Source organism: Leucopleurus acutus (assembly GCF_964270905.1).
Source record: "Leucopleurus acutus genome assembly, chromosome: 10".
NCBI lineage: Eukaryota > Metazoa > Chordata > Mammalia > Artiodactyla > Delphinidae > Leucopleurus > Leucopleurus acutus.
The window spans coordinates 41590065-41661585 of NC_139153.1; the positions used below are offsets into that span (position 1 = coordinate 41590065).

Sequence of the window (71521 nt, forward strand, 5' to 3'; positions counted from 1 at the left end):
CCACTTTCCCCCCTTTAATCTGCCTACTTTCTAAAGCCATTGCTTTAGAACCAGGCCACGTGCTCAGCACTGCCCTGTGGTTTGGCAAGGAGTGTTCAGCACACGCTGCAGCAAGGCAGCCCAGGGGAAATATTTGGAAGAGACTTATAGGAAAAGAGGTGATTAATGGGAAGCATGGTGGTAGGACCTCCCCCACTCCCTTCCAAAACATTTCTTGAGCACTGCTCACATGCTGGCACAAGTACCACGGGGACAACGATGAACAGACTGCCCGGGCCCTCATTCTGCCCACAGCACGTGGAGGCACAGGCCTTTAAGGCGACTTGCTAGCAATGGGCGGGGCTGAGACTTGCTTCTAGGCTGTCAGAGTCCAAACCCACTGTGTTGGGAAAAAGACCAAAGTTTGGATGGCCAGCTCTTGGCAGCATGAAAAGGTGTGTCTGCGGTTTCCTGCTCTTCTCCATCCTGTTTAAAGGCCCTTCTTTCTCACCACTCCTCCTCTTCCCAGCAGAGGCCCCACCCAAGAAGGAGGCTTTTCTCCCTGTGTGCCAGGAAAGGGCTCACTTGATTTCTTCCAGGTCCAAAGGGGAAACTGGACCTTCAAAAAAATTATCTGAGCCGCTACATGATCTCCAGGAGCACGCTTGAATGGGTGTATGTATGTATCTATCGAGCTACCTTTGGCTCTGAACCTCCTTTTGGCCATTTTTCAATGGGCTGTTGGAACAACTTGCTTCCCAGTGAGAGCACCTGCCCCAGTGATTGACAGACGCCAAGGGAAGGGCCACATCCATCTCAAAGAACATCAGTCAGTTCTGCCCACCTAGCAGTTTCAAGTTGGAAGGAGGCTGGGGACTGGTAACATGGCCATATGGGGAGAAGGTGCCGTCTTTCCAGCTCTGCACACTAGGTGTGCTTGCTTGCCCTGCAGACCAGCGCACACCGGGCAGCTGTTATTCCCTCTCCTAAGAAGTGAGATGAGGCACAGCTGAATTCAGAACTCGCTCCAAAGAGCTCCTCTGAGTGACTCTTGCAGAGAAAAGAATAAGCTTCCATGCATTTCCCAGGCTGGAGGGCACATCACCAGTTGCAATCGCCTGATGCTTCTCACTTGGGGCTTTTAGGGTTACAAAGCAGTTAGTCTTATCTCCCTTTGTGGACTTCCCTCCTCCTTCCCCTGCCCAGAGACGGAGGATTCTCGGACGTGGGGGTGACACTGACCTTTGGCTAGGCTGTGCCTGTGCTGACAGAGATGGAGCCAAGACTCAGCAACTGTGAGTGGAGAGAGAGCCGAAGCTTCAAGGCAAGGGTCTTATGCAAAGGATCTAACCATCTTTTGTCTGGTGGGACTGTTGACATTTCTGTTTATAACTGATGCATCTGTACAACCGGGACACACTTTAGAGGGGGAAACACCCTTTATCCAAATATCCAAGTACTATAGAAAAATGAACATCTTACTTTTCACAATACCAAACAAGATTTGATTTTCTATTCATACACATGGGTTTTATTTTGATGGGCTAGTCTGGTAAATCCTATAATAATGTGAGTTTTTCTGATTGACATTGATTACATGATTTATCATGGCTTTTTTTTTCTTTTTCCAAATAAAAACAAACTGGAGTGATTTGGAATTACAATAGATAATCTCTCCCTTGTCTTTTTTTTTTTTTTTTTTTTTTTGTGGTACGCGGGCCTCTCACTGTTGTGGCCTCTCCCGTTGCGGAGCACAGGCTCCGGACGCGCAGGCTCAGCGGCCATGGCTCACGGGCCCAGCCGCTCCGCGGCATGTGGGATCTTCCCGGACCGGGGCATGAACCGGTGTCCCCTGCATCGGCAGGCGGACTCCCAACCACTGTGCCACGAGGGAAGCCCCTATAAGGCTTTTGAGGGTGGAATCTAGAGTCTTTTGCATCCCCTTGCACACCATTTCCCAAAATGTACCTCTGGTTCATGATTTTAGATGGCATACAGGTGAACGTTATTATTATTATTTTTTTTAATTTCAAGACTGGTATAAATTATCCAGGGCTTCACAAATGCTATTGTTTGGGACGAGTAAAAAGCACTTAAGTGGATCGATGTTCAACATCACCAGTCATTAGGGAAATGCAAATCAAAACCACGTAAGAGGGGCTTCCCTGGTGGCACAGTGGTTGGGAGTCCACCTGCCAATGCAGGGGACACGGGTTCGTGCCCCGGTCCGGGAGGATCCCACATGCCGCGGAGCAGCTAGGCCTGTGAGCCATGGCCGCTGAGCCTGCGCGTCCGGAGCCTGTGCTCTGCAACGGGAGAGGCCACAACAGTGAGAGGCCTGCATACCGCAAAAAAAAAAAAAAAAAAAAAAAAAAAAGGAATGAAGTTCTGACACATGCTACAACAGAGATGAACCTGAAAACAGTATGCTAAGTGAAATAGACCAGTCGCGAAAGGATATACACAACTCTACTTATGTGAAGTGTCTAGAATAAATTCATGGACCCAGAAAGTAGACTAGTGCTTGCCAGGGGTTGTGGGGAGGAGGAATGGGGAGTTAGTGTTTAATGAGTTTCAGTCTGAAAAGATGAAAAAGTTGTGGAAATGGATGGTGGTGATGGTTGCCCAACAATGTGAATATACATAATGCCACTGAACTTTATACTTAAAAATGGTTGAAACGATAAGTTTTATGTTATGTATATTTTACTGCAATACACAAATGAGTTGATGTAAAGAAAACAATTAAGCACAGGTGATGTGGCCCTTATAAGGTAGAGTGTGAATGCCCAACTTTGGAAAACACGGTCCAGCCTTGCCCGCAGTGTGGTTAGGGATTACAGGAGTTGCATGCAAATGAGAAGCCTTCTTTCAATACTCTGTTTTTTTGGTTTAAAAAATTTTTTCCATTTCTGGGCTAAAAAATGTTTTACACTACTTTGTGGTCAATAGGAAGGTAGAAAGAGAAGAAATGTGACATTTGTTGAGAAACTTTTTGTGCTAGTGTTTTATTTTGTTCACTTCATTCTAACAACACTGTGGTGTAGGGACTAACCCGGTTCAAACTGGGAAACTGGGCCCCACTGCCAGTAAGTGGACAGAACAGCCCTCCCCACTGGGCGGCCCACCCTCACGCTCTGAGCTCTCTGGGGTATCCCTCACTGCTTCCCTGCCTATCCCATTTTCACCTTCTGTCATAGGACATTGAAAAAAAAAATTCCACTCATTTGGAATTTTCCGTGGATCCAGCAGTACATAAATAACGGAAGCAAATCTTGTCCCTCACAGCAGAACACACACACTAAAGCCAGAAACAAAACTGGGCACCACTCTGAGCTCTTGGCGCTTCCAGATTCCTCAGTTTTAAGCCTGTTGTAGTCATCTCGTTCCATATGAAAACAAATATACGCCCTCACCGTGGAAAACAGAGAAGTGCAGAGGAAAAAATCCCACCACCTAGAAATAACCACAGTTCACACATTGGTCAACGTACTTCCCACTTTTACTGGGCAGACCAGATACATATTTTCAAAATGGGCTTTACAGTGTATAGTTTTATCACCTGGCTTACAACTAAATATATTGTGAACATTTTCTCTTTTACCACTGTTAAAATAATTGCATAGTATGGAGAAATCATAATGTATTAAGCACTCTTAATAATACATTGAGGGAATTTAGATATAATTTTTTTTCAAGGACTTTATTCTCTTTCCAAATCCTTGAGAAAACAGGTGTCCTCGTCTTATACAGCTTCCTACTGATGACAGAAACTTGCCCTTCAACTTAGCTTTTTAATCTGCTTCTCTGTACCATCTGATCAATCAAATAATGCATTTTATTTTCTCAAATTTCTCATTTGCTCCCACTTTTCTACCTAGTCTCCCAGGGATACACACACATTTCCATTACTCCAGCATCCTGTCTCTCACCTCTGATGTCTGCTTCCTCCCTTCTCCTTTGCTCCCCTTACAAATGCTTCCTTTCCTTTCATTTTCAAGATACTTTTTAAAAAATTAATTTATTTTATTTATTTTTGGCTGCATTGGGTCTTCGTTGCGGTGCGCGGGCCTCTCATTGCGGTGGCTTCTCTTGTTGCGGAGCCCGGGTACTAGGCGTGCGGGCTTCAGTACTTGTGGCACCTGGGCTCAGTAGCTGTGGCGCACAGGCTTAGTTGCTCTGCGGCACGTGGGATCTTCCAGGACCAGGGCTTGAACCCATGTCGCCTGCATTGGCAGGTGGATTCTTAACCACTGCGCCACCAGGGAAACCCTTAAGATACTATCTTAATTGATTCTGATCACAACTCTATTCAATGCTTTATGCTCAGTTCCACATTGGGAGTAACCTTTAATAATCTGAAGATAGAATTCAATTGTTTAAAAGAAACTATTAATAAGCCCTTGGTAGAGTTACATGTATCAAGAAACACAGGACTTGGGAACAAGATATGGCATTTTTTTTTTTTTAAGTAGTTTTTTGGAGAGGGCAGGGAAGAGGAAAGTAGTTGGTACTTTAAGGAAATGTTAGGGACCATAGGGAAATCTATTCACCATTTCAAGACTACTAACAAATGATCATCTCTCAGTTGCGACATTGGAGAGACAGCCTTTAAAGGTCATGAAACCTGCATGGCAAATGCTGCACACAAATGTGGGTTAATAATAACTTTGTATGGCAAGGCAGATGCCAGGCAGCATAAAAGCACATGCAGACAGCACTAATTCTGGAGTCCCGGAAGCTGTGAGGTGCTCATCCATCACATGGCCATCTGGAAGGTAGAGACACTCGGTCATTAAAGGAAATCCCTCGGGCACTTTATCCTGTTGGCAAACACGTGGCACATCTACACGAACCCAAAAGCAGTTAGGGCCCAAGATTTGATGAGTACAATGTGCTTATGGGATCAACAGTACCGATTATGTGCAAATAGACTCCCCTGAGAAAATATTGCGACAAACTGTTAACTTGATCTTCCCTGGATACATGCTCTCACACCTGGTAACCTACCCCAGCCGGTGACGCCTATAATTGCTGGCGTGTGGCAGAACTTGGTTAGGCTCTGATGCTAAGGAGACAGCACATTTTGCGTCCCGAGTTCCAGGGAGAAAATATGGTCCCCACCTATCCAGCCATTCCACCCACACCTTCCAGTCACCTATCCTGGGCCTGATACCCAATGCAAAAGGAAAAGACAATCCCTGCCTGTATTGGGGTCCCATGTTGTACTCAAGGAAGCATTTGTTTTCATTTTCAATTTGTTGAACATTTTCCATTTCTGACACATGCAGGGTCAGAAGTAGGAGAGATCTCTGAACTAAGGTGGCCCAAGAAATCTGGCTCAGGTTGGGGTAGGGAGCAAACCCTCTCCTCTTGTTCTCTTCTAGGTCCCTGCCCTTGTCATTGTTTTCCTCAAATCAGTAAAAATCAATGAGGTGAAAGGGTTATGAGACCAATCACCAGGGGGGCGCCCTAGAGGGGCCTTTTAGGATCCCTGAAGAAGTTCCTAAGAAAGGAGAGTGGGGTCAGTTCCTCTGGTGGAATTTAAGGGCAATAATTGGAGTTGGGTGCCCCCAACCCTGCTGTGGGGTGGGCACTGAGCTGCCCCCCTGGAGCCTGTCTGGGTCTCCCTGCCCAAAGAAAGGAACGCCAGAGGGTGTCTCTTCGTGTTTAAGAGGCCAAGTCTTTTCTTGTTTATTTGCCTCTATAGAATTTCACATACTGTAGAATGTCAAATAGACTTGAAATAACTCTCCACCTGAAAGGCAGCACGACTGGCCACATATTGAGGAAGTAAATATTGAGGACACCAGGGCGACCATCCCATCCGGAGTCCTTGATGCTTTTACAGGGAGAGCTCTGGCTGCCAGTCTTCAGCAAGCCATGAGGTAAGAGGAGAGATCCTGTTAATTAAGTGTCCACAGGCAACTAACTAACCTGAGAGGGCAAAAGGGGCAACCCTTTGCTTACCACAACCAGGTAGGAAAGGCTGAGGAAAGCAGCGGAACTGGCCGTGCCAGCATTTACACATGGAACACTTTCTGGGCAGCCAGGTGTCATGGGGCACAGATCCACAGTTCCTGAGGATGAACGGACATGCGGAGTTTAAATCCCCACCTCTCCTTCCCTCTCCTCTCCACCCCCAGCCCGTTTCAGTGGCTTACTCTTTGCGCATGTCATGCTCACAGTTCCGTCCATAGAAAGAGGGGGGGCAGGCACAAAAGGACCCCAGCATGCAGGTTCCCCCATTCAGACAGCAGGTTCTGTTTAGCTCCTTACCTGAAATGTAAGAAAAGTGGCTGAGAGGGTGGAAGGATTGAAAAACTGAGTTCCCATTAACCAAGGTTAATATGGCGGTAAGGACTTAATCTCCCCAAGTGTTGACAGATGTCTATAAACATTGTAAACCTAACAGAATAAGACTCTCCTTTTTAGTGTTCCTTTGGCTACCTGTGCTTTTGATCAGAGAAATCTTTTTTCATGCATAAGCCAGTGGTGGTACCTGGAGTCCCCAGCATGAAGTGGGATCAGGTGAGGGAAACTGCATTCTGCGGAGGTGAAGTACACAATGCCTCTCTGGCCCCCAGAATCAAAACCAGTCCAACTATTCATCTGCCCAGCTCCAGAACCAGGTGCCCACTGTCTTAGGTGAAAGAGGGTCTAAAAGATACTCAGGAAACACGTGAAGGACCAGGATAGCAATACCGCACTGTAGATCTAAGGCAGGTACATCTTACTGTTCTGTATTCCCATGGATGGTACAAACTGGGAAGGCCGATGACGAATTGCAGGCTCCTCCCGGGACTGAAGGCCGTCGTCTCTGAAGGCCAGGTCTCCCTGTGATGGACGGGCAAGTTCACAGTGGCCCAATCCTGAATGACAAAATTAACTCCTTGCGTCTGTATTTCAGGCCACGTGAAAATTGCTAGTGATCAAAAAAGCAAAGTCTCTTACCAGTGACTAATCCCAGTTCAAATGCTCTGGAAAAGGCCAGGATCAAAATCATACTAGGAAGAGGAAATCAGACCTCCATTAGCAAAACAAAGCAAATAAAATCCCTTTGAATTAACACCTGGGTCTTCTCATCACAGGACCACAGACCGCTAGGGAGAAATTGTAGAGCACCACTTTCCTTTTTTTCTTTTTCCTTTCTTTTAAAATGGCTGACTAATTCACGTAACAACACAAAGAAAGATGATGAGAATAAAGTCCACCTAATCTCCAGCTCTTTCCAATACGTGTTATTACTTCTTAGGCTGTGTCCTCATACGCACATAATTTTAAGTAGGTATAAATCTTTTATCTTCTATTTCACATGTTTTTTTCTCCTGCATATAGTTTTCATATAGGAATTTTAAATGCCTGGATGACATTCTATGTAATTTATGAATTCCATTTTACAAACTATTTCATTTAAACCAGTCATTTAAAAGATGTTCAAGGTTTAAAAAAATTTCCCATTATTCTTAACGGTTCCCAAATATTGAAAACCTGCCTATACCTTTAACCTTCTCAGAAGCAGATTCTTAATTTCGTTGTAATATTGACCTTTTCTAACAAGAGAGTAGGAAAACACTAGTCATTTCAGAGGCAGAGCCAGTGACCTGTTTGAAAATGTTAAAAGCCAATAGCAAAGGTGGATGCAACTTTAAGTTCCAGGTCTTTTGGAAAAACAGCAGCACTGTTGGCAGCTCTTTAAGGTTTGAACGAGATGAAGTCAAACAACAGAGAGGCGTAGGACATGTTTCCTAAGCTGGGAAACTAGTAATCAAAAGCTCACACTCAATATTGGTTCATACCTGGAAGAAAAGCGCTCCATCTTTCTTTGGTCCATGGCTCCTAACAATTTAGAAAGAAAAAGATATTAGGCTGGCTTTTTCACAGCCATTGCCAAAACACCCAAAGGAAAACGTTAATTTCTTGAAGTGAAAATGGGCATTTAAGGAGAAAAATATCCCAGATGAGAAATATGGTCTCCCCAGAAGGTCTCAGAAGCAGGAGCCAGGATGCCGGAAGAAACTGGGGGGTTCCTCAGACAGGTCGGTCCTAATAAACGCTTTGAATAAAACCTTCAGGGAGATTCTCCTTCCTCAGCCACAAGCCCCTGGGTGGCGGGGACAGCCCTCCGGTGGGCGGGGAGGCGGAGGCCCGTGCGCATTACAATGCCGAAACACTCGGGGGTGGAGGTGAGAGGCGGTGAAGCCAAACAAAGAGAGAATGGAAAAGGCCATTCTTGTAAAACTGTTGTTAATTAGCCCTAATGTCTCTATCATTAGTTTCGAGTTAAAAAGATCAGATTTACTCTTTGAAAGAAAGAAGAAAAAAAAAGCAAACCAATTACTCTTAACGGGGTGGTGATTCCAAGTTGGAGGAGTGGTGGAAAGTATTGCTGTAATCGGGAAAACCTGAACACCACGTATGGGTCTCCCAAGGCGTTTGATATTTTATTGAAAAGTTTTATTTCCCGAAATTTGCTTTCATCTTTGGTTTTCCAAGAAAGGTGTGTTGAGCCCGTGCTCCGCCCCAGGCAGACTCAGGTGGTCGAGAAGGGTGCGTCTCAGCGGGCGGGAGGGAAAGGCGAGGAAGCAGGTAGTCCAAACAGAAGTTCAGGGTCAGGAGGGGGTTCCTGCCCTCGCAGGAGTGAGTGGGTGTAAATTCCAGGCGCACCTGAATTTGCAAGCGAGACTGGAAGGAAGCGGAGCCGGCGCCAGGGGTGGGGTGTGGGGCGAGGGGAGGCGGGCAGCGAGGTGCGAGTGTGCGTCCAGGGCCTGCGCCTTCTTGGTGGCCTGCGCATCGGGGTGCCAGGCCTGCTCTAGGAAAATGTTCTGGAAACATGGCAGTCCGGCCTGGGAGGCCATTTCAGCCTTGCCACTGGGTTTCACTGCATTTTAACAGTCTCCCAGCGCCCACAGTGTGGCCTCTTCCGTCCCTTCTCCGCCCTGCCCCCAACAACACGGGAATTAACCCCAGATTCAGCTGTGTCCCCTGTTACCCTGTAAGCATTTATTTGGTGGTTCCCTGAAGCCCCAGACGCTGCTGCTGGAGAGGCATGTCACTTAGCCCATGGCCTCTAGAAACCAAGCAGGACCCTGAGGGGCCCTCCCAGGTACAAAAAGCCCCTCCATGTCCCTTGTCTCCTGTTGAGTCACAAAGGAGCAGGCTCAAGCAGCTAATGATTAGGACAATAGAGTCACAGAATCTTCAGTTCCTCCCTGAAGGACACAGTGTCTGATGCACATTCCTGAGCTGTGTTGCAGATACTATAACTGCCACCAGAGGGAAAAAGCTAACTGCATGATGACCAGACTGTAGCCATGACATGAGCTGCTCTGTCTTGAGCAGCACTGAATCTATGGCTAGCACAATTCCAAGAACTGGCCTCAAGAGAATGGGAAAAAACTGACCCTGGAGTTGAAGATTAACTGTGCTTAAAACAATCAAGATGACGGTGACACAGCCTGGCTCCAACAGATCTTAGCCCACCATACTCCCCTATTTCAAGGTGGATGGGATTGGTTTATGAACCTATTTTCTTGGATTCCCTCTGGGATTAGGTCAATGCTTGAAGGAATCCTTAAGTTGGGATTTTATCTTCTAGTCAAGGGATCATAACTGGCACGCCAGCTCTTTGCAAAACAGTTACTTAAAACGTTAGTAATGAGATGCCTCTTTTGGAATCTCAACAGGCACGTAAGGGAACCAAAGAATATTTCTTACACCATGTCAGATCCTTCCACTCTAAGAATCCTTCGTCGCCCATGCTCAGCTTGAAGTTACAGAGACGTCTTCACCCCTTTTCCCTAGACATGGAAAGAAAATCCGGCAGTGGGGATTGTAACTGAGGAAATGTAACTAGGGACTGTCAGCAACTCAGCATTGTTCCAAATCTATTTCTTTCTCCTTTTTTTGCCACACCACAAGGCTGGTGGGATCTTAGTTCCCCGACCAGGGATCAAACCCATGACCCCGACAGTGGAACCATGTAGTCCTAACCACTGGACTAACAGGGAATTCCCCCCAATATATTTCTTAATTATTACTATGCCTGACTTCTACCATTAGCTTAGCTTAGCTTGCCGCTGATGGAGAAACTGCTTGCTGCTTGATGTGTATCGAGATTGAGGATTAGTTTTTCTATAGACTTCACCCTTGTTCCTTATTCTCCAGGACTAAGTGACCAAAGATTTATGGGTCAGATAACGTTCCAACCACAATCGAGACCTGACGGCTACTTGGAACCGCGTGATGGAGACAATCATCTCTGAAAATAGAAGACTGACCCCTCCCCTGCACGTAACCCTTTTCCCTCTTTTCCCAAGCAAAACCTCGGGGTTTGGGTCTTTGTGACATGAGTCTACCATCTCCCCAGGGTTGCTGGCTTCCTCAATAAGGCTATCTTTCCTTTTACCCAACACTTGTCTTTCAGTACTGGACTCTTGAGCAAAGAGTCTCTTGGGAAAGAGACTCTTGGGGAAGAGGCAGGGATTTCCAGGAGTTGGGCCACGGCCCACATTTTGGCCTTTTATGGTCAGCCTTGGAACTGTCATGGCGCCTGTGGGTGTGTCATTTAGCATATGCTAATATATTACAATGAGTGCATAATGAGCTCAAGGTCTACCGGGAGTCAAAAAGTGAATCGGCTATACATATATCCCCATATCCCCTCCCTCTTGCATCTCCCTCCCACCCCTCTAGGTGGTCACCAAGCACTGAGCTGATCTCTCTGTGCTCTGCAGCTGCTTCCCACTAGCTATCTATTTTACATTTGGTAGTAGAGAGAGTCCATGCTACTCTCTCACTTCGTCCCAGCTTACCCTTCCCCCTCCCCGTGACCTCAAGTCCATTCTCTACATCTGCGTCTTTATCTAACCAGTGTTTGTTGTCTCCAGTTTTTCTCAACCACTGTGTTATTCTTGAAAGGTTGTGCCCTGCCCCCTTCCCTCCTGTTTCAGTTCTCTTGTCACCCATCTCTGTCCATTGGATTTACACCGTCGCAAAACGAATTGGCAGCAGCATCTGAAGCCATTTCAGCATCCGTGTCTACCTCTGTGAAGGCAACAGGTCCACAGGTGCTAAAGAAGAGCTGTTATTTGCTTCTACACCTGCATCTTGGGAGAATTAAACTTTAAATTATTTTTAGTGGGAGGTAGGTCCCCATCAAAGCAATGGTGGGATGCGATGCAGCCCATTTACTTATAGCTGGTAGCATTTTTACTCCACAGCAGCTCACTAATTCCTGCTGTGCTTCAACTCCCTGTGTGGCCTTTCAACTTGTTAAAAAGCTTCAAGTGTCACGCTGAGATTCAGAGAGAATGGGGAACTTGGCCTGAAGCTCTAGAAGCTGGATATGGGGAAGGCCAGTGCAGAGGAGAAAGCTAATCACCCAACCCCAGGAGTTGCACGGAGGCTTAAAGAAAGTACAGTACATTCTTAGTACACTTTGTGCTTCACAGTCCTCAACAATCCGGTGTGCTAAGTAGATAACAGCATTGGCAATATTAGTCTCATTTTATGGATGAACCAAAGAATCCCATCTGTGGACTTAAATGTCTTTTTCCACAGAGGCTGGGCAGGTCTGTGGCAGAACTGGCAGCAGGACACCACCCCTGCATTGACACTTCCTTATTTAAAGGGGCTCTTGTGGAACTTTTAGGACTTGAATTAGGATCCCTGGAAATCACCTCCCCACTTTCAGGAGGGAACCAAGGCCCCGAGTCTGCATGGCTGGTGTGTTCAGCCTGCAGCCCACACAGAATCTCTGTGTACCCAAAGACTGGAACTCACTGAAAAGATCTGCATTCCCCACGGGTACAGAGGGCAAAGAAAGTCAAGTGTATGCACTAGACAGAACCTGGGCAAAGTTTTGAGTTAGGAAGAAATGAGGGGGAGGGGAGGGCAGAGGTGCCTGTGTGGCCAGACATTTGCTATCGGGCTGGCGGCCCGCAGACTGTTCATTCAACAAGTATTTAATGAGTCTACTATGTTACCGGTCAAGGGCTAGGCTCTGGGGACACAGTGGTGAGAGGTGACCCCACTGCGTAGTGGGGGGGATAAAGGACGATAATCAGTGATTGTAGTTGTGTGGCTGTGTCTGGGTGGGGAGTTGATTGGTGACCCTAGGACGGCCACTGGACACCTCTGCTCGGTCACTGCTGACTGACGGATGCCACCCAGCATCTGGCCAATGAGTACTGTGTTAGAGACCCACGGAGGGCCTGGGGATGGGGGACCCTGGAATGGGGGCCACCTCCTCCCTTATGGAGGGCACTGACAAACAAATGGTCTTGGTCTCAGGACTGTTCAGTATCGCCCTCTTGTTGTCAAACCCAAGTTTGTGTGCCAATGCACAAAGGGGCCAAACAGACCGAAACATGCATTGGGCACACGCACTTGGCTTCGACAACTCTGAGCTGTCCTGTGTTAAACACTGGGGCAAGAGAGACAGAGTTGTGTGTGTTTAAAATATACAAGTAAGAATTTGCCTTAAAACCATCCAACCAACCAAGAATAGTCGAAACAAAACATCGTAATCAAAAGAGAAACTTCCAGTATCTGTCTCAAATTCAAGGAAGAAAACACATTTGGAGGTAGGATAGTTTTAAAAAGCCAATTCGAACATTTCAGTGGTCGAGACCATTTAGAATTAACCCCCAACTGAATAGTTAATAAACAGAGCAGCCATTTCTGCAGCACAATGAGGAGGTTTTAAGGTCAAAGCCTACTCTTATCATAGGATTCCTAGGGGCACGTTGTGTCTTACTTCTGTCATTTTCCCCTCAGGCCAGAAGATGGGGGAGAGCGGCAAGCCAGGCCGGGGAATTTCTCCAGCTGAGGAATGCGAGGCCTCTTATCCCACCAAGCTCAGCGCCCAACAGCTTCTGATAAAACTCAAGTAACACTGTCAGGAGTGGAGCCCTCGCCCGTTCATCAAGTAAATGGCTTTCTGTTTTCACCATTTAACAAACAGCCACTGGAAACCTATTCTGTATTTGCTACAGACATCTGTGTGGGGTTTAGAAGAATAGATTCTTGCTCTCAAAAATCTTCAAACTCAGTAGGGAAGACTGCTCAAACGAGCCATTTTAGAGCTATACTGTTACAGAAATTGGGTAAGAGGGACAGAGAAGGGCTTAAGAGGGGACTTCATTTGTGTATGTGTGTGCAGGGGGTGGGGACTGTATCATATGACTTTCTATGTAGACGTATCATAAACTATATTATCAGGAATCACTTGGTGTGTTTCTGTGTTCTGCAGTGAACTGCTGGTGATTGCTTGGGAATGTATCTAGCCGATAAACTTCTGGCACTGGAACTGCTTGGTTAAAGGGGGGACATTTCCAAATTATTTTCCAGGAAGGCAGCACTGTGTCCTGTCCCTCCCTTCTCCTCCCTTCCACACAGATCCTGCAGGTCCTTACCAGCTGGCTGCAGCAAGCATCTGAATTTTTGCCAATTCTATATGTGAAGATAGTATCCTGTTGTTGTTTGGATTTGCACTGTTATGTTTATTGGATGCTTGTATTTCTTTTTCTAGGGACTGGCAGGTGGTTCTTAGAGGGAACCTGAACTGGAGTTTCCCTCATTTTGTCAACACTGTGGTAAATTGCTGGTTTTCTTGTCTTTCACCAGCCCCTCCCCCTATGCCTTATCCCTCAGACTAGGAGATCCAGAAACCTGGTCTTCTGGAAATCTCGCTTCCCCAGCCTCTAGTGCAGTGTTTGCCTGTGCTGGTTTCCTTTTGGCTAAATCTTATACCATCTGCCACATTTGTGGCTGACTCAGCGTTACATTTCAGCCTTACTTTCTAAAAGGGAAGGTGAGGCGGGCGTGGACTAGGTCTTTGAGAAGCTCCAAAGGAAAACAAATTGCGCCTCCTAGCCTGAGCCAGGAAATACAACAAAGAACACTCCCTCCCCGCAACAGTAAAGGGGAAAAAAAGTCAATCCTAAGTACTCCAAGCAGTGCCACATTCTGGGCAACTTATTCAAGAGAGTTCACCGTATACAAGATGAGATAGTCCTGATGTATTTACTGGAAACCATGGTAGGGCAGGGGATTCTGATTTAGACTTTTAGACATGACTATAGTTTAGAATTCTCACCAAAATTTTTTTCCTTCCAATCTAATTCAACAAATATTTACTGACCAGCTATATGTGCTGAGCATATTGGGAGAGACAGTGATCTCCAAGATTGGGCTTCTGCTCCCTTTCCCCTTCCCTCTAGATAAGATGAGCCCAGTAGTCTATGCCAAGTGCCATTTTAGTGTTATGAAAAAACTGTTGATGGGGAAGGAGCAGTCACTTCCTGATCCCTGCTGACCAGGTCAAGGTCAGTGGCCCCTGACAGACAAATGGATGGGCAGACAGACTTCTTGGAGTGAGGCTTGGGAAGGCAAGCTGGGGTCCCACTTGGTTTCACAAGACCTGGAGGATCTCATTTTAAAGTGCTTCTTAAGTGGATTTTGTATCTGATTGCATTCAGGCATTCTTCACAGCTCTTAACGGTTTTGAAATGGATGAAATGCAAGTGGAGGGATGAGGGAGGCCAAAGTGCAAAACCCAAGCTGTGTCAGAGATGGGTTAAGGTGCTCCAGGGAGAAGATTTCCTGTATGCAAATGGCCCTGGGCCCTTTGAAGTGCACCCCACTCTGGAAACTCTGGAAACCAGGTATTTACTTGGAAGAAAGCTTCGTGGTGCGTGTGACTCAATGTTCCAACAGGAATCCTAGACTCAGAGTGGCTGTGAGAAAGCATTCAGTCCCCTGTGGGTATCTGGGTGAGCTTGTGTGTGGAACCCCTTTGGATGTGAGGCAAACACATACACCTCCCCGTGGAGAAGCTGGAGCTGTGGTCTTTGGACTGCGTTTCATGAGTTTACAAGCCCAGCTGGAACTGAATTGCATAAAAAAGTGTTGAGCTCTAAGAAAGTGTCCAGGGTTGGTAATAATAAGGCTGTTAGGAGTTGGGCTGCTTCCAGCTGTAAGGGGACACTGGGATGTGAAGACTGCAGGGCACAATCCTATCTGCTGCCCCTTGGGAGCTCAGAAACTGGAAGGTCTTTCTGGACACACTTAGCCCAGCGATACAACAATCTGCACAGAGTGAGTTTAATGCAATAATAATTCCTTGCATGAACATGGTACCTTTTGTATTTTAAAATATTTCCTGGTTCACATCCCTGCCTGTGAATCAGAAACAACAACTCCTGTGGAGCATGCTGAAAATATCGACCCCTGGACCCCTGTCCCAGACTTACTGAGTCAGAACTTCTGAGGGGCAGAGGGGTCTACCCAGGCCATGCCAGTGAGAAGCCAGTCCTCGGTATCACTGCACCAGACTATGCTAATTCTAGATCCTTGCCACTCACAATATGGTCTCTGGACCAGCAACTTCCACATCACCTGGAACTTGTTAGAGATACAGACTCTCAGCCCTTCTCTGGCCTCTTGCAGCCAACTCAGCATTTTAGTAAGGTCCTGGGTGGTTTGGGTGGAGGGTTGCCATGTAAAATACAGGCCACTCACTTATATTTAAATTTCAGAGAAACAACAAATAATTTTTTAGTATGACTCATGTAGTATTTGAGACACATATTAAAAAATTATTTGTTATTTATCTGAAATTCAAATGTAACTGAAAGTTATTTTCATTTGCTAAATTTCTCGATCCTGTTGAGTGCACATCATTATAGTCTGATGACTATGGCCTGTTCCTCCAATCAGCATCATAAAGGCATCCCATTGTATTTTTTTTAAATTTTATTTTTATTTATTTATTTTTGGCTGTGTTGGGTCTTCGTGGCTGCGCGCGGGCTTTCTCTAGTTGCGGTGAGCGGAGGCCACTCTTTGTTGCGGTGTGCAGGCTTCTCATTGTGTTGGCTTCTCTTGTTGCGGAGCACGGGCTCTAGGCGCGTGGGCTTCAGTAGTTGTGGCTTACGGGCTGAGTAGTTGTGGCTTGCGGGCTCTAGAGCGCAGGCTCAGTAGTTGTGGCGCACGGGCTTAGTTGCTCCAAGGCATGTGGGATCTTCCCAAACCAGGGCTCGAACCTGTGTTCCCTGCATTGGCAGGTGGATTCTTAACCACTGCACCACCAGGGAAGCCCAATCCCATTGTATTCTGAATGCATTTGTGGGAAAAAATTTTTTCCACTTAAATATGATTAAGCTTTTGAATGTTTCTCTCTCTTATAAATTGAAATGGTATTCAAGTAGAATGTGAACTGAAACTGCTTTTTCAATTTATATTCTTTAGTTGAGGATACCAGAAAAAAAAAGAAAACAAAATGCAAACTAAACGTTAATTACTAACTAGGTAACTTACATTATTTATCAAAAGAGAAACATAATATGAAAATTCTATCCTAAGTAATAAAAAGCACATCTAACATTTTAGAGGTATGATTCAATATAGTCACAAAGATTAATTTGAGCCCCACTAACTTAGTATACAATTAAAAATGGTAATTTAATTAAAATGTCAACAAACAGAATATGTTCCATTATGGAAATAGTCCTTCAGAAATCAAACTATTTTGTAAGTAGAGTTATTATGTATATATTAGACAAAAGGTGTTTTTCTGTTTTGGGGTGAAGGTGTATGAGGAACTGTGGCCGTGAAGGGGCACCAAGGGGTTGTGTAGGCACGATTGCTGCTTGTTAACTGTCATGTTGTCCCACTGTTGGATATCAGGAAAACATATTCGCCCAAATAGTAAAATCTCTAAAGAGAACCTAAACTCACATATGTTTTAGGAAATTAATTTCTTAAATTAAATAAAATTAAGAAAAAAATGTAAGGATGAAATCAAGACCTTGGACATCTGCTTCAAATACTGAAAAAAAAAATTACATTTCCTTGGTCGTATGGCTTTCTCATCCTGCTTTCAGTTTGGTTTCCAGCTTAGCGGGCTAAGAATATGTCACCCTTTGCCTTCTCTGACCTGTTTTTTTTTAGCACACTTCAGGATGTCCAAGGTTGAAAGGCCCCCCGCCACCTGCAGGGAGGTGCAGATAATCCCGGGTTATATGGCTCAGATTGGCCGGCACATCGTTTACGCTGTGACAAGCCCTCCCCGCCCAAGTCTGTTTTGTCTCACGCTGGGCTGAGTCACATAGAATAGATAGATAGTTTATCAGCACATGTCCTACAGATCATATTATCAGCCTACAAACATAGCCCATTAGCGCACAAGCCGGGAAGCTGGGGCAGTTGGAGCGCTTCTGGCCCCAGTGTGTCACTGCTGCGGAGTAAACAGGCTCGGATTCCACTGGGCAGGCAGCGGCAGGGGCTCAGGGCTGCAGCCCATTCACGGGTAGGTGGGCGTGGGGGGTGAGTGCGCGGCTGCTCCTGAAACTGGGGGATTGTGGGGAAGGCGAGGGTAGGGGCATGGGGCACCTGTGGAGGGGGCGGGGGACAGTGCTTCCTTGTTTATGTCTGTCCCTGCTGTGCTGAGGCTTGACAGGGGTGAACCTCCCAAACGAACACGGATTGAGGATTATGCAGGGCCTGAAACTGAATGCGGAAGGAGAGCCTGTGAGTGGGCAGGTCTAGGTAGCGGGGCTGCTGCTGTGGCCGGGTCTCCACACTCCGGCTCTTGTTAGTGGGTTACTCTCAGCATCACCCTTGTTCCCAAGGCTGAGCTCAAAACTTTCTGGTCCACAGTGCTGTCCAGGGGTGATAAATCAATTCTGTTTGTGCTTCTTCAGTGCCCTGAAAGGGATGATTGACATCTGGCCGGGGAAGTCTGTCCTCCAGGAGAGGCGTGGGGGTGAGGGTGGGAGAGTGATTAGAACCCGGAAGAGAATTGTCTGGTTTTGTAAGCAGTTTGACTGTGCTGGTGGCTCTTCTTTTATACATACATACATATACATATATATTTGCGGGGGCGGCTACGTTGGGTCTTCGTTGCTGCGCACGGGCTTTCTCTAGTTGCCACGAGCAGGTGCTACTCTTTTTTGCTGTGCACGGGCTTCTCATTGCGGTGGCTTCTCTTTGTTGCAGAGCACAGGCTCTAGACACGCGGGCTTCAGTAGTTGTGGTTCGTGGGCTCTAGAGCGCGGGCTCAGTAATTGTGGCGCACGGGCTTAGTTGCTCTGCCGCAGGCGGGATCTTCCCGGACCAGGGCTCGAATCCGTGTCCCCTGCATTGGCAGGTGGATTCTTAACCACTGCGTGGCGGCTCTTCTGATGGACCAAATCCTCTCCCATAACTTAGGAGCTGGGTGATCTCCCATAGAACCTCTGTAACCATACCTGATAGAGAAAATCCCCAGATGCTCATGTACCTTTTGTTCTTATCGTATATATAACTGGGAACAATGTCCGTCTTAATTTCTTTTTTTTCTTTAAATAACTGACATTTTTTGAGGTTTACTAGGTGCCAGGTACTGTCTTAAGCACGTGACACAAATTATCACGCGTGATCCTCCCACTAATCCTATGAGCTCAGTGCTGCTGTCGCACCGTGTCCAGATGAGAACACCGAGGTTCAGAGAGGTTAGGTAGCCGTCTCAGGGACATGAAGCAGTAGGCGGGGGAGGCAGGACTCCAGCCCTGAGACTGTCCTGACCCTGAGACTGTCCTCTTAATCCTGTCTGGAGCCTCTGCCTCCCTTGGCCAGATTTTATAGTTTAACAAATTACCATAAAATAATGTGTGTCCCCAGGGGAACACTGATCAGGTGACATAAAATGTAATTTAATTTAGAATTTGGCAGAAATATTGTGACTACTGTGACTGACCTCACTTGAATATTTACCCTCTATTTCCCCCACTGTTTCTATCAGAAATCTTACTCTGTTCCAACTCTGGGGTCCAGGCAGTGGCCTTATGTGCGGATAGAAAGGAATTTGTGGGCCATTAAAGCCCCTGGTCTGTCATATTATTGCCTCCACTGTACCTTGGTGTCACCAAAAGTTCCCATTGGTTACAGTCATTCCCCTGGATCCAGCAAGGCTGGTGATAGGTGTCTTCTGCACCTGGCAGATACACCTGGAAAATGCTGTGGAAGGCCTGGAGCTGGTCAGTCCAAAGGGAAGACGGATCTGGGGGGCTCTAAGGGGCAGGTGGGGAGGAGGGGAGCCAGGCCTCTCTCCCCATGGCTGGTCCAGGTGACCCCCCGGCACCAGCTCCATGCCCTTCTCCCCTCACCCCCTCTGCTGCTGTCCCCCTCCCAGCCTCGCAGAGGGAGAACCAAGGATGGCTTGGCACCTGTATCGTGGACTTTGTTGAGTCTCCTCCCAGACTCTCCCAGGGCCTTCACACCTCAAATTCTCTGAGATATAAGCCCTGTACCCCACCCCCGCCCTCTTCCAGCCCAGCCTGTCATTTGACAAGAAGTGAGAGGACTAGGTGACCAGAAAGTCCCCCCTCCCACCTGGAACCCTGGCATATGATTCTAAGTGGAGACTAGTGTTCTGCTGCCAAAGGATGTGTTTTTCCAGTCATGTCCTCTGGCTCGGGATCGCAGATGGTTCTATAAAGTGATTCTGATATACCTGGCTTGGGGAGGGAGCATGGAGAACTATTCGATCAAACCCAGAAGAGTGGTCCTTTCGCCTTCCTCACAGTCCCTGCAGGACTCTCCCTGGCGCCCTGCTCCCACCCCCCATCACGCACTGGAGGGCATCTCTCCTCTTCTGGCTTGCTCAGCAGCTCCTTCAGTCTCTGTTGTCGAATCCACATGCTGCATTGAAATGTATCCCTTTAAACATCTGTCCGCCCCTCCGGATTGAGAGCTCAGAGGCAAGGACATTCATCTTTCTGCATTTAATGAGTGTCCCCAGATGTCAGTTCTTTAGGGTTCCTGGGAATCAAAGAACAGAAATACCTACCAAGTAAACTGGCTCCATACCCAGGATTTCTGGGTTGAGGCTCAGAAGTGGGAGCCTGGCGTCTGTTACTGAGTGACCTAGTGTCGGTGGCTGACTTGAGGGGCCAGGCTCTGAGCCCAAGTCTGGGGCCCCTCAGGTGGTTGCTCCCGTCAGGAAACCGTGGTTCCGTCCATGGACAGATAAAGTATAATTAAACAAATGGTCAGATGATTCAACTTGTATTATGTGCTGTGAAATAAGTAAGCAACAGTCTGAGAGAGAGAGTAGCAGGAGGCTCTGCCTTAGATGAAGAGACAGGGGAGGCCACACTGAGGAGGGAACGCAGAAGTTGAATTCAGGGGTGTCAGGGTGGGGAGAGTCGTGTGAATGGGGGGAACGTCTAGGCAGAGGGAGCAGCGTTTGCAGGGTCTGAGGTGGGAAGAAGCAGGTGGTGGACGGGCTCGGAGGAGGAGAGGAGTGGGGGTGAGTGGGAGGGGCTGTCTGAGGGCAGGTCGTGCCAGGGTCTTACTGGGCCCTGTGAGGGGCTGGGATCTCCCTCTCATTCCAAAGGGAAGTCTCTGGAGGACTTGGGCCAGGTGGCAGCATGATCCAGTTCTCTTTGGTGATGGTGATGCTCACCGTCGTGTAGCAAATGGATTGGATGTGGGTGAGTGGGAAGTCAGGAGACCAGCTGAGAGGCTTTTGCACAACTGAGGCCAGATGTGGCAGAAATTGGTGGTGAGAAACACATGCCCCTACAGAATAAATTAGATGTGTGAATGAGTGTGTGTGTGTGTGTGTGTGTGTGTGTGTGTGTGTGTGTGTGTGCATGTCCATATATTGGGTGATCAGGGTGAGGAAACAGAAAGCATAAAGGAGTGACCTCCAGATAAACATGGAGTCATTGTCAAGATGGGGAATTAAGGCAGACAGGGATGGATAGATTCTAAATGAGAAGTTTGGAGGGAATCATGTTTCTTTTGAGATATGTGTGAGATATCCAAGTGGGTATGTCAAGGAAGCAGCTGGATATAGACACCAGATGTCACTGTAAATTAAGACTGATTTTTATAAGTGCCTCTTAGTTTTTTTTTTTTTTTTTTAAACTATTTGGGATCCTCAATTTTTTTTTTTTTTTAAATTTTATTTATTTATGGTTGTGTTGGGTCTTCGTTTCTGTGCGAGGGCTTTCTCTAGTTGTGGCAAGTGGGGGCCACTCTTCATCGCTGTGCGCGGGCCTCTCACTATTGTGGCCTCTCTTGTTGCGGAGCACAGGCTCCAGATGCGCAGGCTCAGTAATTGTGGCTCACGGGCCCAGTTGCTCCGCGGCATGTGGGATCTTCCCAGACCAGGGCTCGAACCCGTGTCCCCTGCATTGGTAGGCAGATTCTCAACCACTGTGCCACCAGGGAAGCCCCATAAGTGCCTCTTAGTTTACTGTTCACTTTATTAGTTATTTATTGCTGCATAAAAATTACTCCAGCACTTAACATCTTCAAATGATAAACACTTGTTATCCCACAGCGTCTAAGGGTCAGAAACCTGGTTTCTGGCTCAGGGTCTTTCATGAGGTCTAGATTTTGGCCAGGGCTACAGTCATCTGAAGGCTTGACTGGGGCTTTAGGATCTGCTGTTAAGACAGCGTCCACCCACACGGCTGTTGGCAGGAGGCCGCAGTTTCTCTCCACAGGAAGCTTCTCCATAGAGCTGCTTGAGCATCCTCAGGACATGGTGCCTGGCTTTCCCCAGAGTGAGTAATCGGAGAGAGAGAGAGCAATACCTTATGGGACTGAGTCTCAGAAGTCACACACCATCACTTTCACCACATTATATTCCTTAGAAGTGAGTCACTAAGTCCAGCCCAAGCTCAAGGAGAGAGGAATTAAGCTCTACCTTTTTAGTGGGAAGAATGTCAAAGAATTTGTGCATATAATTTAAAGCCATCACATCCACCAAAGCTTTTTTTCCAGGAAAAAAAAGGCATTTTCGGGAGCAGAGGAGAGGCAGATTCAGGGACAGATGCAGTTGCCACTCACTTAGCACCTTGGGGGAATGAAAGCTGCGGCCATTTATTGTTCATGAAAGCTGGGATTAGCAAATGATCGCTCTCAGGCCGGGCACTGCCAGAGCAGGCTAGCACCGTGAGCCATGGAGACCAAACTGGAGTAACCCCCTCCGTCCCCATTCCCCCAGACTCTCAGCACCTGTCTACCTGGCCAGCTGTATCTCACTGCTGCCCAAGGCCCGCACTGGTTGCCATTCACATATTGGAGACTCTACTGTTGGCAACTGTCAGGCACCAAGCAGTCGAATCTCTGTGCAAGAGCTGGTGACTTACCAGCTGCCCAACTTGAGGTGAGTGGGAGGAGAGGACACACAGGCACCTGGGTGTCACTGGGGCAGAGAGCGAAGCTGACTGTAGCAGGTCCCCCCTCGCCTGCTCCGTGCTCATGGCCTGCCAGGCCTTTCCGTCTTGGGCCCGTCGCTCTTGTCCTGAGAATGTCTCCGGTAGGCGGCAGCTGGGCAGAAGCATGGACGCAGGGTCAGTGCTCAGGCAGGCCCACCCCAGGCAAGCAGAGAGGCCAAGAGTTTTCTCTTTTGTTATGTAAGTATTGTACTTACATAAAACATTTACTATCTTGCCCTTTACTAAAAAAGTTTGCTGACCCTTGCAATAAAGCAAACACATTTTCCAGGAAAAAATTTTTTTTTTTCCTCTGTGAATCCAACCTTTGAGAGTCTCTGTTGACATTTCATTCAGAATCTGAAACACTCGGCACTGGAGGGGAATGAACCTGACCACACTGTGTGCCAGTGTCCTTTCTGTTGCAGTGAGAGACACCGCAGTTCCCTCCTTTCTCATAGCCCCAAGTGTTTTCTTCTCTGGAAGACGCTCTGTGGCTATGGGCAGTACAGCCAAATCTAGGGAGGCTTGTTCTCGTGATTCTGCACTCACCATGGGAAGGCAGATCTCTAGCAAAGAACTGGAACGAGAGTCCTGGAACCATGCATATTTGCTGTCAAGTTCAGTGCAGGCCCAGGCTAAAGCTCTGCGTTCTTATGCTGCCTCAGAAGAGTCTCCTTGGTTGTAAACGTTTTCTCTGAGAGGTTATTGTTTTATTTGTGTTGAGGGCTTCCAGACTGGATCCTGGAGAGGGTAATTTTTCTCTCTTCTGCTTTGGTATAGCATACCATGGTGATATTTCTATAGCTCTGCAGCAAGTTAATGCTTAGAAAATTACATCTTATGTACTTGCCTGAAAGACTGGGTTGAATGGAGTTCATGCTCTGAAGAAGAGATTAGCTTTGTGAATTTGCCAGGGGAATCTCCTTCCCCCAAGCTGCTAAGTGACTGGCATCTGCATCTGTCCCTGAATCTGCCTCCTCTCTGCTCCCCAAAGGGGTTTTTTTTCCTGGATGGAATGACTCACGGGCTCTTGTCATAAAACCACTCTCCCAATCTCAGCACCCGCCCATGGGGCTACTACCTCCTGGGTTAAGGTCCATCCCGTCCAGTTGTCTAGGGAGGCCTGGACTCAGCCCTGTCCTGCACAGGATGCCAGCAGCTGGGCTGGACCCGGGATTTAGGAGCTGGTATTTCTTACCTTCGCAGGATCTCTGGAGGTTACAATGTAGATCCCCAGCGTACATGGTCATCACTTACCATTCTTAGAGTCTCTAGTTTTCATTACACACATTTGTAAATAGAACATCTGATAGGCAAAACCCTGATTTAAATCCTAGCACTTTCAAAACCCCCTTGGTTGAAGGATAGTACCTCTTTCTCTGCTTGGCAAAACACAGAGAAAATAGTGAACGTGGTTAGATGACAGACAGGATAGACTCTTTCCCACCAAAATACTGAGATTAATGTTGGTTTACAAATGTTTAAAAATAGAACACAGAGGCATCAAGAATAGACCATTTCTCTAATATAGGGACTTGAATTATATTTCTCTAAATTAATGCATAGAAATTATCGTACATAGTAATGTACAGATCTGGTTACTCTTCAAGGATTTATTGGCCTGAGAAAATAAAGGAAACTCCACGAAAGAATCAGAGCCATGACTGGCTGATCTAGAACACACACACCCTGGACAGCAGGTGGGTCTTCCAGCTTCAGGTACCCTTGGATGACTCACTGTCCACACTGCTCAAAAGCGGTTCATTTTACTTTGGCTTTTTGGTTTGCTTTTATGTGTAGACTTGGATTATGTGCAGAGATTTCCTCAAAGGAGCTAGGCTGCTTAATTCTTTCTCTTTAAAAAAATTTAGACCTTAAGACCTTTGCAGCTTAGGTGCTCCTGCGCTGAAGGTAACAGAGTAAGGAAAGTGGTAAAAGAAAAAATAAATGCAGAGATTTATGGTTTGGGGTAAGATGGAGTAGGCACACTTCACCTTGTCTCTCCCACTAAATGTAGCTATAAAACCTGGACTCATTACACAGAACAGCAATGTGAAGACCCTGAAAAGTAAGCAGTTGCAAGAGAAGAAGGGAAGGACACCCTAATTCAAAGTAGAACAGAACCTGTGGTCTGTTTCCCATTTTTCCCCTCCAGTATTCCCCAGCCTGGACTCAAGGCAGCCTGAAACCCAGAATTGAGCACAAAGCACCTAATTTTGTTCCAGGAGTGAGAAGCAGGCTCCTAATGCTCAGAGCGTGGGGGTAAATCCCTGTCTTTTTTCTTTTTCTTTGCTCCACCCTCTAATGCCTTAGGCCCGCGTGGGATTGTGTAGTAGTAGCAGCAGTGAGGGGCGACGGGGAGAAGGTTGGTAATGGAGGACCTCCGTCACCCATCCTTTGGGATAAGCGATCCTTCCTTTCTGAGCAGAGGAGCTGTGGTCCCCAGAGGGTGGAGGAAACTCTCATTGCTTTTTTCCTTGCACTGTCCTCCCACTGTGTGGCCCAACACAGTGCAGTTGTAGGACATGCACAGCAAAGCAGGGTAGCTAAAGCACCAGGTCTCTGGCCAGAGGACTGAAAAGCAAGCCCCAGGAATCTAGAAGGACCAGAGAGATCACCGAGAGGGAGAAGCTCTGGAGAACAACCCCAAAAGGTTGCTTATGAGCTCCTGGGCTCTTTCCCAAGCTGCACCTGCATGGATCTGACCCTAAGCCGCGTCGGCAGTCTGTTAGAACCCCTGTCCCAGATGGCCACTGGGTGGCGCCCACAGAACAGCTGAAGAGCACTGCAAAGTCAGAAGACTGATCTGACGTGGGAATCACAACCTCAGAGGGCAGGTTGGAATGTGAGGTCTGAACCCAACCAAATTGATCACTTACTGTGTTAGCTATCAACTTATTGCCTCTCAACCTGAATGCACTCTTCAGTGTGTGTATTCTGTGATATATAATGGAATTCCTTTAAGTATTCGTCCTTTGAAGTGAACACCATTGTTAACCTTTCTCAGTAAAGAACGCTGGAGTGACAGTGTAGTAGGAAGAGGTTTCCTGCGTTTCTCAGGGGAGCATCAGCATTGTGGGACATCTGCTGGAGCCTGCCCCAGTCATGGGCACAGAATATGGTCCCTTTGCAACCTGGCAGCCTTGGCTAGCAATAACTTTCTGCAGCTCTCTTGACACAGAAAACAGAGCCTTGTGTGGCCCATTTGCTCTGTGGGCCTCCTGCCCTCCTTCAGAAGGAAAATGGAGAATTTGCCAGCAGACCTCCTTTAAAAGAATTGTTAAGGGAAGTTTTTTAGACAGAAAGCAAATGATACCAGAGGGGAACTTGGAACAATAGGAATGAAGGAAGAACAACAGATACGGTAAATATCAGGGTAGATATGACAGGCTAGCTTCCTCCTCATGAGTTCTTTGAAATAAGTTTGATGATCTGAAGCCAAGAAATCTAACACTGACTGATATAATACATAGCACAACTACAACATAAAGGTGAGAGCATAAGGGGATCTATATGGCAATAAGGTTTCTTTTTTATTTTAATAAATTTATTTATTTTATTTATTTATTTTTGGCTGAGTTGGGTCTTCGTTGCTGCTCGTGGGCTTTCTCTCGTTACGGTGAGTGGGAGCTACTCTTCTTTGCGTTGCGCGGGCCTCTCACTGCGGTGGCTTCTCTTGTTGCGGAGCACGGGCTCTAGGCATGCGGGCTTCAGTAACTGTAGCACTCGGGCTCAGTAGTTGCGGCTCACGGGCTCTAGAGCACAGGCTCAGTAGTTGTGGCACACGGGCTTAGTTGCTCCACGGCATGTGGGATCTTCCTGGACCAGGGCTCGAACCCACATCCCCTGCATTGGTAGGCAGGCTCTCAACCACTGTGCCACCAGGGAAGCCCAGGTAATAAGCTTTCTATATCTCACTTGAAGTGGTTAAAATACTGTTTCTAAGTAGACCACGATAAGTTAAGCATGTATCTTATACTCCCTAGGGCAACCGTGAAAAAGAAAAGACGAAGAAGCATCGTCAAAAACACAATAGAGAAAATAAGATGGAATAGTAAAAAATGTTCAGATAACAGAAAAGAAGGCAGGAAAATATAAAAGAGGAAAACAAAAGAGGGCTCAAACAGAAAATGAATAATAAAATGATAGACCTGAATGTAAATATATCCTTAATTGTACTAAATGTAAATTGCCTAACCATACCAATTAAAAGACAGAAATTGTCCAAATGAGTTAAATAAGCGAATCAACAAGATTCTGTCTATAAAATCTCATATAGATTATAACCATATATTTAGGTTAAAAGTAAAAGGATGGAATCAAGAAAGTGAAAAGACAGCTCACAAGATGGGAAGCAATTTTTGCAAATCATATATCTGGCAAAGGACCAGTATCTAGACTAGATAAAGAACTATTACAACTCAACACTAAAAAGACAAATAGCCCAATTAAAAAATGGGCAAAGAATCTGAATAGACATTTCTCCCAAGAAGGTATACACATAAAAAGATGCTCAACACATAAAGCACATAAAAAGATGCTCAACATCATTAGCTATCAGGGAAATGCTAACAAAAGACAACCTTCACACTCACTGGGATGGCTACAATACAAAGAGAGATAATAACAAGTGTCAGCGGGGATGTGGAGTTACTGGAACCCTCATACACTGCAGGTGAGAATGTAAAATGGTACAGCTGCTTTGTAAAACAGTCTGGCAGTTCCTGAAAAGGTTAAACATAGAGTTAACATATGACCCTCCAATTCTACTCATAGGTATTTACCCAAGAGAATCAAAAACTTATGTCCACACAAAACTTGCACCATTTGCATCTTTGTCAAAAATCCCCTGTAGGTAAAAGAGTTTTAAGGGAGACAAAAGACAGTCCCAGATGTCAGAAATTAAAGAAAAGAGGGAAATCAACTGGGGTCAGTGTTTTCAGCTCTTCAGACTAAACTTATTGACCTCAAATGTTCAGCTGCATAAACATAAGCCAGTTCTGCCACTCATATTGGCAAGCCATTTGTGGAGAGCACAAACTTGAGTCAGAAGATTTAAATATTTGGTTTTGTATCCCCACTGACTGCTATTTAGAAGGGTCTGGAATTGGAACAGAGAATATTCAACAGCCTTACTGTTTGCCAACTGACACTCCGTGTATCTGTGCACATCAGGAAATGGCTTTAGCCAGATTTTGATGCTGTAGGTAGGGGAAGTTTAAAACAATATATAGAAACTTATTTTACTTCGATAAGGGAGATAAGTATAGCTTAGTGGAATGAATGTTGAAATGCACTTTTATGTCCCGATAATTTTTTTTTTGGCAGTGAGCAAATAATGACTTAAAACAAATAGTAAATATGAGGTGGGAAAATGAAGAGAGAAAGTTCACTGAGCGGGCTGAGAGTGAAGCAACCTGGATGCAAATCTTTTACTCCCTTTCATTCATTCATTTACTCACTTAGTCTTTCAACAAATATTTATGGAGGGTCCACTATGTGCCACACACTGTGCTAGTTCTCACTAAGAGGTGATGACCAAGATGTACCTGAGTCTGACTTTCCTTGTGTTTGAGAAACCACATAAACAGAGATCAGCAGCTGTGAGGGTTCATGTCGCAGGAGAAACCTACAGGACAAGTGCCCAGGCTGTGTGGTCAGTCCCAGGAGGAAAAGTGCTCGGTGGGGTTTGGTACAATGCTTGGTGCGCTTAGTGGTGGCTGGTGTTTAGCCTCAGATAACTGGGGGGTGTGTGTGTGTGTATCTTCTAAATAACTAATCAAACGTACCTCTGAGTGTGTTACAACCTACTGAGAAGATCAGATGCCAGTAAATTCGATAGAATGTGGAACCACAAAGCTTGAGGAATGCCCAGGGGGCTTTGGGAACCCACGTGTCAGCTGAGGGGTAGAGAGACAAGTGTGACATTCTAGAGGAGAGGACCCCAGTTGAGTGCTGAACTCTGGCTTACAAACAAGAGTACTCTCAGACCCTAAGAACATTAGCAACTGCCATCCTGGAAGAAACAAGGCATTTCATCGTTATTGATGAAATTGATTCACTCATATTTTATTTTAAAGTTCAAGTTAAAACTATTTTCTTCTGTGTGTGTATGAAGCTGACATATATATATATATAAAATTTTTTTTTCAATAGGTAACTTCATGCTCTTAAAATGGGGCATAAAGTGGTCGTATTCGACGTCTCTGTCATCAGAGCCTTGTGGGAAACTCGTGTCAAGAAGCACAAAGCCTGGCAGAAGCAGGAGGCAGAAAGGCTCGAGAAAAGCGCATTGGAAAAGTATGTGTTCTCTGTACTTGCTCTGTAGCTCTCTAGCGAATAAGACAGGCTGCATTTGTGTTGTGGAGGGGGATGCCTTTCCTCCGAGATTTCTTCCTGTCCGTAACACTTGCTCACTGGACTTCAGAATCTTCACGCTGTTGCCTACAATGAACATTCGATTCCTGTAACAGTAACACTCATAGCTATAAGGACCCACATACATTCCAGGTACTGTGCTAGGCATGGAAAAGACAGCAATGACACGACAAATCCCTCTACAGGAAATTCTGAAAGACCACCTAGCTGCCCTCAGCAGGCTGATGCTGTCCACCCACGTGACAACATGAGGCTGCTCTATGTCCTGCACTCAGCTCTCACCCGTTGAACTGAATGTTAGATAAGATTCATTGTGTTGATGCAATTTTTACTTGGATTGGAATGATGTGGTTTGACTACTGTCATACACTCATGAAGTATGAGTAAAAGAGAGTTATTGTGTGTATGAAAACTAAGTTGAGGGCTTCGGAAAAACTATGTGTGTGATCAATATGAACCACCCAATTGAATTAACACTGGACAAGATGGATAAAAGTACAATGAGCTAGAAAGGTTGTACATTCAGGTGGCTTTGCACGTCTGTAATTTTTATGCCCTGTGAGGAAACCCAAACTGGAAGTCTTGGATCATGTGTTATGGGTGTGGTTTATACAAGAAAGGCAGAGTGGGATTCTGATTGGCAGACCCATTCTCAAAGGCGGTCCATGACCCTACATCAAATTGGCAAATTGTGACATATGTCTATGCTTTAGGTTAAAAACAAAATGTGTAGGATATGAATGTCTCTTTATTCTTGGTTCTTCACTTCTATGAATTATTTCGATCAAGCAAATACCTATTCTGATCATGCTTGATAATTAAGCTGCTACTGTAAGCATCACAGCTGTTCCAGGTGGTTATAATTATCCCCAGTCTGAAGACGAAGTTAGGACCTAAGTAACTTGCCCAAATTGACAGGGCTGGTAAATGGAGGATTTGGCCAAACCTTTCCCCCTATATAATGCTGTAATCACAGATAGCTGGACTGTCTTTTCACTTGCCACTGATATGAGATTATCCACTATGACATGAATCTTAAATTTAAGAATTGGAACCCTCAGACCAGGCAACACCCATGGCAGAGGATATTAGGGATCTACATGAGCATGAATTACACAAGGTCCCAGAGCCCTATGAGCTCAAAGTGGTTCTCAGCCCTGCTCCAGCTTCCTCCCACCCCCAGCATCTGGGGTTACTCTAGGGTGGGACAGCTTGCTGAATGGGGACCCAAGCCCTGGGAGGTTTATGGAGGCGTCTGTAGCTGAGGTAACCGCCTGTGGGTTCTGGGAACAGCAGCCACCTGCAGGAGCTTCGGTCTGAGAACTGTGCCCTGGAAGCCACTTTGCAGTCACGTTTGACTCTTGATCTCTGTCTTCCATCGTGGTGCCAAATGGCTTTGTGTCCACATTCACACGTCTCACGTACACAGGGTTGGTCCTGCATTAGGCTCAGTGCCATAGGGCTTGTGCTGTGCCTTATCTTAACCTAAGACAGAAAACTTCTTGGGAATTTGTTAGGATTTTCTAGCTCAAGATAAGAAAAACAGCCACCAAACTGGATGGGTGGTGAGGAGGAACTGGGAGGGTGGCTGGAGGAATGTGATGTTCAGGAAGAAGCATTAATTTCCCAGGACCTGCAAACATGAATGTAGTGAATTTACCTTTTTCTGGCAGGTATTTTTGAAGTTTCATAATATAATTTATACTGTTGTTGTTAGGACTATTTGAAGGTTACCCTTTAGTTTCTCAAAATTTGTTTCCTGTGGGAAAGTTAATATATAAATACATATATATATATTTTTTTAATTAATTAATTTATTCGGTTGCACCGGGTCTTAGTTGCAGCGTGGCAGGTGGGCTCCTTAGTTGCGGCATGTGAACTCTTAGTTGAAGCACGCATGTGGGATCTAGTTCCCTGACCAGGGATCAAAACTGGGCCCCCTGCATTGGGAGCACGGAGTCTTAACCACTGGACCACCAGGGAAGTCCTGAAAGTTAATGTACTGATGACTGCTTTGTATACAAGGCAGTTATCTGGTTAATTTAAATGTACTAAACCAGGCAAAACCGTTTAGCTTGTTCTGTTACCTCACTTCATGGTATTTCATTTTGTAATACTGTATTTGTTCCATGAGGTATATACCAACACTTAAAAGTTATGAGTACGGAACATCACTCTACTTGAATGAAACTCAGTCATTTAGATGGAGAGATAGAGATGCTTTTGTTAGGCTCTAAGTGAGGAATTTTTCATCCAGTGAGCCTATTTGCCATCTAGACTAAGATTGTGGGCTCGTTTCCTAAGGAAAGAGTATGTTATTTGCACACTTACTGAGTTAATGAATAGAGCTCTAATGGCATTGTTTTGTATGTTTATCTTGTATTTGAAATACTACTAAAATTGACTTAAGGGGACGATTATTCAATTATATGGGCGATAAAGTATAAAGACAATGACATTTTATTTATGTTAATTACTCTCAAGGAAGAGAATGGATTTGTAAAAATAGTTTATATTCTCATTGTGACTTTCTCTAGGTTTCAAAGGGACTAAGACATCAAACATTTAAAACAGAAATCCAAAAAAGATTTGGTATTTAACTATTTTTTAAGTAGCGCATCTAATTTCCTTTTTCCCTCCACTTACGTTGGCTGTACCAAGATATGTGAAATAGTTACATCAATTTGTAATCTGTGATATAGGAAAGATGTGTTGAGTAGGGGTTAACCGGTATCATTTCATTACCTTGCTAGACTCTACCTTCAGGTTCAGTCTAAGAAATGAAGAAAGAAAATTTAGAGACATTAATCTGAAAAGTGCTCATTGAATACAAGAACTCGCTGCGGCTGTGCTGCTGGTTGTGAAAATTCTGGAAGGATTTCTTTTATTATTTCAATCAGTGCCTTGGATCTAGGGTCTGCCCTGTATCCCTGACTGCTACAGTCAGAACTAGAGCTACAGGTAGATATTTAAACTTATTTTTATCATATGGTATTAAAAATATTTAAATTACACAGAAGAGCTAATAATGAAAAGCAAATCACCCCAAGCCCCTGCTAGTATTTCCCAGAGGAGCTCACTTCTAACTCTTCCAGCACTTTCTGCTGGTATTAAATTCCTATTTCTCCATGTGCTGGTATTTTAAAATTTATCTGTTTTATTACATTATTTTTAGATTTCATGTGTAGATCCTGAAGCCCCAGGTAGTTGATTACCCAGTGCTTTTCCCCAGCTCAGCAACCTGTGACTAGGACCTGAGTAGGATAGTAGCTGTGCTAGCCAATGCCGTCAGCAAGATAGTTTTTTTCAAGCGCTTGTGTTCTCCTAGATTAATGGCAAGCACGAAACTCCACTGATACCTGAAGTGGTGTCTGAAGAGCAAAAAGTCTGATTAAGGGGGAAGCATTTGCACATAGTCCTGGGGAACCAGCCCTGCAGAAATCTGGGATCAAGAACTCCAGGTAGACATAACAGCAAGTGCAAATACCCTGAGGCAGGGGTTTGCCTGGGTGGTTCAGGGAAGAACCAGGAGGCTAGAGTGACTGGGCCAGAAAAAGTGAGTGAGGGTGCAGTAGTGGATGAGGTCAGACAGGCAAGGGGAGCGCACAGATCCACAGGGCCTTGTAGGCCATAGTGAGACATTTGCTTTTATTGGGTGAAATGAGAAACCAGTGAGAGGTATGGGCAGAGGCATGACATGGTGTGACTGACACTGTCACAAGCTCACTCAAAATGCTGATGAGTTTAGACTGTAGGGCGGTAAGAGTGGTGCCTACATGAAGATGCTGGTGACTTGGACCAGGATGGGAGCAGTGAAGGTGGTGAGAAATGGTCAGATTCTGGTAGAAATGACCCTATTTGTTGATGGATTTGATGTGAGATATGAAAGAAAGCATAGAGTCAAAGATGACCCTGAGGTTTTTGACCAGAGCAACTGGCAGGCTTTTTCTAAGATGGAGGAAGAAGCAAGTTTTGCAGGTGAAGATCAGGAGTTTGGGTTGGAACATGTAAATTTGGGGGATGCCTTTTAGATATTCAGGTGGAGATGCTGGGAGGCAAGGAGGCTGGATTCACTGAGGACGTCTTGGCTGGAGATATATAATTGCGCGTCATCAGCATATAGATGTATTTAACACCAAGAGACAAGAATGTCTGTAGACAAGAATGATTTGTATTGCTATCAATTTTCTACAAGTTAACTTCAATCTCTGCCAAGTTGTAAAATAGCTTAGTCAACGACAAAGGTGCATACCCCTATAGGATCAGATAAAATCCACCAAGTCTCCAGTATTCCAGAAAAAGGATATCCACCAGTCTCTTGCTTTTATCAGCCTTATGTTTCTTCTTACAATTGACAGTGCCTGGTAGTCCAGGCCAGGACTTTCCACATGCCCAGTCCTCAAAGATGTTTCTGCCCCAGACTCTTTCCTCTGTTCCTGCCCCTCCTGACCTCTTGGCTCCTGGGCTTTCCTGCGACAACAGAGCCACTGTGATTCTAGTGCACTTTTTCTTCGGGTACCACCTGAGAGCTTCCATACTAGGACTGACCCTCTACTACAGGGTTTTTTGTTTTGTTTTGTTTTATTCAGCATTTGTATTGCTTCAGGCCCTGTAGAGACCAGGGCTGCATCAGCAGCCTGTTTCTAAAAGAGCCCTCTTTCAGAAGCCTGGGATACTGCCTGTCACCAAGTCCCTGAGTTGGGCTGAGTAGGGCCCAGATGCCTTCCTGAGTGTGGAATGCACCAAGTTCCTATCCGAGGCAGGCTACCTTATTTTGAGACAATGTCTCTGTGTGATAGATTTGAAGGAAAACCACAACAAACCTTGTTTTTGTACCACATAGAATGTTAACCTGTTAAAGGCTCCAAGCAGATATCAAATCTCTACATGGAGAAAGGCCCCCAGGTGCAAAACACTGTTCTAATGACGGCGTGAGCATCTGGAGGGCAGCAAGACGTAGTCCATCTTGATGGAGCTTATGACCAAGCTGGGGGGATAAGACAACTATAGAATAACATGTCAGAGAAGTAGCAACAAGAAGGTGCTGGGAGTGATGGGGAGGCTGAGGAGTCCTGGGCCAGCTCCAGTGTCAGATTGGAACTGGAGTTTATGAATAACAGGTTCATCTGCAGCAGTGAAGTTTCCCAAGGTGGCTGATGGATGACCTTCTAAAGTCGAATTTTATAAACTGGGGCTGCCTGTATATTTCTATCCATATGCTCCTGAAAGATCATCAGATTCCTGTGGCCTTGCTTTTTTTTTTTTTTTTTTTTTTTGCGGTACGCGGGCCTCTCACTGTCGTGGTGTCTCCCGTTGCGGAGCACAGGCCCCGGACGCGCAGGCTCAGCGGCCATGGCTCACAGGCCCAGCCGCTCCGCGGCATGTGGGATCCTCCCGGACCGGGGCACGAACCAGCGTCCCCTGCATCGGCAGGCGGACTCTCAACCACTGCGCCACCAGGGAAGCCCTGGCCTTGCATTTTTGAAAAATTTGGGTGTCACCTCATAATATCAAGGGATATTGTAATTAATCAAAGGCATAGGTAATTTTGGTAGAAATTTTAGCCATGTTAACTCACCTCCTCTACTTTTAAAGTCAGATTTGCTAATACTTCACAACTCTGAGGGTTTAAGCTTCCCCCACACCCCATATCCACCACAGCAGAGGAAACAAGAAAGGAGGGGCGGGAGAGGGGGCGGAAGTGAAGGGGAGGGCTTGTCTCCTGCTGGGAAACTGCAGGTGATGAGAAGGACTGCGATTGCGCTTGCGCCCAGGTGGCCCTCCTGACTTCTCCAGGCAGGCGATGGCGATTCCCCAGGAGATAACCGAGACCTCTGCTGCCCGTTTTAGGATAAAGGAGGAGTGGAACTTCGTGGCCGAGTGCAGAAGGAAGGGCATCCCCCAGGCTGCGTACTGCAAGAATGGCTTCATAGACACCAGCGTGAGGCTTCTGGACAAGATTGAAAGGAACTCCCTCGCAAGGCAGAGTGCAATTTCCAAGGAGAGAGAGAAACGGAGCAGTGAGTTTGTGTTTGAACTTACGGGGCAGCACTGGAAGGTGAGTCCATGCGTTTCGGTCCTTACAGCACGCCGAGGCTCTTTGCAGCGCTGCGGCCGACGTCTGCTGCTAGGCTGAGCTCAGGCCGTTGACCTTGGCCCAGTGCACGCTGTTGCTGTTGTCTTTAGAGAGCTTTCCCCTGGATGCGGAGGAGCCATTGCCGGCGTCTTTTCCGCGGTGAAGGACTGTGCAGTCTTGAAAAGGGCAGCGGGATCCCCTTGGATCCTTACGACGCTGCGAGGGACTGGGACCCCAGCGGCTCCTCAGGATGGCACAGCCTTTACAATGCTTGATTCTGGGAATTCCCTGGCAGTCCAGGGGTTGGGACTCCGCGCTTCCATTGCCGAGAACGCGGGTTCAATCCCTGGTAGGGGAGCTAAGATTCCGCCAAGCCGCGGGGTGCGGCCAAAAAAAAAAAAAAAAAAAAAAAGTTCGATTCTGCCGCCTCCTCGCCACCCCTCCCCGCCCTTTAAAAAGAACTTCTTGCCTTCTTATTTCTTTTTAATGCTCTGAGCACTCGACTTGCCTAACACCCCTCTGTGGGCGGTGACTTTGCTGACTTGGCACAGAGTGTAGAGCCGCAAAGGAATTTCGCAGACCCTTCAGCCGGTTTTCCTCTGAGTTTCTGAGGCCAGGACAAAGGTGTGCCCTCTTTCTTGCCTCGGGTGTGTACGGTGCTTCCTGCTCGCACTCCCCCAGGTTGCTGCTGGCTTGGAGAGGCATCTCGGGGCTGCTTGTGCTCTGATGTTTCTTGGCTGAAGCAGCACGTGGTGTGTGTGCGCTGGGTGGCGGCACAAATGAGCTCGGGCTATCTTCCGTTCAGTGGGACAGAGTTGCTGGGACCTGCTCTCCATCTCTTTTTATCCCACCATTTTGTGGCTGAAAGGACTCTGGACTGGGAGACCATGTATTTTGGGTGACCCTTTATTGGCCGTGTGACCTGAGGCTGTTTGCTCCATTTGTACACATTTTATCTCCTTCCCTGTTCAGTGGTGCTAATGCTTGCCTTGACCCCCTCAGAGGGCTGTTGTGAGGATTAAACGAGCAGATATTCTGTGACACTGTCTTGTTAGCGACACAGCCCTATAAGACTGGGAGAGACTATGACTGACACCTCTTTGGTGGTCTTTCTCCTGCATCCGCATCATTGAGATCAGTGGATACATGGATACTGCCTTTTCTGGGGCGAGAAGGAGGGCCTGTCTGGATTTCTAATTAAATACCGCTGGTAAATCATTCTCGTGTGCCGTGGTCAAACACGATCCCAGCCCGCTTGGGGAACCTGTTGAGTCCTCTCGGCTCACAGCACCTTTGGAAAACCACTTTAAAGGGCATTTAGTGAGTGCCTAGTGTGGTCGGGGGATAGGAAGAGGGTTATGAGTCAGCAGGCTAGGGAGACCCCAGGGTGAACTATGTGGATGTTGTCTTCATTACTTACAGCCTTCTTGTCCCCTGCATTCGGTTCCCTGAGCTGGTACCTTATCCTCATGGGTACCCACCGAAGGCAAGACTCCCCTGTACATTCCTGCCCCACTTTGCAGCTGATGTGCTATGGTCAGCTCCATGAGGTCAGGGGACATGCATGTCCCTCAGTGCTCAGCATACCTCATTGCAGTGGGGGCTCGTAATCCTGTGAACTGAATTTCTTCAACTGGACAAATAGCCCCCTCTAAAGCCTTAAGCACTTCTCAACACCTTTACAATTTTATCCCAGAACACTAGAGCCAGGGGAGGCCCTGGATACAGCCGAGTTCCTCTCTGTCACTTCAGAAGTGAGGGCCCAGGGAGGGGGTGCCCCTAGAACATGGCTCGGCATCCAGGTCTCCACACTGTCCTTCTGGGCTCTTTCCCTGTTAAAGACTCATAAAAACATTTAGAAATTTGGCACAGCAAGTATTAGGTGTTTATCAAATATTTTAAAAAGCGATTAGTTTCAGAGCTGCCTGATTCCTTCTTGTATCTCTAGTGCCAAACGTGAGTCTGCCTGGACATAACGTGGCTCAAAAGATGTCTGCTGGATACAAACTACTATATATAAAATAGATAAACAACAAGGTCCTACTGTATAGCATGGGGAACTATATTAAATATCTTATAATAAACTATAATGGAAAGGAATATGAAAAGGAATATATATATTCTTTTATGTATATATGTATAACTGAATCACTTTGCCATACACCTGAAACTAACACAACATTGTAGATTAACTGCACTTCAAAAAAAAAAAAAAAGATGTCTGCTGAAAGAAAAAAAAGTGATTAGTACAGAGGAAGGGAAATGCAGCACACATTTTAAAATCTAAGACGTGGCCAGATTTTATTTTTAGAAAATGTTAGATCCATATGTTGTAAATAAATAATACATGTGTAGCTTTGGGTGGGAGCCTGGTTGTCAGTGTTCACTCGGCATTTGACTTTAATAGAATCATGAATTCATGGCCCTTTTGAAATGTGGCTAATCTGCTAGTGTGAAATTAATGACATCGGCAGCATCTTGCTTTCTTTTTTGGAATGGCTATAGAGCTGGCAGGTAAGCTCTCACCCATGCTCTCTCCCCTCTTGTTTCTGAAATAAATGCACGTTTTCCTTGGCTCTGTGTGCTCTGCCTCTGAACTCCGACATACGACATACGGAGGAGCTAGTTCTGATCGATGGGATCCATTCTATTCCAGGAGCTCCCAGATTCCTTGAAGGAGCAGACGCACCTGAAAGAATGGCACATAAGCAATACCCTGATTCAGATCATTCCTAAGTATATCGAGCTGTTTCAAGCCATGAGGATTCTGGATCTGCCAAAAAACCAAATCTCCTGTCTGCCAGCTGAAATTGGTATGTTGCTTAGCTGGAGCCTTCCAGCGCCTTGTCTGGGAAGCAGGCAATACTGAGAATTCTTCCTCCTGCTGCCGCAGGAAGTCGCTGGGCCGGGCTGTTTTGGGTGTTCCCAGAGCTGCTGGTTCGTGGCGTCCCCTCTGGATGTTGATGCCAGCGTCTCACCTGTGTAACTCAGCAGTACTGACATCTGCCAGTTTCTCAGAAACAAGTCTCATGAGTGAGCGGTGCTGTGTTTAGAAACTTTTTGTTTTAGAAATGCAAACACGCAATAATATATTTATTGTAAACATGAGACACAGTATATTGTTCCCACATATTAGTTTTAGAAATAAACATGCAATAATATATTTATTGTAAACATAAGATAACAGTATATTGTTCCCACATATTAGTCCATTGATTAGTTTATTGTACTAATTTGATCAAGGTTCTATTATTTTCAATCATTTTGTTGTTCACTTGCTTCACTGTAAGTGAAGTCCACACGATCATCATCACTGTTTCTCTTTGTCTTGTGTGTGAGGCACATAGTTGTGCTGGGCATATAGTTGTTATGATTCTTCTAAGACACTCAAGTCTTCTTGGAGACATATCATCCCCATAAACCTCAGTCATGAGCAGGGCAAAATATTTAAACATTCTAGAAAGGAATAAAATGTAAAGTCAACTCTCTCGGTAAGGATTGTTAACAGTTTCCTGGGTATCAAAATTGTACACACAGGGTTTCCCTGGTGGCGCAGTGGTTGAGAGTCCGCCTGCCGATGCAGGGGACACGGGTTCGTGCCCCAGTCCGGGAAGATCCCACATGCCGCGGAGCGGCTGGGCCCGTGAGCCATGGCCGCTGAGCCTGCGTGTCCAGAGCCTGTGCTCCGCAACGGGAGAGGCCACAACAGTGAGAGGCCCGTGTACCGCAAAAAAAAAAAAAAAAAAAAAATTGTACACACAACCCATGTTCTTCTAGATATCTACATTGTAGCCGTATCTATTTATAAATATGTATTAAAATATATATGCATGTTAAAAATATTTATATACACATATGTTAAAATATATGCACGCTAAACATATTTACATACAAGGGCTTACAGCATGTTCTCCAGCCTAAGCCTTGTTTCCCCTTATCATACCATGAAGGTGGGGGTGGACTCTAGGGTCAGGCTGCCTGGGTCTTTCACTTACTGGCAGGTCACCTTAGGCAGGTCACTCACTGTTTTTCAGTCTCCCTATCTGTAAAATGGGGATAATAATCGTACCTACTTCACAAGGTTATTGTAAGGATTAAATAGTTAATACAAAGAAAGCATTTAGAACAGATAAACCCCCAACACTTGCTAGCCATCTCCATCATCATCATCATCATCATTGTCTTTTTCTTAAGTTTTTAAAAAAATTTACTTAATTAATTTATTTATACAGCAGGTTCTAATTAGTTATCTGTTCTATACATATGAGTGTATATATGTCAATCCCAATCTCCCAATTCATCCCACCACCACTCTATTGTTGTCTTTACATAAATGTTATTTTTCAATATTAGAATATCCAAACTTTCGTCATTCTCCCTAATGGCTAAGTGATGATTATGGCATGATTTATTTAACTTGTTCTTCAAATATTTTAAATTTAAACTAAGTAATTGGATACTAGGTCTGAGACTCTGAAGGTACGATTCTAGTCTGACTTTGAGTAACTTGGGCAAATACTTTAAAAAAACTCAGCTACAGGATGAGATAGTCAAGAAAGAGGACCATGGGAATGAAGAGTTTTGAGCTCTTTTCTGTTGAATGGCTGTATTTTGTAAAGGAGGTGGAGTTGGATCTCTTACAGTGCTGCCTTAGAGAACTACTGAGCATTGGCTGAGCAGAGGGGGTGCGGGCAAAGTGGTCACCAAATGGGGTGTTCTTTTTCTCATCATCAGGACAATTATTTCTGACATTTGACATCAAGGAATTAAGCATGGCAGTGGGTGGTCCTCTTAACTCCTTTGTGGAACTCCTGAGAAAGTATCATTAAATGGGTTTAAAATAGCTAATTATTGAAATCATTTAATAATGTTTACTCAAATAATTTAAAGTATGTACATTCCTTAAGGTATTCCTTGGGCTCCAGGAACAAGAAGCCTCTGGACAGCAAATGGTGCGTCAGTTGGGTTATAGTCCCCTCTCTGGAAATTAGGTCCGAGGGCCTTGGGAGAATGGGCTATAAGTAGGGAGATTTCATTTCAGTTGGAAAAGATCCTGGAACATTCTAGGAAGGGATGGACTCATTAGCTATTTAGAAATATAACGTGCTGGAGCTATGACACCTGTCTTAGTCTGTTCAGTCTGCTTTAAAAAAAATACCACAGACTGGGTGGTTCATAAACAAAATAAACTTATTGCTCGCAGTTCTGGAGGATGAGATCAGGGTGCCAGCATGGTGGGCTCAGGGCCTTTTTCTGGGTTGCAGACTTCTCGGTGAATCCTCACATGGTGGAAGGGGCCGGGGAGCTCTGTGGGATCTTTTTACAAGAGCATGAATCCCATCGTGGGGACTCCATCCTCATGACTTTATCCAAACCTGATTACCTCCCAGAGACCCCACCTACTAACAACATCACCTTTGGGCATTAGGATTTCAACATACAATTTTTCAGACCATAGCAGTGCCTTAAACGTTTTATTTTAGTTTTTGTGTCGTGGGACCCTTGTCACACCGAAAGACTGTTTTCTCAAGAACCTCAAGCTCATGGTGCTTGAAGATAATGCTGTTCACCACGTCTGATGGAGACAATTGAGGCCATCTCAGATGAATAATGCCAAGTTCTTACCAGAATGTTGAGAAAGAAAAAGTAGTGTTTCTATAATGAGATCAGACATTGTGGAAGTAAGCGGCATGGAGAACAACAATCTGAATACAAACATATATAATTTCTTATTGTCTATACATTATTAAAATGTTATATTTGAGACAGACTTTCTAAAGCTATTGCTTTTCCTCTGAGCTAGGAAAGTTACTTTTTCTTTGAGCTAGCTAGAAGGAGCTCATATACAGCTTTCTCTCCAGTTACCTCATCTTCTCTTTGCATCCCCTCATGATAAATGCACATACAGTTGGTATAAATGTGTCCCTAATGCAAATGCCTCCATCAACCAGATCAGGTAACTCTTTAATAGATAAGTTTACTCTCCTGTGTCTGGAAACTAGACAGCTTAGAACATTCACACCATCTATGCCAATCTTCTACTTTCCTTATTTAAAGAAGGATTGTGCAATATACTGTCTTACAGAAGCTGGGGCTGTGGCGATCATTAGTCTGATCACATGCTCTCCCGTTCTCCCCAGAAAAGCAGTCTTTCCTTATTTTTTTATCAGCCCCCACATCCATCCTGCTATTTTGACACCAATAGCTGACTGTAAGGTTGCAGTGTATACCAGGTGGGTAAGTTAGAGAGGCCACTGATTTCCACAGCATCACCATTGTCTTCTAACAGTGAGACCACCAAAGTGGACTCAGAAGTGGCCCTGCCTCCAATAGACTGTCTTTGTATGTTTCCCTTTCTCGTTTATAAAATGTCAGGAAATTTGTATTTTGAGTGCCTGCTCCGCAAAAGGAAACAATAATTTTGGTTTTCTAATTTTTAAAATTAGGTTAAGAATGTTAAGGTATTCAATGCCTTAGAACATGCGTGACATGATTTTTGGAATATTAAATATATTTATTCTTGTGCTAGTTTCTGGTTTGGAATTGGTCATGTATTTATTCAATCAAGACAGAATTGGGATTCAGTGTTTCTCCATCAATCCAGTTATTGCCTGATATTCTTAGTGTGTTCGCTTCCTGCCTGTGAAATGGACTTAGGCTTTTTTAAAGCATATTCTTTAGGAAGCACGATACATCATAATTAGTAAATGCAAATCTGAAGCCAAAGATAAGTGAATTACATGCAGCCTATAAACAATGACTCCTTGTTTGAGTCATTTAGCACGTACATAGAGGTTTGTGTGTATTTCAGTACCTAGCTCACTTCCCATTAGAGTCCACCGATAGGCCATAGCTTGTCACTGTGCTTCCTAGGAACTGGACCATTTCAAAGCCATTGCCTGCTACTTCATTCATCATGTGATTTCAAAGGGGTTTGCGCTCTGTGGGTGCTGGCCCCTGACCCAGTCTACATAGGGGACAAATCCCCCACACTCACCTAGCCTGTAGTTTCACAAAGGGTTAAACAGATAAAGAAAAAGGAAAAAATGCTCTGCAAGGACCAAAATGCTCAGGATAAAAGATGAGCAGACATTCAATCAGAGTGCTTAAAAAACAAACACAGAATTATGTTTAATGCCTTTCCCACCATCATTTATACAAATGTTTTACATCTTCGTTTTGCTTTTTGTCCTTAAAAGACCTTAATGGACCGACACCATGCATGTTGTTTTTTTCTGATGACAGGTCGTTTGAAGAACCTGAAGGAACTCAATGTGCGTTTCAACCGTCTGAAGAGCATTCCTCCAGAACTGGGAGACTGTGAAAATCTAGAGAAACTGGATTGTTCTGGAAATCTAGAATTAACTGAGCTCCCCTTTGAAGTAAGAAAGAAAATGTTTGCACTTTTATTTGGTTTATGACATGGAATGGTCTGTAACATGGGGAAGAATTTTAAAAGATGAAATTCATTTTTATTTATATGACTTTTCCTGACATTTTAATCACCCTAAACCAGATATTATCAAGTCTTTAAAAATGTTCTTACAGTCGGCCACAACCTGAATTTAAGTTCAAAAAAGCTATCAAAGGAAAACTAGGCAAAAAATCCTATTTTCATGCAATATATTTTTATTTAATGCCTATTTAATATATGATGCCTGTTGTCTGTAATGCAGATCCTGATTTATTTATCCATAATGGAGGAATAAATTGAAAACAGTTGGAAATAAATAAAGGGGATAAAATTTAAAAATGTATATACTCATAACAAAACTTATAGATAACTAAAGCAGTTCTACAGATAGGATTTGAGAACTCCATTAACTTAAAAATACCCATTAGTTTCTTTTTGTCTGTATTCATTGGGGAAATGATTTTAAATTACTTTTCTGATAAAACAGAACATATGAAAGTGAACAGTTTTTATTGCCAGATAAAACTAAACAGGTTCTTGTGCTTGAAGAGAGAGATGGATCTCACAAATTCTGCTGGTAATGAATAGGCTAAAAATAGTATCACTGGTGAGGCTCTGACAAGACCGTGGCCACAGATTCTATCTAGTCCTAGAAGGCATATTCTTTTCCTTTCCTGAAAACTTCCGGGTGGGAGGAAGAGGCCACTTCCGCTCTTAGCACCCATGTCACCCAGGAAATGCTGGGCAGTGGTCCCGGTGAGGGTGCACAGCCAGGGCTCAGGATTCCCCACACAAGCTGCTCGTTCCCCAGTCCTCCCCATCTGAGAGAGGGACCCAGTCCTCTCTCAGATGTGCAGGCTGGAAGCAAGCCAACTCACCCTTGACCTCTCTTGCTCCCATGCCCCATGTCCACTCCATGAGTAAGTCCTGTTGGGCACGCCGTTCAGAGTAACAGGGGAGATTTCTGATCATTTGCCACATCACTTTACCGGTTCACATGTGAGTCTTCTGAAGATTTGCCAAAGTCCATTAAGACAGTCTTCCCCAGGTCATCCTACTCTTTGAGGCTTGCACTTTCTGTCTTCTCTGACTTTGCACATGCTGTTCCCCACCTGGAGTTTCCTCCCCTACCTTTCCATCTGTCAGGGAACCTCAGGACCCAATTCAAATACTCCATTCTCTGTGAAATCTTTCCTGACCTCTGACCCTCACCTCACTGTGATGCTGGGCAGATTAACCACTTCTTTCTTTGTGTTACTGAACATTGCAAATTGGAAACTTCACACTAGTTCTTACTATATAAAATTGCATTGCTTGTTTATGAAAGTATAAACTCCTCAAGGGCAGCCACTGTGTGCTTTTCATCCTAGCACCCCCAGCGTGTAGCACAGTGAATGACACCTAGTAGATGCTCAACGTACATGCTATATTGATCTGGTTTGCATATGTTCATAGAAATGCCTTTGGGAAGAGACATCAATCTCAAAATTATTAGTTGAACTTAATTCCCACTCTTAAAAAGTAATTAGAATATTTTGTTATTCCTTCCTAGTTAAGTAATTTGAAGCAAGTTTCATTCGTAGATATCTCAGCAAACAAGTTTTCCAGTGTCCCGATCTGTGTCCTGCGGATGTCTAATTTGCAGTGGTTGGATATCAGCAACAATAACCTGAGTGACCTGCCACAAGACATAGACAGGTAGCTACTTGCATTCTGAAGGTGAGGTATATGAATTAGTCACTAACATTTTAAACATGCATAACACGTGAATGTTCTGTGAGATCAACTAATTTTCCAGAGTTTCTTGTTTTCAGGAAATCAGTTTGATTCTTTATAGAATAAGACAATTCCCAGTCTGCACCATACATATAAATGTACAGTTGACTCTTGAACAACGAGGTGGTTAACCTGCATGTAATTTGTAGTCAGCCTCCGTACCTGGGGCTCCTCTGCATCTGTGAATTCAACCAACCATGGACCCATGCAGTACTGTAATGTGTGGACCCGCACAGTTCAGACCTGTGTTGGTCTATATATATATATATATGTGTGTGTGTGTGTGTATGTATGTGTGTGTGTGTATATATATATATATATATATATATATATGTGTATGTATATATATAGTTTGAACACATCTTTAATTTACTTTAGTTCTCAATAGAATGGAACATTAACTTTCCTTTCCTCCCCAGAAGTAGAAAAGTAAATTTATTATGTACAGAATCAAAACATATTATTCTATTTGGGATATCAGGATAATTTTTATTAGTTTCATTTACTGCTTTGATTGATATACTTAGTAATGTCTTCAAATTATATCCTTACAGCTATTTCTTGTTTAAAAAGTAACTATTATACTAAATCATATACGATTCCTTCATTCATTCATTCTACCAATATTACTAGGCAGGCCCAGAGAGTGGGCTGGGTTCAAAGTGGTAAATGAAACAAACTGTTTGGCCTCCTGGAATCCACAGTCTTCGTTATAAAGTAGCATAAGTAAGCTATTGGGACATAGGAACCGAAAATGGCTTGGTCCCAAATGCTGTCTCATATGACCTTTCTCTACTCCTGGTACTTAGGATGTGTATGGATACTTTCCTGGTTTATGAGGCTAAGTGGGAATTGTTTTAGTTTGAAACATAAGGGGAACTTTGTGAAATATTTTGTGGGATCAGTCAAAATTTTGAAAATGAATGAAAGAAAAAACTAGAGAGAGGGGCACTGAGTTAGAACAAAATGGAAAACAGAGTAAAACATATTTGGAGCATATTTTTCTCATTTCCTTTTCACTCTGCAGGTTTACTCCTGTTTTAAAGTCAAAATATGATGAGAGAAGAGTAACTGTGTTTTCAAGACATACAAAAGGAAATATGTTGCCAGAATTTGTTTATTCTCACTCCAACTCTAATATGATTTCTTTCCCATGACCTGTTAACCCTTGGGAATGCAGTAGACACTTGAATATACTGATTTTTTAAGTTCCATCTTGGCCTACTTTATATTGTGTAATTTGCTTATCCTGCTGCTGTATCTCTGCCTTTAACTGTCAATTAAGTCAGTAAAAACTTAAAAAAGAAACCCAAATCATGTCACCCGGCATGACTTTATTCATTTAAATTGTAAAGTTCGTTTATTCTTATGAGTCACTTAAAAAATAAACTAACTAGGGATTTCCTACTAGAATTTATTTATAATTTACTTTGGTTTTCTTGCTATGAGGCTAAGTTCTTGTGTTCTAATCCCTTTTACATCTTCTTAGGCTACGAGAACTGCAGACCTTTCTCCTGTATAAGAACAAGCTGACCTATCTTCCCTTTGCCTTGCTTAACTTAAAGAAGCTCACCTTGTTAGTCGTCAGCGGGGACCACTTGGTGGAGCTCCCGACAGCCCTTAGTGACTCATCCACACCTTTAAAGTGAGTAGACAGAGAGCCCAGTAGAGACCCATTCAGACACAAGGGAAGAGCAAGAAGCACCTGGAGCCTGTGTGCCCGTCTCAGGAACCAGATTAGATGGTTCTCGTACTCTAAGAACAAGAAGTTCTGGTGCCTTCTTACAGGATTTTGTAGTTTTTGGCCAATGGCATGGGGAGGTAGAGCTCAGAGGATTTCTGGACAAATGCTACCTGCTGGTTGAAGGCACCGGTGCTCCCTGGTCGGATACTCAGCACTCCCATCACCGCTGGCCTGGATGGGTCAGTGGCTGTTGAATCTTTCAAAATTGTGAAGAAATTAGATCAAATGCCATTTTGGATTGTCTCCTTTAGCTTCTTTTTTTGTCACAGTAGTCCATCTTTTTTTTTTTTTTTTAACATCTTTATTGGGGTATAATTGCTTTACAATGTGTGTCAGTTTCTGCTTTATAACAAAATGAATCAGTTATACATATACATATGTTCCCATATCTCTTCCCTCTTGCGTCTCCCTCCCTCCCACCCTCCCTATCCCACCCCTCCAGGCGGTCACAAAGCACCGAGCCGATATCCCTGTGCCATGCGGCTGCTTCCCACTAGCTATCTACCTTATGTTTGTTAGTGTATATATGTCCATGACTCTCTCTCGCCCTGTCACAGCTCACCTTTCCCCCTCCCCATATCCTCAAGTCCGTTTTCCAGTAGGTCTGTGTCTTTATTCCTGTCTTACCCCTAGGTTCTTCATAACATTTTTTTTTCTTAAATTCCATATATATGTGTTAGCATACACTATTTGTCTTTTTCTTTCTGACTTACTTCACTCTGTAAGACAGACTCTAGGTCTATCCACCTCATTACAAATAGCTCGATTTCGTTTCTTTTTATGGCTGAGTAATATTCCATTGTATATATGTGCCACATCTTCTTTATCCATTCATCCGATGATGGGCACTTAGGTTGTTTCCATCGCCGGGCTATTGTAAATAGAGCTGCAATGAACATTTCGGTACATGACTCTTTTTGAATTTTGGTTTTCTCAGGGTATATGCCCAGTAGTGGGATTGCTGGGTCATATGGTAGTTCTATTTGTAGTTTTTTAAGGAACCTCCATACTGTTCTCCATAGTGGCTGAACCAATTCACATTCCCACCAGCAGTGCAAGAGTGTTCCCTTTTCTCCACACCCTCTCCAGCATTTATTGTTTCTAGATTTTTTTGATGTACTCCATCTTTTAAATACCTTCTTGGTGGTGATTTTATGAGTCCTTTTCAATGTAGCCACATCATTTTAGAGTTTGATGTCACTAATTGGGAGTAATATTAAACAAACATAGTAAGACTCGTATATGACGGGGACACTAAATGTTATTGTTCACCTCATGGCTTCCTGCCCGCTGTCCTCTGTCTGTGGCTAAGTAACTGTCGTTTCCCCATCAAGCCTCTGTATAGTCTCTGCTGTAAACTGACTCCATAATCCTGTTGGATTATTGCACAGTAGAATTCCACTGGTGACACATATTATGTGGTTAGCTGTGACTTCTAAGAAGAAGTGAGAACTTGGGATTTAATGCCACAAAGTTTGACTTCTTCTGAGAGGATTTTTGCACAATACAAATACATAGGTGAAAATGTGATATTTTCCATACTCTCTTGAATAGATTTGTAAGTCTTATAGACAATCCTATTGAGAATACCCAGTGTCAAGATGAAACGATGGAAAGTGAACAAGATCGCCAACATTTTGATAAAGAATTTATGAAAGCCTATATTGAAGATCTTAAAGAAAGAGGTAGGTTACTCATATTCAAAATTATTTAAAATGAGTGTATAGTATTCCATTCACTCATGCAACACATTTATTGCTATAAGTCAAACTGACAAAAAGTTAATTGGGGGCTTCCCTGGTGGCACAGTGGTGAGAGTCCGCCTGCCGATGCCGGGGACACGGGTTCATGCCCCGGTCCGGGAAGATCCCACATGCCGCAGAGCGGCTGGGCCCGTGAGCCATGGCCGCTGAGCCTGCACGTCCAGAGCCTGTGCTCCACAACGGGAGAAGCCACAACAGTGAGAGGCCCGTGTACCGCAAAAAAAAAAAAAAAAAAGTTAATTGGTTAGGGGCAATAACCAATAAATAAAAATAATTTGTAAATTATTTTTCTATTTACCAAAAAAAAAAAAGATACATTGCCTTTCCTTAAATAATGAAATTTTCCTAGTGCATTAGCATGCTTAATACATCTACAACCATGTGACAGACGCTGAGAAACAAGCACTTAAAATGTGAAGATTGTGTTACTAACTTTACATGGCTTTTCAATGAAATGATATTGATAAAACAGTATTCTAGTTAATGGGAAAAGAAGGTTCCATGTCAAAATCCATTTAAACTCAACTTTAAAAAATGTCATCTCGTATAAATCAAGGTACACCTACGTAAAAATCACAAAAGGAAGAAACAAGATGGCAGATTAGTAAGTAGATGCAATTAGTTTTGGTTTCCCATAGGGTGGTGAAGATACAGGGCAGTCACAGTACCTCAGGAAAGGGCTGAGAAAGAAGTGTTTTCCCCAGTGGCTATTTCCGAAGTGTTTCAGAAGCCTTAGAACCCCTTCCTTCTGTCACGTCTAGACACAGGAAAAGGCATAAATCAGCCTTTGTTCTTCTAATCCCCACCTCTTTTCTGGGTGTAGATGCCTGCAAGTTACCCCTTAATTTTTCAGGTCTCTTTTTCTGATAAGCCGGGTGCAGACCTGAAAGAAAGATATCACGCATGTGGGTTTAGGGAGGAGGTAGCCCTGGCCCCCAAGACTTTGAAGACAAGCACCTGGGGGCAGGTTCCATCAGTCACACTCAGAAAACATGCATGTCTCATGACATTAATGAAAAATACCATTTATTGGCAAATTAAAAGTTTTTCAATTAGATTAAGAAAATTTCTATATAGTTACCTCTAATCTGTTTGTCCATCCCTAATTTTGCATGCTGAAATATTATGAAATAAATTAGAAATTTATGTTAAACATGAAACTGAAATAACAGAACCATTTATTTATCAAAATTTATTTTTGGGTCATATAACTTTCCTCTTGTGAAAAACCTTCTTGTATTTTATTTGTTTCTTCATAATTGTATTATAGTGCTATTATATAAAAATGCAAGAACAAATTAGAGAAAATAAGTATTAATCTTTCGATCTATGTGGCCAGCAATAAAATAATTTGATTTTCCAAGTTAACTTTAGTAATGATAGATTTTGATTCCATTCATTTATTTCTAAATAATTATCATAATTCTATACTGCACATATTCATAATAGGTTGAACTAAATGATATTGCCAATATTCAGCTGGTTTTGACCTGCGAAAATGGTGATTTCTTAATAGTTCAACCTATGCTGGACATATGCTTTGAATTTTTTTAAGTTTGTTTCTTTTTTCTTCATCATGTTGTCTTCTCTCTTTTTCCTCCTTCCCCATAAGACTAATGTCTGAGTTAGAGAGTTCATCACTCTAAGGAAAAAAAGTAGATTTAGTGAGTCTACATGGACATCCAACCTGATATGATTCAAGAATGATGAGGAAGTGAAGCCCCTCTCTGGTTCTCAAACTTAAGTGCACATGAGAATCAGCGGCAGGCCCCACTCTCAGAGATTTTGAGTCATCAGGTTTGGGTCGGGCCTGAGAAAGTACATTTCTAGCAAGTTCCCAGGTGATACTGATGCCTTGAGTCTGAGAAACACACCTTGAGAACCATTGGTATAGACCATACCTTGACAAAAATTGGCTGTGAAGAGAGAGAGAGAGAGAGAGAGAGAGAGAGTGGGGAGTAACCAGTTGGAAGAGTAAGTATGATAAAAGGGTTATTAATAAGATGGTGCTTCATTTAGGAATAGCCCAAACTTCTCTTGTAAACTGTATTCCCTTCCACCTGGCATCCCCAGTCCCAAATCCTTGGCCATCTATTTCTGTTTTGTCAACTTTTATTATTTTAGGATCATACAGTTTCCAAGATGTTGATGTAGCTGTGTGAGTTGGTTGGAAAGATTGCAAAAGAATGAGAGTTAATAATAATGTATTCTTCTTAGATCTAAATATCTCTAACGCCAGACTATACATTTGCGGTGGTTGACTTAGTGGTAATAAATGCATTTATCTCTATACTTGAAGTATGAAGTGGGAATAATTTGTGTTTTGACATAGTTACACTTCATAATAAAATGGGGAATGGTTGAGTATATATTTTCTTTTTGTTACAGAATCTGTTCCCAGCTATGCCACTAAAGTATCTTTCAGCCTTCAGCTTTGATGCCATCCATCAGAAGACTACAGAATTTTCCTGACTTGTGGAGCTGTAAATCTTCCTGTTGTGGGTCATGTCATAGAGGAATAATGGCTTGTGCTTAAAGACAAAGTCTAGAAACCATGGTCATAGTTGTTAGGAAAGATGATTTTCAAATTTCAAATATGTGAGTACCTCTCTCTGTGGACTGGAGAATTGATAAATGGGTTTATATATTGATATTTAAAGGTTCATTTGCATACACTTGTTTCCAAATCATGCACATTTAATATTTTAGAAAATGTGTTATTTTTTAAAAATTATCACTTAAAGACCAAAATTTGAAGTTGATTGCATTGTTTTCAGGAATCTGGAGATAAAGGGATGGTGAGAAGAGTATTTATACTGGACTAGTCAGATGAGACTTTATTTTATTTTGTTATTTTGAAAGAGTTTTAATGCATTATTTCTTTTACTGAGGACAGTTTTCCTTGGGTTTATACAAATGGCTATTTTCATGTTTTAAGTTATATTTTACAAGTGTAGGCTTTCAGGAAAGACTTTAGGTATAATCTGGACCTTGAGGGCAGAAAGAAGGGCTGGATTGTCTGCCCAGGCATGGGGCTTAGATGGTGTGCTGGTGTCCCTAGTGGAGCAAGTGTGGGCCTGGCTGGTCCTGGGAAGCGTTGCGTGGCCTGCATGGGCAGTCAGCCTTCCTTGGGTGGGCCCCTTGGGGGTCCTGGGAAGCGTTGCGTGGCCTGCATGGGTGGTCAGCCTGCCTTGAGTGGGCCCCTTGGGGGTCCTGGGGCGCCTGCCAGAGCACAGAGCAGAGGCCTTGCCTCCAGGGACCTGTCCTCCAAGGTGGCCATATAAGTAGTGGGAATGACTAGTCCACACTGATGAGGAGTCCCTAGCAAGGCTTCTCTGCAGGTACCACAGGAGAACTCTGCCTGTGGCCAAGACGCTGCGGTCCAGAGGGAGCTCAGGAGACTGGGTTTACACTGGCAAAGAAGGTATTCATTACAGGGCTTTGAACTTTGATATCACATTGTAGGATTTGGAGAAATTGTACAAATATCTATTTTTATTCTATTATCTTGGACTAAAATAAACAGGATTGTGAATGTGTTGAAGCTAAGTTTAAACAAGTAGGTTTTGTGACTAAGATGGAAAAAATGCATATCTTCACATATATTTATATATGAATCGACTCCTATATGGTCTAGCCCAGTGGTGTCCAGTAGAACTTTATGCAGTGAAGGAAATGTTCTGCATCTGTGCTGTCTAATTTAGTAACCACCAGATGCATCTGCTTCTTGAGCTGTTGAACAGTGTCTGGTGTGACTGAAGAACTAAATTTTTAATTACATTTAAATTTAAATAGCCAAGTGTAGCTACCATATTGTACAACACGGTCGAGCCATTTGGGTTTTTCAGAAGTTAATCTGGGCTAGAAATGAAGAGTGATTTTTATTTTCTTATCTGAAGAACCAGTCTACCCCCAGAGGGGTTAATAGACACCCAATATTTTGTCTTACTGGGTTTAATCATAACTCTAAATATTTTATCCTCAACAGACATAAAGCAGGCAGAACCGTCTAAAGTCACATAGTAATGCTTCAGTAGAGTACTGCTTCAAGTTAAAGACAAACTCTGAGAAGTAGGTTAAGAGATGGAAAGAATAGGAAAATGAGAAATCACTTTAACTGAACCTCAAACAATTGTATTTTTCTTTATAACACTTTACAAATATAATGCAAATTTATTAGTTGTACTACGTGAATGATTTTGGAATTTTATTTCATGCTACAGTATATGTTACATACAGCCAAATGGAAAATATATCTGAAAAGGGGGGAAATGAGGGCTTTCACATAAATTGACTGTCCATAGCTCATGTAAAATTTATTTCAATAAAACCAGTCTTTTGTGCAAAAACCTTATCTCGATGTTACATAAAAATAACTGAAAAAGTACTACATTGATATATAATTATTTCATGTTACATAACATCTCCAAAGAAATATATTTATTAAATATGAGGCTTGTAGAAATACTATTTACTTTATTCATATTAATGTAAAAATGCAGAAAGATTCTAAAGTAGAATAAGCATCTTAGTGGAGATAATAGAGATTTGAACATTTTGCATGATGCATATGGACTGATTCATAATTTGGTAAAGTAATTTGCATAGTAGAATATATGTATGAACATTAAAGCAATATGAATGAAAGAAAATATAATTCTTAGGAGAAAAATGTTCTGGTTCCAAAAGCTTATTATTATACCCATTTTTCATATGCTGGAAGTTAAAGGGCAAAGACACTTAGGTGAAATCATTGAGTAGAGCATTTTAATTAATAGCAAGACCTACACCAGATTTCTTGACTCTAGCTTTCTAGAATGACCATTTGGCATGCTTGCCAAACACCAGTTTAGGGTAACTCATGATGATTGTGAGCAGTAATCTCCAGAAATCAGTTACTGTCTTTCCCTTTCTGTCAATTACTGTCTTTCCCTTTCTGAGTGGGAAGGAAACTTAGATACTTTTAGTTATCTTTTTTTTTTTTATTGGAGTATAGTCAATTTACAATGTTGTTTTAGTTTCAGGTGTACAGGAAAGTGATTCAGTTATACATATACATATATTCATTCTTTTTCAGATTCTTTACCCATATAGGTTATTACAGAGTATTGAGTAGAGTTCCCTGTGCTATATGGTCGGTCCTTGTTGGTTATCTATTTTATAGTGTGTGTATGTTAATCTCAAGATCCTAATTTATCCCTTCCCACAACGTTTCCCCTTTGGTAACCATAAGTTTGTTTTTGAAATCTGTGAGTTTCTGTTTTGTAAATAAGTTCATTTGTATCATTTTTAAAAATTAGATTCCACACATGAGTGATACCATGTGATATTTATCTTTCTGTCTGACTTACTACTCTTAGTATGATCATCTCTAGGTCCATCCATGTTGCTGCAAATGGCATTATTTCATTCTTTTTTATGACTGAGTAATATTCCATTGTATATATGTACCACATCTTTATCCATCCCTCTGTCAATGGACATTTAGGTTGCTTCCATATCTTGGCTATTGTAAATAGTGCTGCAATGAACAGTGGGGTGCATGTATCTCTTTGAAGTATGGTTTACTCCAGATATACGCCCAGGAGTGGGATTGCTGGGTCATATGGTAGTTCTATTTTTAGTTTTTCAAGGAACCTCCATACTATTCTCCATAGTGGTTGTACCAATTTACATTCTCCCCAACAGTGTAGGATGGTTCCCTTTTCTCCATGCCCTCTCCAGCATTTATTGTTTGTAGACTTTTTGATGATGGCCATTCTGACCGGTATGAGGTGATACCTCATTGTAGTTTTGATTTGTATTTCTCTAATAATTAGTGATGTTGAGTATCTTTTCATGTGCTTTTGGTCATCTGTATGTTTTCTTAGTTATCGTTCTGTTGTGTATGTAGGTGTAAATGCTTATTTTATGGTATGTATATTGGATTTATTTCTAAAAATTAGGAAATTAAATCAAAGCTTTAAAACTTGAAATGATGCCAAACTGCAGTGTTAATAGGCAGCTCAAATCTCTGCTTAGGGTCTCCAGCTGTTTCATCAGAGTGAAAAATTGAGATGCTTATGTCGTTTTATTGCAGCATAATATAAATTACAGAGGAAGCAAATTATAGTTGAGTATTGGGCCTTAGCACCACTCATAATTCTTAGGAAAGAAAGCAGCTAAACACTGGTAATGGGACCAAAGAAGATATGATGTTAAATAGATGAACTTGCCTTGATTGTAAAATTCACCAGGGAGACAAAGAGGACCCAAGGCTGAGCTTGCACCAGTAGAGCTGTGGCTTTGAGGGAAGGATGGACACTGTCTGGGGCTAGGACTTCATTCTTTAGTAATCAGCTGCTACACTAGAGTCTAATTTCAGTTGTGACTGGTCAACCCCAGGTAGCTCCTGTAACCCCAGGTATGGGCAGTGAAGCGGTCCAAAACAAGATCTGGTTCTCACTTTTTTTTTTTTAATTCCATCACTGATTTTTTAAAAAAATTATTTATTTGTTTATTTATTTAACTGCACCAGGTCTTAGCTGCAGCACGCGGGATCTTCAATCTTCACTGTGGCATGTGAGGTCTTTAGTTGCGGCATGTGAGGTCTTTAGTTGCAGCATGCGAACTCTTGGTTGCGGCATGTGGGATCTAGTTCCCTAACCAGGGGTCGAACTTGGGCCGCCTGCATTGGGAGTGCAGAGCCTTAGCCACTGGACCACCGGGGAAGTCCCTGGTTCTCACTTAGAGCATGTTTATTTTTGTGACTTTCTGAACATATTTTGTAACCTCCTGAAGAGGCCGATAGTCAACATTGGAACTTGAAGCCAGGATTGCAAGGCCAGCGCTTTCACAAATGCACTGTATAATCCTGGGAAAAATCACTTCACTTTGGGTGAGCCTCATTTTCCCCACCTGCAAAAAATAGAGTTGGAGAAGACAATTTCTAAGGCTGATCCCCACTTTAATATTTTCTGATTTGCTTTCCACTAAGGACCCCTTTTTATATTAATGACCCAGCATGCCTTCCCCACCTCACTGGTCACTCAGCTTCCAGCTATTTATGGGCTGCTGGGGCACCCTCTTTTCTCTTAGATGTTTGTTTCTTAGGCATGTGTTTGTTCTGTCTTGTCCCACTATTACATTTTAAGTTCCTGGAGTTTGCCTAATACAGATATGTAGACTACGCTTCAACGTTTGAACATGAATAGCAAGTCTGTGAAGAATTTAGCTACACATCTCTGTTGTGTTCCCAATAGTTATCTCTGTGCTGAGTTGTACAAATATTATTCCTGATATTGCCTTGAAAGTGTAAACTTACATCATAAAAAATTGCATTTTCTAGAAATGCAAATCGAAGGCACTATGAGATATCACCTTACACCCATTGATATGACTATTATATAAAAAAAACCCAGAAAATAAGTGTTGGTTAGAATGTGAGGAAATTGGAATCCTTATGGTGGGACTGTAAAATGGTGCAGCTGCTGTAGAAAACATCATGGCAGTTCCTCAAAAAATTAAAGTAGAATTACCATATGATCTTGCAGTTCCACTTCTGAGTATATAGCCAAAAGAGTTGCAAGCAGAGTCTCAGAGAGATATTTGTACACCCATGTTCACAGCAGCACTACTCACAACAGCCAAAAGGTGGAAGCAACCCAAGCGTCTATCAATGGATGGCTGGATAAACAAAGTGTGGTACATACATACAGTGGAATATTATTCAGCCCCCAAAAGGAAGGGAATCCTGTCACATGCTACAACATGGATGAACCTTGAGGACATTATGCTAAGTGAAATAAGCCAGTTACCAGTAGACGAATACTATATAATTCCACATGTATGAGGTATCTAAAGTAGGCAGGTTCATACAAACAGGAAGAAGAATGATAGTTAGCAGGGCCTAGGGGGAGGGAGAAAAGGGGAGTTGTTGTTTAATGGCTACAGAGTTTCAGTTTTGCAAAATGAAAAAGTTCTAGAGACTGTCCCCGCTTGAGCAGCCTGTGCTTTCAGGAACCACTGTCGTTGATGAGAGAGGCAGGCAGATGGAGAAGGAGACAAGGGCGAGTGAAAAGGAGCATTTGCTGTAAATGACTACTGCTTTCATTTTAGCTACATATACAGAAGGATTCCTATTTCTAGATAAAAAAGATGTGAGAATGAGTCTTAAAATTATTCTCATTAATCAGAATAGAAAACTTGTATAGAAAGCAACTTGGTTTCAGAATCCTGGTGAGAATCCATGGACAGGCTTCCACCCTTGGTCCTTCAGAACAGGGTCCCCCGTAACGATGTTTTTGATTTTGCAACCCTGTCAATGAGAAACTGAACACCCACTCCAAATGGGTGTGTATTTATTTATCATATCACTATACCATTCTACTAATATATTAACATACATGATAAAACATGTGACAAGAAATAGTTAAGTACAAACAGAAATTAAATGGAGTTGTAAGGATATCTCCCCACCTGGGCAGATGGTCCTGCCTCAGCCCTCAGCTGCGTGTAGCTCCTCGGTGGAGACCACTGCTCTAGAACCCGGCTTTTCAGACTAATGCTTTGGACGGCAAACGCCTCCACAGATTGACATCAGAAGGTCTGTGCAAAATCGTCTGGGGAGAGGGCCCCCGGGTTTCCTAAGATTTCCGAACTGTTCTGTGAGCCATAAACGCCTCAGTCTCAGTTCTCTAGAGAATGAATGAAATTGCAGCATTCTTTTTTTTTTAAATTGAGGTGAAATTTATATTAAATTAACCATCTTAAAATGAACAAATAAATGGCATTTGGTGCATTCACAGTGTTGTGCAACCATCACCTCTAAAATACTTTCATCACCCCCCCCCAAAAAACCCATACAGATTAAATAGTTGCTCCCCACTTCCCCTCTCCCCCCAGTCCCTTGTTTGGCAGCCACAAATCTACTTGCCATCTCTAGATTTACCTATTCTGAATATTTTGCATCAATGGGATTATACAATAGATGACTGTGTGTCTGATAAACTCAACATCATGCTTTCCAGGCTCAGATAGTCGTTTTTACCACAATTACAATGATGATTATTAGCATGAGACAGCAGCAGCAGCTCACGCCTAAGCTCCTGGTACGCTGGGCTGTGTGGGAAGAGAAAGTGCAGTTGTTGAAGGAGTTCTGGTCTCTTCTCTCTGCCTGGAAGTTGGTGTTTGCTCTCGGGCTCCAGGAAATGGGGAGGCTCTCAGCTTGTGTGGTCTCAGGAAACGACTGTCTGGGTAATACCTTCTTTTTCTTCACTGCATCCCCTCTGGTGCTACTCCTCGTGGGAGAAGGTTTTTCGGTGGTGATCCCGAGGATGGGGGAGCTTATTGTGGGAGGTAATGGGGATACTGGTGACCACTTGGCCAGACCTAACTCACTCTGCACACAGAAGCCCTGCAGACATGCCTCGCAATTGTCACTGTCATGTGGCCCTTCAAGAGAGATTTCCTTGATCATAGGAATCTCCACCAACGTAAATCCTTCTCTATAGCATTTCTTCAGAATTTGCAACACCAGGTTGTTCAGGATCCTTGAGATGTTCCCTTCTGTAAACTTGGGAACCTCAAACGAAGGCTGGGAGCACTTCTGACATCTTTGGGCAAAGACCCTCATCTTCACCCGGCCCCTGGATTCCCCCTCACTCCAGTGCATGTGGAAAAGGACCTGAACTTGGGCAGAGGCCCAATTTCGAGAGCATGAGGAGCACTGGAACCTGTGGAGAAAGAAGACAAGACCCTCAGCTTGGCCCAGTATGGCCCAGTATGGCCCAGTTGTGGGCTGTGCCGGAGGGACACACAGAAACATGATTTGATCCGGGTCATGGATTAGTGGGGAAGAAATCCCGAGCCCCTTGTTCCTATCTCCATTGTACCACCAGCATGCTCTGTGACCCACAGATGTGTCTGCCATGAAAACAGCAAATCACAAGCCATCAGAGCTGGAAGGAATCTTGGGCAAATTCGAAGTCCGGTGTGATCATTTTAGAGATGAGGCACACGCTGGGAACTTGTCACGCCCAGAGACCCAGTGAGTGGAAGAGGCAGGACTGGAACTCCAGTCTCTTGACCCCAAATCAAGGCTTCTTCAAATGTAGATTTAAGTGGGTCAAAGGCTACAAGTGCAACAACCCCAAGAACCCTGAACTGAAATCCAAAAATAGATACAAGTGGGTGTGGGTAAGTGCTATAGTCTGAATGTTTGTGTCCCCCTGCAAATTCCCATGTTGGGATCCTAACGTTGAAGGTGATGGTGTTAGAAAGTGGAGCCTTGGGGAGGTGATTAGGTTGTGAGGGTGGAGCCCTTGGGAATGGGATTAGTCCCCTTATAATAGCGATCCCACAGAGCGCCCTAGCTCCTTCTGCCATGTGAGGACACAAGGAGAAGCCTGTGGCTCAGAAGAGCAGCTGGCACCTTGATCTTGGACTTCCAGCCTCCAGAACTGCGAGAAATGAGCTGAGACTCTGCTCCCATGCTCTTGGCCTGGGAAAACCACGCGCCACCAGGAGAAGAGAGCTCTGCTTCCTCTGCCCGGACCCTCTCCTGGCGAGGGGTTGGTGGGCAGGCAATGAGCACGGCCCCAGTCCCGAGCTAGAGTCCCAGCCTCCCACCCCCAGTCCTTGGGGCTCTGCTTTCCCAACTGGAAAAGAGAGGGTGAGACTCTGGATGACTTCTGAGGGTCCTATTTTAAAAAGACTCCATCAGCTTGGAGTAGAGAGGGGTAAGGTTGCTGAGTGTTGCTCAGCTCTCCCCGTCCTCTGCCCCCTCCCTGACGCTTCTCCTCAGCACACAGGGCCTCTCCCCACAGACTCTGTGTTGGACCCTAGGTCTCCCAATGCAGGGAGCATGAGCCCTGGGTCCTGCTCGTCCAACTCTCCTGCGGTTGAGGGAAATAACCTCCACTCCTCCCCTTCTCTTTTCCTCACTGCTTCTCACCCTCACCCCTCGCAGCCTGTTTTCTCTGTATCTGGGCATTAGCCCAGTCCTGCTATGGTTTTGCGGTTCAGTGTAAAAAGGAAAAATTTTTAATGAAGCCAAAACGTCTTGGATCAAGGGCACCTTCCTTCCTGTAATCTTCAATTTACAAGCGTGAGCACAACAAGACAAGGAACGAGTGTACACCGTAAGAAATAAGCAAGAATTTTCTGGAATATTGCTATCGCATTCCCTACTCACCTGGCACAGGTCCACTGCTGGTATTGTGTCCACCCTGGCTTCAGGATGTTAGGAAGAAGGCTTTTGTCTCGTGTCAGTTTCCACGTGTGCCATGGTTTCACCTCCCGGATTAATTCCTGGAACACCTGCTTCCACGCCTCCATGTCCTGACGCATCGCTGCTGTCCCCGTGAGCTGGGTGCGACAGTGTCTCCCGGGCTCTGACGGATCTGGAGCAGGACATGAGGTTTCCCACTTTAGAGAGCGAGGGTTCAGACCCACTCTCCCTTTATGTCCCTGGACTGGGCTCATGGACCAGGTCTTTGCCCCAAGGACCAAAGGTCAGTTGATGCTGGCTCCAAGTTCTGAGAACAGCACTAGGCTCCACAGGGAATTTCGAAAGACACGGAATGCATGGCTTCATCCAGCAAAATATTACCAAAGGAGGGCCCTGGACTCCGTGTCAGGACGGGTGGATCTCAGCCTGGCTCTGCTATTTGCCCACCTTTAACTGGGAACACACCTTTTTACCTCCGAAGCCCTCTAGATGGTGGAGACAGGCTGCAGTTTCCCTTTCTAGAAGTAACATTTGAAAATCCTTGTCCATTGGGCTGCTGTGCTCACGATCCGGGAGGAGAGATGCAAAGAAGGACACGGCCATCCTGGGACCTTGCTCAAATTCCTGCATCCCTGCATCCTCGCCCTTGCTCTTTACTTCCTTGCTCGTGCCAAGTCTCTGTGGGACCGTGTTTCACAGGCACTCAGCTGTCCAAGGCAACTCCCAAGCCCACTCTTCCACCCATTGGAGACCAAAGCTGTTGTAGTTCCTTTGCCCCGGAGATGAGGCTACAAAGTCCCCACGTGGGTGGGAGGCCATGGCCACACTCCGAGGTGCTTCATCATCCCCTGCTTCCTCCAGGACAGGCTAGGGAAGGAGGAAGGAGAGAGGAGCGGGGCTGACGCCAGGGTGGGTGCTAAAGCAGGAGAGGAAAGCCCTGCCCTCAGCGAGTCCTCCAGGCTGGCAGCTCCTACCTCAGCTCAGGCCCGCAGAACAGCCTCTGTCCTGGCCTGCCGGCGCCTCCAGGGCGGCCTGAGCCACTTTCCACACTGCAGCTGCGGGTCTTTCCAGAGGCGGAAACCCCCACCCACATGGGGCTGTAGCATGGCATTCAGACCCCTCACAGGCCAACCCTGCCTTTCTACCAGCCTTAGCCCTGCCAGGCTCATGCTCCCCCAAGGCCGTATCCGCGCCTCCACACTAAACCCCAGCCCTGCACTCCGGGCCATCCTCTGAACACTCCTGCCCTCCCTGCCCTCCTGGCTTGTGCGCAGATCCACCCCACCCAGAGCACCCACCTTCCCTCCCTCCCTCACCCACCTTCCCTCCCACCTTCAGGTTGTAGGGCCCACTCAGTACATGTTCCACTGTCCACTCCCTGGTCCTGCCTGGTGTTAACTAAAGAAATTCCTTTGCCCGCCTCCTAACTGCTGCTGAAGAAAGAGATCTCCTGAAGGGGAGAATGGCCTCCTCCTTTTCCCCTGCAGTTGAACAAATGCAAATACTCTTCTGCAGCATAAAGCTCATTCAGATAACAAGGTGGTGACCAGAGAATATTTAAACAAAGGATCGGTCTGACTTTGTAGCCGGTATGAAATATTGTGTGAAAATGTCATATCCTGTTCTGTTTCATTAAAACCACCTTTGAAAATAATTATGTAAGGAGATCTTGAAAGATACCCAGATAGTGTTTCTGGGTCACGTAAAGATTACCGTTAGCCCCTTGCTCTGGTGAGAATATTCTAATTTGAAAACTCAGTGCTTTTAAATGATATAAATATTTGAACACAAGTATTAAAGGGTGTGAGAGTGTTTGTCGCAATTAAATTAACATAGGCTGAATGTCTCCTCTCTAACTACCATGAGTAACATCACTTACCTGTTTTTTCAGAGAATTCTGGGTTTCTGGGGTAGGGGTGGGGTATGCCAAGGCCTGGGAAAGCTCCGTGGGGCTGAAGAGAAGAGAGCGGGATATTCATATTCGTGTCTCACAGGGACACTACTAGTCCCAGCCCCAGAAGTTCTCATTGAGTTGATCTGGGCATCAGCGTTTCTAAACAGCTCCCCAAGTGCTTCTGATGCTCGGTTACGGTTACGGTGGAGACCACACGAGGAAGCGGAAGGGAAGGGAAACCTGGTGAGATCCTGGTAGCAATCACACGAGAGGGAGACGGAGGTGTCCCTCCTTCCCGCAAGGTTTACAGAGCCTGCTTTTGGGGGAACCAGTCCTAGGGCTGCCTGGTGGCATCCACCAGCTGGGTCAGGCACTGGCAGTCTGAGCAGTGGGCTGTAGATGGAAAAGGAAGGGATAGAAGCGGGAGGGAGGGAGGCAGTGGGGGTGGGTGGGGAGGAAGAGGGGGAGGGGGAGGGGCTGGCCACGGCAGCATTTGGCAACCTCACAGGCACCTCTTTCCCGCCCTCTGCCGCTGCACCAGAGTTCAGCTCCTTCAACAGCAGGCCCACCCTGGGCCATCAGAGTCTGCCCTCCTCACCCTCCAGTTTTGTTTCTATATATTACTTGGCTCAGGTTACAAATTAACCAGATTTGGGGAGCCCGCTTAAGCAATTTCTCTCTTTCAAATTCTTTTTCTGTACTCCTCCCACGTACTCTCAACCTCAGGGCAGATTAGGAGAAGATTTAGGAAGAGGGTGAGGGTACAGGGGAGAGTCTGGACTGGAAGTCAGGGGTCTTTGGTCTGTGTGGCAGTGAACAAGTGGCTTCAGGCTTTTGGAGGATGAAATGTGCCCTTTTTTTTTTTAAAGGAATTTTGCCTTTTTTATTTTTAAATTTTATTTATTTATGGCTGTGTTTGGTCTTTGTTTCTGTGCGAGGGCTTTCTCTAGTTGCGGCAAGCGGGGACCACTCTTCATCGCGGTGCGCCGACCTCTCACTATCGCGGCCTCTCTTGTTGCAGAGCACAGGCTCCAGACGCGCAGGCTCAGTAATTGTGGATCACGGGGCTAGTTGCTCCGCGGCATGTGGGATCCTCCCAGACCACGGCTCGAACCTGTGTCCCCTGCATTGGCAGGCAGATTCTCAACCACTGCGCCACCAGGGAAGCCCAAAATGTGCCTTTTATGTGGAAGGATTCTAGGTGTGCCTGGTACAGAGAAGAGAGCCCTTAGATGCTGGTCTCTTATGTGGAGAGCTTGACAAACACAATTTCCAGGACCTTATTTGGAACACCCTCAACTCTCACAGGGACCCATCCACTCCGGAAATGGAAATTTATGTGTATAAATAGGAGCTTGCATCACTGCCTCTTTGCTGGCCAGGGCACAGCAGGTTCTGTCCCTTCCTCATGGGGAATGGCTGTGGCTGGTCCCTCTGGACATTCATCTCAGCTTCTAAGCCAGGGGCCATTCTCTTTCAAACAGGGTCAGGACTCAGCCTAGACACTCGCTGACACTCTTTCTGAACCCTGGGCTGGGCCCTGGGTCAGCTGCTCTGAGGAGGCCATCTCTGAAAGCTTGGGACATGCACAGAGTGGGAAAATTTTGAGTTACCCATTGCACATGCTCCCAGCTGAAAGGGAACAAGACGGCACTCTGCCGTCTTGAATCAGCTCTCATGCTGTAAACAGGTGTCCTTTTCATGGTCTGTTTGTGCCATGTTTTTCGAATTTTTGTGCTTTTTGTTGGTGACCCTGTTGTTTAAAGTGGCCCCAAGTGTAGTGCTGAAGTAGTGTCCTGAGTTTCTAAGAGCACAAAGGCTGGGATGTGCCCTATGGAGAAAACGTGTGCTAGATGAGCTTCATTCAGACATGAGTCATAATGCTGACAACTTGATTTCAGATTTCCAGCCTCCAGGACTGTAAGATAATACGTTTTCATTGTTTTAAGCCACCCAGCTTGTGGTAGTAAGTGAAGAGACGAATACAGAAGGGTTTAAAGCCTCCTGGCATTTCCCAGCAGTCCTGAGGGCTGGGGCCACCTGCCTGCTTTTCCAACAGGTGCAAGGAGCAGGAAGCAACTTCAGCATATAGTGCATTCCTTCTTTTCCCTACCTACCATCACCTCCTCGTTATTTGTTGGAATAATGAGAAAAGATTCTCATTATTTGTTGGCCGGACAATTTTGATAGCCCCTTGATTCATATTCTTCCCATAGTGTTCTCTCTGAAAAATCAGCCTTTACAGAGTCGCCAAAGAGCTCTTTTTAAAATCCAGATGCCCTGGGCTTCCCTGGTGGCGCAGTGGTTGAGAGTCCGCCTGCCGATGCAGGGGACACGGGTTCGTGCCCCGGTCCGGGAAGATCCCACATGCCGCAGAGCGGCTGGGCCCGTGAGCCATGGCCGCTGAGCCTGCGCGTCCGGAGCCTGTGCTCCGCAGAGGGAGAGGCCACAACGGTGAGAGGCCCGCGTACCGCAAAAAAAAAAAAAAAAATCCAGATGCCCGCGCCGCAACTATGGAGCCCACCTGCCACTACTAAGACCCGGCGCAACCAAATTAAAATACATAAATAAATAAATAATCAATCAATCAATCAATCCGGATGCCACACCCTGGCCGGGCCGGCCTCCTCACTCCTCTGTGAACGTGATAAGCTGGAGCGGGGCTTGCTCAGTTACTTCCTCCATGTCTCCCCTCAAATGTCACCCCCGTAGGGAGGCCTTCCTCAATCCCTAGATATAGTAACACCCTTCACCTCCCCTCCCACACTCTTTCCCTCTCACCATTCTATATTTATCTTTTTGGGGGTTTGTTTTTAAATCACGTCCTGACATAGCCTTAGTTTCTAGGAAACAACCAATTTGAAATAGGAGAGCAGGGAATTTTTATCCACCCATTACAGTGCCTGGGTGCCCAAGAATTACTTGAATGATTGTTAAATGAATTCTGTCCAAATTCTGTTGCTGCTCTGTAGAACAATCCCAAGCCGAGGCCTGGGGGTGGGGTGAGGGAGGAATGGGCAATGGTCCTGCAATTGCTCCTGTCGGTTTTTCCAGGGCAACTGTCCACAGCTTCCCAGTCTGCGGGATAATTTCCATTTTCTCTCTAATAATTTGCCTCTTTTTCTGTTGGCTTTGCTGGGACGTGTCATCATCCCTGATCTATCCATCCCCAAATAATGCCCTCTTTCAGAGTCCCAGCTTTAAGAGCATTTGGGTCGGGACGGGTCTCTTTTTCAAATCTGGCCACCTTAGCCTCTAGGATCTTACTCCCCAAGGAAACTGCTCTTTAAGTCAACTTTAATACAAATGTCTTCCACGGTTTTTCTTTCATTTTGTTCTGTCCCTGTCCTGTGCTGAGTGCAAGAAGAAGAAGAAGAAGAAAAAAAAGCTTTGTAAACCAATTTAGTTCCTCCTTCAGACTCATAAAACCCTAACCAGTCTTCTAATCGGTAATTAATTCCTAAGAACAGAATTTTCCATCTTTGGGACTTTTAAAAGTTCCATTTGAACTTCCGTTTTTATTATCATTCAACTGAGAATTTTTTACTTCTCATTAAGGCAACTTGCTCTCTATATTATAAAAGTTCTCATTACTGATTATCTGTTTATTGACTGAAATTCACCATCCCTGTGAGTTAAAATTCAGAGCCTGGGCCAGGGCTAATGTAACGAACAATCCAGAATGAATGTGAGACCAAGTGACTGGCCATATGAATGCCTTCCTGAGCACAGCAGTTGAGGCAGCTCAGTGGGACCTACTGATATCTGGATGAGATGTACAGGCCGGTGCAGGACTCAGGAGTGCTCTGAGGCCCGAGGTACCTGACTGCAGAGCTCCCAGCCTGCTCTGGCCGTGAAAATGGAGACCCCAGTAGTGGGCAGGGACCCTCACTGCTCAGCCCCTTTGTCTTCTCTTGGAGCATGTTTATTTGTGTTTTGAGTTTTAGTTTTTCATAATTCTGTTGTTAATGGTGCAAAAAAAAAGCAAAAACTTAAATGACCATTTTTTTAAAAATAAAAATTATTATTAAAATGTTTAACACAGCCCCCTGTTTCTGTTAAGGTAATTAAAGAAGGAGTCCGTTAGACTGAGGTGGTTTTTCTGCCTTGGTAGTCTTTGTAAGCAAACTGAAACCTCAGCCAGAATCAATGCACTGGAATCTGAGAAAAGGAAACTTAAGAACAACCTATCACAGATAGCCAACTAGGCTTTCCCAAATTAGGCAACCACGTAAGCTATAGCCAATCAGATAGTCTCCTTGTTTAGCTTCTGTGTCTTCTCTAAAATAGCCTCCCCCAGCCCCTGTCGGTGGAGCATAGCCAGCCAACCTTCAGTCTGGTGCTGCCTGATTCCAGTTGATATATGCTCAAACTCTTGAAAATTTTAATGTGCCTCAGTTTATCTTTTAACATTTCTTTTCCCCAATAGTATGTATGTGAGATTTATCCATGTTGTGCCATGCCGCCATAATTTATTGATTCCTAATCGTGTATATTCCATTGAATGAAAATCACAATGTATTTATCCACACCAGTGTTTGCTTATTACAAATAATGGGACTATGCATATTCTTAAGACATGTCTTCTTATGCACCTTTATATACCTTTTTTGTGTGTGTGTGTGCTGTACGAGGGCCTCTCACTGTTGTGGCCTCTCCCGTTGCAGAGCACAGGCTCCGGACGCGCAGTCTCAGCGGCTATGGCTCACGGGCCCAGCCACTCGGCGGCATGTGGGATCTTCCCGGACCGGGGCACGAACCCGTGTCCCCTGCATCGGCAGGCCGACTCTCAACCACTGCGCCACCAGGGAAGCCCTATATGCCTTTTTTTGGTGTATGGTCGGGCCACTCAAGATGGCTCTCTGTACCTCCCCTGCCCTACCAGTGTCTGTTTCACCTATATCTTACACACGACTGACCTTCCTAAACTCCTGCCCCCGCCCCAGCTGGTGATTGTTCTTATCAAAGGGGCGGTGAGGGGCGTGCCCTTCCGCTGGTTTCCCTGGTAACTAATGAGCCCACCTGACATCAATTCCCCTGTAACTGGTAATCTCCCCTTCCCCCCTGCCCCAGAGCGAAGACTGCCACCATGTTCATTTTCCCCGTCCACCGCACACACTCGGGGGTCGCTCCAGGACCTCGCTTCAGACGTGTAAGCTCCCCCGTCCGTCTCTGTTGCTGACTCCGGGCTCTTTCTTTGGTCTTGAAGTGGGGCAGGCACAGGCCTTGTAGGTCTGTGGGGTGCAGCCCAACAGTTGGGTAGATAAGCCAGTTTTTTGAAAGTTTATGAGTGTTTCAATTGCTCTAATCCTCACCAGCACTTGGAGTTGTCCTGCCACCAGCCCAGGGGTAGGGCCACCAACCTGAGTCTGCATTTCTCATCCCACTGGCCTTGGTCCCAAGGTGTCATAATTGGGCTGCTTTATTAAATTAGGACACGTTCCTCTGGGGCCGAGGCTAACCTTCTCTCCCAGAGGCAGTGCTCCTAGGGCAGCAGAAGAGTCAATAAAAAACTAAAATAATCCAAGAGTAACTCTAAGGTATAAGGAAACTTAGGGCTGAGGGAGAATCCTTAAGGGAGGACAAACTTGGAAGGGCTTCGGGTCTCCTTGGAGACGGTGCGGTTAGCCCAGGGATAGCAGAGACGTTCACTGGGGGCCTTGGGGCCAGGAGGCCTTCTGAGTGCCTGAGCCACGTGGAGGCTTGCACAGGGGCTGCAGCTCAATGTGTGACCCCGGGCTTGGAGAGGAAGTCCGGGCGCCAGCGCTAGAGGAGGACACGCAGGCTGCACGGGGCTCCCGGCTCTGTATGGAGAGGGCTCTGGAAAAGGTAATCACCAGACCCAGGCTGCAAATGCGCAGCCCAGACTGCCTGTCTTCACGCCCACCTTGCCCTCCCCTGGCCCTCACTGGAACTGGCAGGAGGACGCCTTTCTCCTGCAATGTCCTTCCGGCGCCCTCTACTGAGAAAGCTGACCATCGCGCTCACTCTGGAGTTCCAGCTCAGTGCATATGCTGAAGGGTGCGTTCAGAGCTGGGAGGTGGTAAGTTGATGATTGACACGAACATTATACAAATGCATGACATGACCTCATTGAAGCGGCTGGCGGGAAAAGGGGCTGATCTGAATCACTTTAGAAAACAGTGTTTTGCCTGGAAATTGTAAGGCTAAAGATGAAAGGAGCTGTAAAGAGCATACTGTAATTGGTAGATTTGTTTCCCAGAGGGCTGCAATTCCGAAATTGCTTCGCAGGTGTGCTGGGGTAGAACAAAGAAGTAAATGGATGATGGAACGTTGTGTATACCGCAGGAGAGGGAAGTTACAGGCACACAAGGAAGGAAGGCTGGAGTGAATCCCGAGGACGGGCTAGACTGGAGACATCAGTATGCAGCTCAGTACATGCGCAGCTGGCTAAAATCAGAAACAATGTGAGTACATCTGTGTCCTTTACGTGTATGACTTTTACTTACATTACCTCACTCTGCTGAGACAGCCCAGTAACAAGTATACCCGTGTTAAGGCTTTGATTTCTGACTGTCATTGTCCAGTGAAAGGAAGGAAGGCAGGCTTGGTAAATTGGCTGATTCTAGGCCGTGGGTGGGGAACATCCAAGATGAGCCTGTAGCATCTTGTGGTGCCAGAAAATAAGGAGGTTCTCAAAAAAAACAAAAGGATGGGGGCATGCCAAAAGGTCGCGGGAACCAACCTGAAACAGATCCCAACAGCCAAAGCTGTAACCAACATTTCCCTAATGGGCCAGACACAGTGCCAAGGTTTTTAAAAAATATAAATATCGAATCCTTGCTACAGCCCTGGGAGATTTTTACTCCCATTTTAGAGATGAGAAAACTGAGGTTCGAAGAGGTGAATTAGAAATGCCTCTCCTGTAGCCCAGGTGCACTGTTGGAAGCTGACGGCTGCCGTTCATCTTGTGGCTGGTCTATGTCGTACCCACGTTCCAGGTGCCTGGCCCGTCTGAGGCCATCCCTTCCCAACCTTGGCATCATTTCTCCCTCGGGCCTTTCCTCCCCCCGCAGCGTGAAAGGGCACTGCTGTGGGTAAGAAAGCAGGCAACCAGGCTGCTTCCTTGTTCCTGCCCAGCCTGAGGGTGGGGATGGGGGTCTGTCAGAGGGGCCACAGGAGGGTGGGCTTTCCCTGCAGAGGAACTCCCCGGAGGTGGAGCACAGCTGCTCCTTGTAGCAGCAGGCTCTCTTCACAGAACCCAAACACCTGTGCTCACGCCTTCTCTCACTTCTAGAGGACAGGCCAGCCCTCTTCCTTGGCTGTGACAGGCCTTAAAAGATTCCGAGGAAGGTTCCCCATGACATTTTCTCTTCTAAGTTCCTTCCTGAGCCCTTTGCATGGCGGGTGGCAGTTCTGGTTCTATCTCACTGAAGTCCTCCCAGCTTCAATTCAGACCGCTGCCTCAGCCCCAGCCTCCCTGGGGAAGAGAGCCCGGGATGCCTTGGTTCCCACCTAGCCAATGGTAGCGACAATTAATGCACCACGAATGGCCAGCACCACAGCAATGAACCCTGATCCAAAAGCTTGAGGGAGATGATGTCGGAAGAACCACTTCACAGGTGTGACGGCCAACACCCATGGGAGCAAAGGAGCCAGTCGGCATAAGTGGGTTCTCTAAAGAAGGAGGGGCTGGGCACAGGAAGGGTGTGGCTTGAGGGCTTCCTAGGGGGCAGGTACCTCCTGCAGCCTCTTTCCTCTGAGGAGGCCCCCTACTCTCCTTAGGAGCCGCATGGGTCCTCAGAACCCCACCTCACTCCCACCAGCCTCAGCCTGTGACCTTGGCATCCCTGCTTGGTGATTGACATTAAGCAAGTGGGTGGTCCTCCATTGGCGCCAGCAGCTGTCACAGGAGCTGTGGGGACATCCTGCCCTGCAGGGCTCCCTGCTTGCCACCGGTTCTCCTCCTTTGCCCCACACGCCATTCCTGCTCTCTCTTTCTCCCCAGCAGAGAGTTCTACTTCCCGCCCCAGTGGACAGTGTCTTGCAGGCCTCATGGCTGGTCTGGGCCCAGAGCACAACCGGAACCCAGGAGAACAAAGCCTGGAGCCCAGCCAGCAGACCTTGTCGTCACCTTCCAGGCTGCCTGCCTCTGGCTCAGCCAGCTTGCCCCCCTGAGCTTTCTTCTCCCAGCTTCCCTGGTCCCCGATCCAGCTGAGCGCTGGACTGGGGTCTGACTCGATCCAGAATTTAATCCCCAGAAGGAAAGGAAGAAGGCTTGCTCCTCCTGGGGCTGGCAGGGGCTTGGGAGAGCAGGAGGCTGGCCAGGGAGGGAGCACGGCCTTGGAGCCGGACCCAGAGGTCGTGGAGACTCTTCCCAGTCTGGAGCTAGCTCAGCAGCCCCCAAGAGCATGGAAGAGTTGGCCTCTCTGCCCCAAGGCGGCAGGTTCTTGCCCTGCTTGACTCGAGGTGGGTGGGGCTGGGGGCGAGAGATGAGACAGATTGTGGAACTCGAAGTATCAGCATTTGCTGGGAACATTTGACTCGATTTTTCATTTGTTTCCTTATTCCCCCTCTGGGCCCCTTTGATGTCCCTGCTTCATCAGCCACAGCTAATTTTGATTTAACAGCAATATGCTGGGGCCCCCAGATTATGAAGTCTCAGTGCCAGTGTGAGAGGGAGGTGAACATTGGCAGGACATTCTGCCCCTTCGTGGCACTACCTTCCCAGCAGAGACACAAAGTTTCCTAGGGGAGTAATGAGCGTGGGGCGGGGTGAGGAGAGCACAGCTCCCAGGGCCTGAGGCTGCCTAGAGGGCACTTTGGTGTCACCTCGCCCCGAGCCTTGGTGTCCTCATCTGTGAAATGGGCAGAGTGATGGCAGGACCTACCTCGCAGGGGTGGCTCAGGATCCAATGTGTTGTGCACACACAGCGTCCAAAACAGCACCTGTCACTGTGCTCAGGTGTTGGGCAGAGTCTGCCAGACATGCTCGTTTCTTTTCCTCTCCCTCCTTCCCTCCTTCTCTGCCTTCCGTCCTTCTCCTGAGCCCAGGCCCAGCTCAACCACCATCCCACTGTGACTTGGGTAACCACAACTTTCGTCCATTTACAAATACCCATCCCCTTCCTCTCCCCTCCCCTTCCTCTCTTCAGCCACTGTCAAGGGTTGACATTTGAGGGAGGAGGTTGCTTATCAAGGAAAGATTTGCCCTGCAGGTTCCAGAGGGCCTCCCAGCGCAGCATTTTTGACACATCCCCTTTGGGGGATGCAGTCGTTTGCCTTCATGCTGGTGGCATTTAAAAATAAACGTTTAATTGATGTACAACCTACGTGTAGAAAAGTGCACGGTTAATATACGTACAGCTAGGTGAGTTATCACAAGATGAACACCGTCCTGTAATCACAACCCAAATCAAGAAAAAACCCCACATTACCAGCACCCTGAAGCCCCACTCCTGCCCCACCGATCACTTTCCCACCCCTTCTGCCTAAAGTTTCCACTCTCCTATCTTGTGAGGTCATAGGCTCATCTGACCTGTTCTTGAGCTTTATATAAACACAGTCAGAGCTATGCACAAAGGTAGACACAACTTTGTGTCCGATCTCTTTCACTCAGCATTGTATTTTTGAGATTCAGCCCTGTTATAGTGGGTAGCAGCAATTCTTGTTGCTTTATAATTTATTTTTCCTGTCTACCACTAAGAGACATTTTGAATGTTAGGGGTAATGCTCCTGTGAACATTCCTGTCTGTGCTTTTGGTGCGTGCGTGCACACAGTTCTATTAGGTGTCCACTTAGGCAGGGCTGCACAGGAGCTGGCTCATCTGGGCTCATGAAAACCAGTTGTTAGATTGCGAGGAGCTTGCAGAATTTTGCCCCACTCTGACCTTTTTCCCTTGCATTCCCGTTATTCTCGATGTTATTTATGTCTATTGTTACCTGTTTGGCAGGAACACTGTGTAACGTGATATTACTCATCTCTTCCCAACTCCAGATTCAGTGATGTCCATCCACGTTGGCAATATGAAATCAGTCACCTTGGAAATTAGCAAATGCTACAAATCAGGGCTTAATAGATTGTTGTTTTTTATGGATTGTCTAGAGTTAGACTTAAGAAAGTGATAGAGAAAATGTCCACAATGCAGATTAAACTAATAAGTGTCATCTCTGTAGCTATAACATCATAAATAGCACAAACAATTGAGAAAATATTTTTCAGTTGTATGGTGCTGGAAAACGATTATGTATCTGATTCAGGAAAGACATTGCTCACATCACCGACAAATAAGTGAAGTTCTGACATGCATCTAGTCGTTTCTCTTTCATCTTGCTCTTTAACATGAAAAAATACATCAAGCAACAGTCATGCTGGAATTACACTCCCAGAACCCGTTATTAAGCACTTAGCAGCCCAGCCCTGGTCATGGGGCTTATTGTGCTTTAGCTGATACTGCCAAATGGTTCTCCAAATGGGTTGTACCCATTCATATGTCTGTTTGTGGGGTTTTAAACAAGATTCAGTTGTACTTTGTAGTCCTATCTCAGGACCAGCAGTTTCCTAGAAACTGAGGCCATGGCGGAGCAAACTAGCTGACACAGGCTGGGTGATAATTATCCGCAAAAGATTCCATAAGCAAACGCTAGTTCCGTAGGGCCGCTTGCTGACGTGTGATCTGGGCGGGGAGGGGGGCTGCAGGAAGGAAGAGTTCACGCAGGTGCAGCTACTCGGCTTCCTGGAGGGGCCTGCCCTTTGCTGGCTCTGAGAATTTGAGTGATGAGGGGAGGCACCAGGTATCAGGGCGGGAACAGCCTGTGAGCATTGCAGGGCAAGGAGTATGGCTGGAGTATCTTCCCGTAAACAATGGCAGAGGGCACAGAGCTGGGGGCAACTCCACTGGTAGCTGTATCCCTACTGTCCGGGTCTCCTGTCCTTTATGTATCAGCCCCATGGCCCACCTGGAAGGAAGCCTGAACTAGGCTGTCCCTGGGGCAGAAGCCCAGTGTGAGAAAGCTCTTCTCCTTCTCAAGGCTTCTCTCATGGGTTTAATTCTCACATCTTACGGATCACTGCTCAGCTCTGATCTCCGTAAATTCTTTAGTGCACTGA

The 71521-nt window shown here is 45.3% G+C and overlaps 3 protein-coding genes across 3 annotated transcripts; 1 reads left to right on the plus strand and 2 right to left on the minus strand.

Moving 5' to 3' along the window:
- Positions 1–4637: 4637 nt before the first annotated feature.
- CRIPTO (cripto, EGF-CFC family member) lies at positions 4638–7822 on the minus strand (the record flags this gene model as incomplete). Its single annotated transcript, XM_082848154.1, has 6 exons — positions 7779–7822; positions 6934–6986; positions 6717–6851; positions 6144–6258; positions 5950–6059; positions 4638–4750 (listed from the first exon to the last, which is right to left on the minus strand). Exons 1-6 carry the CDS (start codon positions 7811–7813, stop codon positions 4638–4640), a joined length of 561 nt encoding a protein of 186 aa, XP_082704280.1. The 5' UTR covers positions 7814–7822.
- A 20549-nt stretch (positions 7823–28371) lies between these two features.
- Positions 28372–49785, plus strand: LRRC2 (leucine rich repeat containing 2; the record flags this gene model as incomplete). Its single annotated transcript, XM_082847811.1, has 8 exons — positions 28372–28496; positions 34425–34632; positions 37307–37463; positions 41896–42032; positions 43617–43762; positions 45330–45485; positions 47139–47269; positions 49736–49785. The coding sequence occupies 8 exons, from the start codon at positions 28372–28374 to the stop codon at positions 49783–49785; spliced, it is 1110 nt and encodes a 369-aa protein (XP_082703937.1).
- Positions 49786–51579: 1794 nt separating this feature from the next.
- RTP3 (receptor transporter protein 3) lies at positions 51580–58766 on the minus strand. The gene is made up of 2 exons (XM_082849024.1): positions 58521–58766; positions 51580–57060 (listed from the first exon to the last, which is right to left on the minus strand). Exons 1-2 carry the CDS (start codon positions 58673–58675, stop codon positions 56358–56360), a joined length of 858 nt encoding a protein of 285 aa, XP_082705150.1. The 5' UTR covers positions 58676–58766; the 3' UTR covers positions 51580–56357.
- Positions 58767–71521: the final 12755 nt, after the last annotated feature.

What these genes read in the sequence shown, in the direction of transcription:
- RTP3 (XM_082849024.1), bottom strand. Translation starts at nt 58,675, where the DNA reads ATGCGTCAGGACATGGAGGCGTGGAAGCAGGTGTTCCAGGAATTAATC. An exon ending in CAGCAGTGGACCTGTGCCAG is followed by an intron (nt 57,061 to 58,520) that starts GTGAGTAGGGAA and finishes CTTTCTCCACAG; the next exon opens with GTTCCAGTGCTCCTCATGCT.